The following is a 51,165-nucleotide window of genomic DNA, read 5'->3' on the forward strand; positions in this document are numbered from 1 at the left end:
ATAAAAGCGTCTGCTGAATGACTGTAATGTAATGTAATGTAATCTATGATGAGTTTGTGGACGAGCTTCTTGACCAGGCTGCTCTCAGTTATATTGTGGAAACGCTGTGTTGCACATGGTGGGACATGCAGGTTGCGTTGCTTTCCAACTTGTTTTAAACAATAGCGTAATGTTAAATCGGTTAGCATGTCTGCTTGACGCTGAAACAACTTATCTCCAGCGGCTTGCAGGCGCCATGATGGCTTTTGGTCCGGCGGCGTGCACACACCGTCCTGTGTGAAAGGGGCTTCCTGACTGTCCGTCTTGTTACAAAAAGGTGAATGAAGTCAAACTTGAAAGCAAATTGTTTCAACCTTTATTAAACATAGCTTGCAAGAGATAAATATTACAAAGTTATTTCCTCCAAAATTAGCTTATTTTTTTCAATCAATGCATAATTGTCAACTGGCAGTATTCAAACAGCATTATTTTCTTTTACTTTTTTGAAGACCGTTAAATATCAAGTATGTGCAAAAGGTCAGGATTGATGTAAGCAAAACAAAAAGGACTTCAACTGGTTCCCGGTGGATTTCATCCTCTGTTTCTGCTCTCCCAGATGTTTATTTCAGCATTGTCAACATTATACAAAACGTCAACTGAAAATCGATAAAAACTGATTTGAAATTAAACGTTTCCCTGCATTAGTAAGGGATAAAGTCAAACAGTAGAGGACCATACACGTCGTCTGCTGGTGTCGGCAGGAAAAGTGATCACTGATTCAGGGTCAGCTCTTCTCAGGTCAGCAGCAGCTGTGCCCATTGAACGCTGGTCAGAACAGGTTCCACTGATGTAAGAGCTTGTATCTGATGTCATACTTAGTGCCAAAAGTGTTCCCTCCAAAAAGGGTCCAGGCCTTAGTGGTCTGTTGGGTCCTAACAGATCTGGACCACATCAACATTGTGTGTGTTGAAGCTTAAGACCATTTATCATTGTTCACTTATCAACTCACTGATATTTCATGTATGCATTGATACCCTTTGGACACTGGAAATGAAGAGTTGGTTCATCACAGACATGTTCTCACATAGAGAATGTAGCTTGTCTTGTCTTTGTGCAGGTTCGTTAGATGTGTGCTGCTCACAGCATTGAAAGATGACTGTTAAAACAGATACATAGCTTTCCAGATGTCCTTAGTCACTGAACAGCTGGGAAAAGCCTCTATGAGAAGTGCACACTGGAAACCATGTTGACTTTTAAATGTCATCTTTTAACGCTGACTCAGCATCCACCGTCCAATCCAGCAAACCTCAAGACTCAACGGTTCATAGAAAGGCAACGGCTGCCTGAATATGTGGACACATGTGGACTGTGTGAACATGCAAAAGACACCAGTCTGGTCCTTCAGAGAGAAACCAGAACCAGCAAACTGGTCCATCAGTCTGACCCTGGAGCGAACCACTAGTTCAGTTCTGTCCATGTAATCAACACATACAGTGAAACATTCAAAGTGCTTTTATCCAGAGCAAGCTCACAAAACCCTTCTGTAAGAAACAAAGTTGTTTCAAGTGTCACTGCTCCGAGAGAAAGGAAAGTGAAGCCGACTGTCTGAACCAATGAGCACCTTCCTGCAAACGCTGAACTCCCCAATCAGAGTGAACTCATCCAGGAGACACTTCAAGAAGCAGAGGAAGAAAAGAATCCCAAACATTTTGCACATTGTTACACAATAATACACAGTGATCACAAAACGAAATGACAAGCTTCACAATATTCATGGCTTTTTGTTTGCTTTTCTACACAATATACAACCATTTAATTTCTTTTTTCAGTACAAGGGAGGAGAAAATGCTTATGTACAATAAGTCATTATTACTTCAAACCTAGCAAATATCGTGTCATTTATTTCATAGTCAATACATTTGTTTATTTTTTTAAACTGCAATAGAAAGAAAACAGAAAATGACTTCAAATTTAAATGTTTAGATTTCAAGAAAGAGTCTGCAGTCCAGATACAAAGTGTGTGGATGCATCTGCAAAAGAGCAAGAGACGGGAGCTTCCCTCAAACTGCAGCTCGGCAGCAAAAGGAGATGCATGACAAGAACATTGCTAAAATCATGTTGTGAGTGGCAGTAAAAATTCACCCCAGACATTAAAAACTCATGAAAATATATCTGTACATCCAATTTCAACTGCTCCACCAAAGGGAATATTGATTCATGTTTTTATATAATGAACAGAAATGATGTTTTCCCAAGTGTTTACATCTCTGAATCTAATCCTAGGTAGTTTCATAGTCTTCCATCACTCTATCATTGGATCGTCGGGACGCCTGACGGGCAGCTCTGGATTCCATCAGAACCGGATGAACCAGAACACGAGTCTGACAATCTGGTTGGAAAAAACACTAGCAACCACTGCACTCATATGGACAGTGGAAGTGTAACAATGCAGAGGTTAGTGTAACAGTGACACAGGTTCACATCCAACATGAAAACAACAGAAGTACTGAGGCTGTGCAGTTACACCACAAATCTCTCAACCGTGTGGAAGTCCTCCGAGGACATCCTACGAGGACTGCCTGTGTTATTAAATATAGTCATGTCTACAGAATAAGACACCTAGAAAGTCTATATTCCAGTGGTACTGTCTTGTGTTTGTCCTAAAGTGTTTGAGAAGAAGAGCTCATGAGAGAAGTTCCTCCTCTGCTCCACGATCATTGGCCAGGCAGTGTTCTTCCCATAAAGGATTTCCTCTATTCGTCTCAAACGCTCAAACTAAAAAGAAAAAAACGGAGAACTTCATCACACAACTAAGGATATTTGACCAATTGTAAGTCCCGCCCCCCTTAGTTACTGTTACAGACAAGCTTGACAAAAGGAAAGATGGCGTCGCTGGTTCCGTTGAGCTCATGTATGGATGCATGGTTTAGGTGCCTGCTGACAGCAAGGACTACATTATGCAATGAAAGGATTATTCTTCACGATGATAAACTGAACTCAGGATCTTTTCCTGCTGGGATAGCCATTGTGCATATCAAAATTACATTTTAGAGATCCCAGTTCAGAACTCAAAACGTTCTGACCTACTACTAGATAAAGTATGATGGAACGCCGCTCAAAGTCCTACTTGTAAACTGGAACAAATCCATCTAGCCAGACTTCACATGACAAGCCAGCTTAAAGTATATTTGATAGTACATATGATCACATATTTAACCTGTTCTACATGTAAATCAATGTCAATATGTTACAGATGTTATTAGGTAACTGGTCACGTTAAACAGTCTCTGAAAGTTATTCCGTAAAATCGATGTAGAGGCTGCTTCAATTGTGTGTTCACTTGCCAGAGGAACATCACTTTGTCCTGGTCAGCCATGTTCTGATGATCAACTGCACCTGCAATGCTTGGAGGTCGGATGTTGACAATTTTAACTGGGAAAATTTGGACCTGGAAGTTGTCTGGAACTCAGAGATAGTAAAAGAGGAAAGTTGACTGGGGTTCTGCCAGGTTCCAAGATTGCTCAACTGTTATTGGAGCAGAGTGTAAAGGGGCGGGACTTAGAAGGGACAATTCTTTTGTTAAAATGACAATTTCTTGTTAAAACTTGGAGTGTTTAGATTTGACTAACAATCTGAAGAGCTGATACAAATTGTGATGGACAGAAAACCACAGTATTATGTTATAGCGTTTCAGACTGAATGAAGACAGAAGCCCTCCATGAGAAAGAACACTGAGCAATGACAACAAGCTAGCTTAGCTAACTAGCTGGTGGGCTAATTCAACAGTGCTAGCTTCTACAGTACAGACAGTAGCTTTGTTCTAAATGAAGGCCTTGCCAAGACTGGCCAGTTCAACACACACACACACACACACACACGCACACGCACACGCACACGCACACACATCCATATGAAGTGCTATAGTTTCTTCTCCCATCTCATTTTGAGGGGGGGATGCTAAAACGTATTAGCCATTTAAAAAATTAAAAAAACATTTACTTTTAGAAATAGTTTTTAATTGTTGCATCAGCCATTCAGCAGACAGAGATTTAACAAAGTAAGAGACTTCAGCTGTGTGGCTTAACTTAGCATAGCAGTGCATTGTGCTAAATGCCAATTTCAGGATGCTAACATGCTCACAATGACAATGTTAAAAAGGTAGTTTGCAGGTATAATGTTTATCCTGCGTTTACTATCTGAGTTTAGAATGTTAGCATGCTAACATTTGCTAATTGACACAAAGTAGAGCTGAAGCTGATGACAATGTCACTTGGTTTGCAGGTATTTAGTCATAAACCAAAGTACCTGACACAAGTCTGCATGGCGCTGTACAGAGGATTCAAAGTCCAGAATGAAATCTAACCAAACATATGTTTAGGCATATCATTTAAACACAAAAGTCATTGGTGACTGTTCCATTCACACACACAAACTGCACACAAACAGATAAACAGTTTGTTAGAAACACATCGTCTGTTGCCCAAGAACTGAAGGAATCCAACATGGCTGCCAGAGCATGTATTGGCCACCTGTAACCTACCACAACAGTGTCGCTCTCATGTCAATGATGAACCTGTGCCTTGTTGTTTCAGCACACTACAATCTGGATGTTCAGCACCTGCCTGGAAGATGTTTGACATGGATTGGACCCTAAAATAAGTCACTAGACCAGTCACTGCATGGTATTTCATCAAATCACACACATGACCTCAAAGATGAAGTAGTGAAGACTTAACAGACTTCTTTCTCAGCCTTCCCCCCCTTCACAATGAAATGTGTTGGATGTTCAGTTCTGAACCACCACAGCTACACAGCAATGTGCAGTACTTATACTGCACATTGACTGAACACTGAGTGCTGTTAGTGTAGTGTGTGTGTCTACATATAGTTATTGAAAATGGGTTTGAGGTCTAAACCAGTTTGCTCCTGCATGTGACACATCACATGTATTGGTGGGGAATGTTACTGCCTCTACATGACCGTATTTACAGAACAAATTGAAGAGTTCAATGAATGAAATGTGCTAATGAAAACAAGCCCCAGCACACTGGGCGCTAGCAATTTGGAAACTGACATTTGTGGTCCAACATTAACAGAGATCGACACTGGCAAAGTAACCCGTGGCCATCCTTTAAAATACACCTTGATGCAATCCACAATACTCAGCACAGCTCCTCTGACTCCCTGGTCAGCCATCAGCCAGCATCCAGAGCTTAGCCACTCTCAATTGTAACATTCTTTTCCTCTTTAAAAAAAAAAAAAAAAAATGTTTTCCCAATTGGAAATATGCAAAGTGCTCCTCTGGAGTGAGGCAACTTGTGTGCAGAGCGTGCACACAATGATTGATCCATGTCTCTCCCATGAAAGATATAATCCACATCCCTCTGAAGCTAGGTATCTATACACAATCCATACAGATATTTCAATAGTTCTGTTTTTAGCTATGATGATTATTATCGTCTCTGGGGGCTAAAACCTCTCAGGTATGCCACCATTTCATTAGGAGACGCCGCAAAACAAACATACTAACAAATAAACTACCCATATAAAAAAAAAAGAAAAAAAAAAAAAGAAGGAAAGGTTGGGGGATGGGTCAACAATCTAAAACCCCAAATATAACAAGAAAGGGAACCCAGACTTCTTGGTTTGTAGATACAGCATCTGTGGTTCGGATGCATAAAATGCATTTCTACCTTCAGATTTGAGTTCTTTTCACTTTCTCAAAGAACATGTGATGCCAAGAGGAGCTGCTGGGTAAAAAGGGTTCAGTCTGTGCATACTGGATAACCAAAGGGATTTAGGAGTAGGGGGCAGGTAGTGAGATGGGAGGTAAAAAATTCCGCCTCTCTGGGTGAACACCATCATCCCACCGTGAATACTGGGTGAGTTTGTAGACAACGTCCTTCAGCCTGTTAGCTCCCTCCTTGCAGGAGTTTACATTGACTGTTGGTGTGCTGAAGGTGCAGTCGGGACGTAGCTGTGTCTGTCGGTCCTGATTAGTACAACTACAGTATGTAGTTAAAGTTACATCCAGCTGGTAACTGTTCAAATCTGTAGCAAGAGAGGCTGAGATCTGAAAAGAAGAAGCGATGAGGACCTATTGATGGGGCTGGTGAGAGCCGACTAGCAAAGAAGGTTTTCCAAACTCTGATCACATAGGATTATCTTTTGTACACATCTGCATCTTTTGTCAGTCATTTCCAGTTGGCTCTGAAAGTAGCAGGGTCTCTCCTCAAAATTGGTGATGCTGCCCCGAATTCCAGGCTGCAGGTGTTGGAGCTGAAGCCGTGTATCGGTTTGCAAACAGCTGTTGAAACGGTCCCTTTCCACCAGATGATGCAAGTGTGGGTGCTCTGCTCTCAATTTCATGGCTCCCTTGTGTTGGTTCCGATCAGAATGTTACACATTGTTACTCCAAGTTAGCAAGCTAACACTTTTTACAAAGCTTCAAAGTTGTTAAACTTTATGTTGCATAGCAACCAGAATGCACCCTGTTGATCTTCTGTTACTAGCAATAGTCACATCTAAGCTTTATGATTGAGCAGAGAAAGAAATCCTACATGACCGTGGCCTACAGTGACCCTACGATGATTCAGCGGCACTACCCAAAGTAAAGGAACAACAAAAAGGGACCAAACACTTATAAAAGAATAAAGCATAATGAGTCATCGTAACTGAAGCAAGAATGGTAGTTGCAGGTATAATAATAGTGCTACCAACAGCAATAATAATGGGAATTATAATTGTTAAACAACGTTGACAAAGAAGATTTTTACTATAATAAGAACATTTGAGATGACAGTTTAGTGTCTTTGTCCGACTTGGTGGGTTTGAATGGGTTGGTTTAAGGTAGGCACACGGACAGGCACTGCATGCGATGGGGTTGGTGGGGTGGGGATGTTGGTCGATCTGGGAGTGCTTCAGTATGGGGTAGGAGGGCAGGATGGGGGGGGGGGGGGGGGGGTGGGGCTTCAGTGGGGCAGGTAAGCTGGGCGGGGCTCATTTCTGTCCGGTGATGGACTGCGATATGGATCGAGGAGGGATCATGTCCAACAGGTACTCTCTCTGCCGGTCTGCTAAACTGGAGCTCTTATGGGCTCCAACTGCCGCTGGGTTGAGATAGGCAATATTTAACCCTGTGGGAACAAGACAAACACTTCTATCAACACCTTACTTCATCTTTAGGCTTTGGAGTTCATTTGTTTACCTGCAGAAGTAAAACAGGCTTCTAGCTTCTTGTTTCCAGCAAGTATATTCTTTTCATATTTAGGGTTCAAACCCTGAAGGGGTAGAGCTCCATTGAGTTAGAGCTGATGTAGTATTATTATTATTAGGGTTCAAACCCTGAATGGGCAGTTCCATAACTGGAAATGATGTGCAAATGCTGCACAAGAAATCTGACCCCAATCGGTGCGACGGTGTCGCTATAAATAACAAAAAGAAGGCCGGCCTCCCCACGCCATGAGTCCAAGTGACTTGAAATTTGACACACATATCCAACTCAGCTTGCTCCACAAATAAGCCTCCTGTACCATAAAAGACAGTCATGATAGTTTTTTTGTTAATTTGCATTATCTGGAAAACAGTAATATCTACTTTTCGAATTTTGATTGTATCAAAACCACCTTGTGGAGGCAATGTCCAGCCCTCTGAGGCAAATGTGTGATTTGTGATTTTGGGCAATACAAAATAAATTGAATTAGCGATAAAGTCTGGGGCTCACCATAGTCAGTAGGGTTCGTACTGACTATGCTTTTAGCACAGCTAAAAATGTAGCGAGTCCAGCTTCTGTCTTTTTGACGGCACATGTCTGAAATAGTCCAGTTTGTAAAATTATAGAAAGAATGCAAGGAGTCAATGTACTGTAAAAACCAGTTCATACGTCCTGTAGTGGAAAAGGACTGAAAGGATCTGTATCTGGCTCAATCCGGACATCATCTAACGGATTGGTCCTAAAATAAAGCCGATTAAAATACGATCCCGTCTTTACTGCACCGTCTTCCTTTAGCACAGCATTTCGCTGCATATGCAAGTGAAACTTAGTCTGTGAGTGTGAAAAAGGATTTGGCTGCACTGGTAGGGGCAAAATGCTAAACTTTGACTTTCAAAGAGCAATGTGTAAAACGCTGAGATATCAGCTTCTCATTCATATCAGCTGTCACTAGTTGATGTGAATTCTGTGAGTAACTGGATGAAAGCCGTCTGTTGTCTGGTGAAAGTGCTCTCTGCAGCCTGCTGTCTACTCAGCCAAAGATCATATGTGAGAGCAGAAGCTCTACTCTGGAACACCACTCCTCAGTCAAGGTGGACGAGTGTCTCCGTCTGTTTGAGAACTTGAACAGAGGGAGAAGTCTTCTCTGCAGCTGAATCATTTACATTCATTTCAGGAGTCACATTCTTCCTGTTCAACCTTTATTCATATATCAATAACTTAAGATGATCAACTTTATAGTTTAGAATCAAGTAGGTTTTTGGGTTAGAGTGTCAAATTGAACATGGATTGGTATCAGGAGCCAAGAGCTCTTGATGGGTTCCCATGAGCTGATTCAGGCACACAGAAGACACTGTACAGTAGGTACCTGGGATGTTGTAGATCTGGCGACGGCTGTCATGCTGCATTCTGTTGCTGCTGCTGCCGCCTCCACCGCTGCCACAGTGCTTGGCACTAGTCATTCCCATGAGGCTGCTGGCCACTGACAGCTGGGAGGCCTGGGCGAAGTTGGACAGGACGCCTCGCGCCGAGTTGGACAGACCTCGCTGCATGGAGGCCTGAGGCTGGGGAGCCTGAGGACAGTACAGACATCCCATCAACTTCACCATCACCGCCACGCAGGGCACAAATCCCCCGTGGTGGATAGCAGATGACATGCATTATTGCATTTAGTTATCAAGATCAAATACCAGAGATTTGCTTACGTAATCTTGTGAAAGGCTCATTCCATTGGTGGGATATGGTCTCAAAAACATATAAAATACCTTAAAATACCTTTATTCTACATGCAAAATGTATTTGAATGACCAACGTACTTGACCCTGACGAAGACCTGTGTTGGTCATTTGGTATTTTAATTTAGCAAGAACCCGACAGATTCTTCTTGGAAGGAGACGTACATTTGATACTTTTGTGAGATCCTATTCCACCCTTGCAATGAGCCCTTCACAGTCCAGCTGAAGGATCCAAAGAGCACCTGAATGTGATTACCACAGACCAAGCAGTGCTCCACTCCATTGTCTTCAGCACAGATTTGCTTGTTACAGCTTAAAACATGCTGAGAGTGCAGTTCTCCATTTCATTTCATTATGAATTAGTTTTTTTCCAGCTAGTAATCCTTCTAATAAAACCATACAATTAAATGTTGAGCAGTGAGGTTTAATAAACAACTCAAGAATTGATTGAATGAAATTCACTGATTTGAAGAGAATGGTAGCTCTACTTAATACAGAGCACATGAGACATTCACGTCAGCACCGTTCATCAACTATTCATGAATCATTTCAAAGCTACAGGCAGACAAACGTAGTAATACTATAAAAAGTGAAGTGACGTGGAAGGCGTCGGGCGGCGTGCTGCAGTGTACCTGGCGGAGTGCATGATGTCGGATCATGGTGTCAGTCTTGGAGGCGTTGGGGCCAGTAGGGGCCGAGCTGGGAGAGAGGGCCGCCTGCTGCTGCAGCCTCTGTTCAATCTCCTGACATGGAGACACATTCAGGAATGCACATGGATTAGCACACACACACACACACACACACACACACACACACACACACACACACACACACACACACACACACACACACACACACACACACACACACACACACACACACACACACACACACACACCTACACCTTCTGGCCAACAGTAGTTCTGAAAACCCTGTCAGGTAACCTAGCTACTAGCTGTGTTAAGGAGTGTTTGCAGGATAACAAATAAAACTCAAGTCCTATAAAGGTCAGTGTGCACTAAAAACATGAGGGCATGGAATACAACTGCTCAGAAACCCCCTGATTTACAATATACCTTGAAAGGCCATAGGTCCTCGGAAAGTCTTGGTTCTGTAGTTTTAAAGTTTCACGAGGCTGTGGTTATCCTCGAGGTCATGTAGTAACAATGAAATGGCTCCTATAGGGACGAACATCACCGCACATGAATACAATGAAGCTCATTGTATGTGTGACAGCCTCAGCTTTCCAGTCAAACCAAATGTATGCAATTACTTTTAAGTGGTCTATGAATGAAATAACCTCGAAACTTGAGTCATCTCACTTCCTTCTCATCTCTGTTGAGCTGCACATACACAGTACAGATTAGGCACTCACAAGAAAATGGCGGCAGATAAAGAACGTTTACAAGCTGCGGCCGGTAGCTCCCATGATTTTTGTCTTAATTTGTTGTCTTTTGGTCTTTATTACTGGAGCACGTATGGCATAAGACAGAATACAGTGAAGGAGGAAGTGTGGGGACTGGATAAAGTGCAGTGGACCTTAAGACGATACCTTCCCACGGCCGACCACCCGGCCAGACCGGCCTTCGAAAACGGAGCCGGCTCTTCTCACCGCCCCAGGAGGGGATGGGAGCTAAGCTAACCCAGCTAGGTAAGCTAAGGTTACTCCACTACCCGGCCTGCTCCGGTTGCAGGAACATTTAGGCTAAACCAGCAACGGGAGGTTAGTGACTTTACAGAGACCTGGCTCATCGGGCATCCGGGATCAAGCTGCACCTGACGGCGGACTGCAGGACAGAGCACAGGACTCCGGTGGGACGAGAGGAAGTGGAATTAAAAGTTTACATCAAAGATGTTTGGCGCTCAATCATAGTCAATGTTGATGAAAAATGCTTCCCTTATGTTGGTTTTTTATATTAAGATGCCGGCCATATTCTCTGTGCAGAGAATGGTTTTGTTGCTGTTCTTTACGTTCCTCCTAATGCAAATTCAGAAAATGCACTACAGGAATGCACTACTGCTTTAGTTCTTCTCTTGTGCAGCATCTATGCACTAGGCTACAACGGCATTTCATTGTGCAGCCCTGTGATGCAGAATGACACCGAACGATCTTTCAACCTTCGAAAATAATTTATACCGCAAAATAATGCAAAGATGACATGGGATTAGCATAAAGTGGGCATGCCTGTAAAGGGGAGACTTGTGTGTACCCATAGAATCCATTTCATTCACATATGTTGAGATGAGTAGTGAACCGACCCCTCTGAATAAAGCTATGCCTGTTTTTCTAACTTTGGAGTGTTATTTAGCCTCCCTCTTAGGTCGTCTAGTGTCATATGATGAAACTGAGGCTAACAGCCTCTGAAAGACAGCAATGCTGGCCGAGGACGCCGTAGTCAAAGGGGAGTTCAAGAGGTTAAACTGCTCTCATATTCATTCCTTAAAGGCGCAAATGTGCACAGAACACGGTGAAAGAAACCCTTTGCTACAAAACTAAATGTGTTATTTCACTGGGATGTAGGGCTGGGCGGTAAAGTTAGTATGATATTCAGTTTGCTGTGATAGATCTTTATGTTGATGTGAACACAAGAAACATCTAATTGATGCAGAGGCTCAGTGGTGCTGACCTGCTCCTGCTGCAGGGCCTTCACAAAGGCGTTCTTCAGCCTGTTGGTGTGCTCCGCCTTCAGAGCTTTCTTCTGATTGGAAGTCATGCACTGCTCGCAGAGAATCCGGCCACTCTTCTCTTGCTTCCAGTGGGGGGTGAAGTCAGTTCTGCATTGTGCGCAGAAGAAAGGCTCCATGCGTCCCAGCGTCCCTCTGAGTTTACCTACACAGAGGAATGTTTAGACATCAGTTTGCTCTCACAGGTTTTCAGACTAATCTGAAAAGTGATGCAGATCTTTTTCCCCTCCAAATGTCAGCTGCTTACCCTGACTGTCGAGCACACTCTGCACCACCTCTTCCAGACCCACCATGTAGATGAACTCGCTGTTGGCGGCAGAGGGCAGGAAGTGGAGGAGTGGGGCGGGGGGTTTGGGTGGAGGGATCTCCAGCAGGGTTTTCTCCAGCTGCTTCCTCAGGGCCAGCTTGGCCGCCGCCTGGCTGCTGGCCTGGTCGGCCATGGAGCTCACCCCTCCACCGGCCGAGTTGGACATGGTGGATGGGCTGACGGCGGAAGCTCCGCCCATGCCGCCCACCACCCCGCCGGCTGCTGCCGCCTGCATGTGGGCCAGGTTCATGTACATGGCACTGGAGCCTGAGCGCTGGGAAGCTGCCACCTGCTGGCTGGCCTGCAGGAAGACACACATTCTCTATTGCTTAGAAAAGTAAAGTCACACTGCTGTCACAAGCTGCTACAGAAAAAATCTAATCAAATCTGCCTTACCTTGTTAAATGATGTTGCTACTATTGCCCCCTCAAAAGCCTGAGCTACTATGTGTTAATATCTCTACATGAGTTTTAGATGACTTCATTTTAAGTTCTCCCTGTCCACTCTGGAAGCATGACATTTGATTGGTCTCTGTACAGATGCAGACGTTTAAGGGCACTTTCACAAGCCAACATTTAGTCTGTTTTAATATGCTAAATAAAGTCCACAAAAAAGTTATTCAAGATAAAGTGGATGAGAAAGGATTTGTGTGCACAGTGGATCAAAGTGTAAAGACGTAGCCGTCAGCAAATATACGTTTTTATTTGGTCTGCTCTCATTTGTGCACCGAGATACTGAACCAGACTAAATGGACCAAACGGACTGAGGCTTGTGGCGATGGTTCAGAGGGTTTCACAGGTTCATGGTAACGGAGACCCAGTCTGGGAAGTCGGGCATGGTCCCGCTGTATTGCTGCACATCTGGGATCTGTGCGTCATATATTTAATACCTGGACGTCGTGCTGCTGCCAGTGTTGGTGTTTGCCATCTATTGGTATCTGTTTAAGTTGACTGGCTCTGATTATTCTCAGGTCTATTGGGAAAGTCTGACTGTACCTTTTAGAGGAGGATTATATGACATCAGAAGTTTACACATTCTGTCAAGTCTTTACTGTCTTGAATGTTTCTCATTAGATTGTGCACACCTGAAGAAGCTCTATGGGAAAGCCTTAATGAGGAATGGTGTTTGTTACATGCTGCAAACTCATTTACACATGAAATGAGCAACATTGAGCAAGGTTAGGCTGTTGGAGTGCAATTCTAGAGCTTTAACTTTACAAATGTTAACAGGATATTAAAAGAGGTTTTCTTACCTCTAGCCTGAAGTTCTGGTTGACTTTGTATCACTACAGTGACTTGTTATGGCAGTTCACAGAAAAGCATGAGGTGTGTGAATACTCATCTTAATGCGCTGCTCTCTACCACTCACTCACCGTTACTAACATTACACTAAATCACAATACAAGAAACAATAATCTCTCTGTTGCAGGAATACAGAAACAAAGAAAGAGAAAAGCTCACATGTCTGTCAACACAGTGTACGACATCAGTGAATGCAGTGCAGAGCTGGGAGCAGTTAGCCGGCTGGGGTTACCTGCTGGTAGCTGATGGGGTTGGCCATGCTGCCGGAGCGAGACATCCCAGGCTTGGAGGAGAGCCTCTGGCCCTGCAGCTGGGCAGGGTTCGGGGCTATCACTCGCTGCGACATCAGCATAGGGGGCAGACTGGCATTGGCTGACCTGATGACTGTGTGACCCTGCAGAAAGGAACAGGCTCAGTATACAGGAGACAGTGGTCAACATTCTGCTGTAATGAATACCAAACAGAGCTCCTCGGTCATAATAACAATGAGGCAAGTTACACCTGTAATGTATGTGTTCATGTATCAATTATATGCGCTTATAAATGAACTTAACAGTCAACAGCATGTTTTGAAGCAGTAGCAGCAGTGTTTTGAAAGCTAAACATGAATAGATTGGATGCGGGTGGATTAATAAGCACCTTTGATGAAATGCTACTGAACCCAAACCTTAAGTCACACTTAAGGACAATAAATGAACTACATGTGAGAGGCCACACAAATATGCAGGTGTTTTTTTCTGGAGAATTCAGACATGAAAATGATTGTGCAGTATTTTACAACTAAATCAGCTAATGTTATCGAGCACAATCAGCCGGCAGGATTGCTTTTATTGTGAAAGCCCAGCCGACACTGAATGGATCACCATCCCAGACACTGGCATGGAGCGCAGCCAGGGACAGACCTTCCTTGGAGAAAGCAGCTTAAACAGCAGTACAAATAATGCAGAGGGAGTCGGGTATCAACGGGATCCGACTCGGCGCTAGTTACGGTTAGCGGGTCGGTTCCGGTGCTGAACTTTGCAGGTGCATGTTTGCAAAACTGGACCTGTGATGGACTCTGACCTAAATGCACCCAGTGTCCAGTTTAACACCTAGCTAGAACTAACACAGTATAGTCAAACTGTCTTGCACTCAATACTAACGTTCAACTTTTGCTGATCTCTATTTGCATTAAACTGACATGTGTTCCTAATATTTAGTCTACCATCATTGATATAAATTATATGGATATAATATTAGAAACACCTGTAAGCATGATGATGCAATACCATTTAAAATGAGGTATAATTAACAATATAATAATGTAAATCATTACTGTAGAACCTTCATGAAGGGAGGGTTGACTGCAGGACGGTTAGGTGGCCCTAATACACGGAGTGTGTGTAACACTGTAAATCTCTTTTCTTCTTTCAGACCAGTGGAGAGAAAACAACCAACATACACATGGAGGGGTCTATTGTACTACCGTGTCTATTTGCATCTGTAGATTTCTCCTAAATTCACCAAAGTTAGCATGAGATAATGCCTCATTTGCATATTTGAACATAACATTTCGGAAAACTTGTAATACACAAAGTAATTATCGTATTGTAAGTAATCAACTGGGGAAGTTTCCTGGTGATATATATTAGTTTTGCCATAATCACCTGCTCTCTCCCCTTATTTATGAGGCACTTATGTTGACACATGTTACCACAAACAGTTTTAGTGAGCATCCATATAAGGGGGAGTTCTCCCTTCATGTACACACACCCAGTGTGTCGCGGTTACACAGACGTTATACACAGTATGGGCAGCAGAGGGCAGCAGCTGCTCGGTGAGTAAACTAACATCAAAGAATACCAGCATCCATACAAAACAAGCTGATACAACAATCCAGAACGCGCGCGCGCGCGCACACACACACACACACACACACACACACACACACACACACACACACACACACACACACACACACACACACACACACACACACACACACACACACACACACACACACACACACACACACACAATATTTAATACCATCTCAACATGTAATGGAGGAACGGGGCTACGTCATGCAAGAACAAAGGCTTCCTGCAGGAGGCAGGACCTTCTACCATTCATAGCATTTTCACCCAGTCATTGTCTCGACTAAACCCAGTCCTACTGTCGAGCAACACCAACGTATTAATGTTACTTTAGCCTGAACCTTTACCCTGACCTCACATAGCAGCTTCACCTCCAACTCACCGCCGTTCCGTCCGACTCGAGTTGGTGCAAGGAGGCAGAAACAATGTTGCTTTTGAAGAGAATCCTAGGTCATAGTCTTAACTTCGCTGGACGAACAATAGACTGTCTTGTTTTTTAACCCTAAGGAGAGAACGGATAACTTCTATGCCCCGTTCTCTCCCTGTTAACGTCGACATTTTGCCTGTCGGAAGGACGAGAATTCCCTTAACTTCCGAGGAATCCCCACCCGCCCCAGCTTGAAGCTCTGGATCCAAGTTTAACCAAGAAACTCGAAGAACTACATCGACCGCTACGAAGTCGTCTCAGAGTAAGAGGCTTGTGTCTGGGCAGAGTTAGGTCATAGTGTGTTTATTACCTAGTGTTGTTTTGTTCCAAGTTTACTGTACTGTTATAACGTGTTCTTGTGTATGTTCACAGACCGCCACGTTCCGTTAGTGCTGTGAAGAAACTACTGTTGTGCTCCATGCTGCTGCAATAGTGTTGTAGTCGGGTTTCTGTGTGATAAAGTTAACAGTTTCCGTATTTTACTGCGGCGGTGACGATCTGCCTAGTTTTGAGTGTTCCCTTTTTCCCTCTTCTTTTACTAACCCACACACACACATATAGATTTAGCTAACCATCTCAGTCATTTGGTAGTCTCACGTGGCGCGGTCACGTGTGAGACACACATCCGCCATTGCTTGTGTAGTTTTTCGCTTCACGCACGCAAACACACCACAGATTGTTTGTTGATGTTAGATAGTAGGCTCGTAATTGTATAGTAGTTGTTGTTAGTTTTAGATATCGTTTAACTTGATCATTATTATTGGAATTTAATAAACTCTGTTATACTTTAAAGAGCAGCTGTCTGTGATTACTTTGTGCATGTGTATTGTGATTATAGCTGATATGTGGTCTGTGCTCAAATTCAAACCTTCACCGTTCACTTTGAGTGTGGAATAGTACTTTGACTATTGACATTGTGAGTGAATACTAATTATGAGACTTAATTTATAGTTTGGTTATTGGTCCCTGTTCTCAGGGTGGTGCCCCATTATTGTTAATAATCTTATAATAATTCTATTGATGTCAATAATTTAGTTTTTCATATCTGCTGATAATCAAACACGCTTCTGCCCGATCCCAACAACAGCAAACAACATTTTTCCTGTAGATGACAACTCTGTGTGGAAATGCACTTTCCTAGAGTCAGAGTGGAGGAGACAGACCGACAGACAGCAGAAGTATGGGTGCTGGTGAAATTATTATTCTGACTCCAGGTTGTACGGTGACATGCGCAAGCAGCACAAAGTCACCTCAGTTTCTTTTTTTATTTCTTTGAATTGTGCAATTTGAAGCATTCTGGCCATGATTTGTATAAATATAAAACAAAACACTTTTCCTTCAGAAAGGATATTATTTATCTCCTTAGGGAACAATTTTTATTTTTACTTATTTTAACTTTACAACTATATTTTAGAATAAAAATACATTTATTTTAACTTGAAAAGAGATTGAGAATCTACATCTGTCAGTAACAGAAAAAAAGCGGAAATTCTTAAAATAGAAAATACTAAATAAATACAATAATGCAAAAGCTTGTGCATGGCAGCAGACTGCCTGAATCCTGATGACAGGATGTTACTATACACCCCTTTAACAAGACATGAATATCTCACATTTTGGCTAAACTTTTTAGCAAAGTTTTCTGCAGTTGCTTTACTTCCCGTGGAGTCAGTGAGCTGAAATACGGACACAGTTACTCTGCCACTGTAACCCACAGCCGCCCCACAACAATACCATAACCAATCCCAATCCAACCCCTGCTGACCATGACCAGTAAACTGAACCAGTCAAAGTACAATTGATGGAGTGATCCTTCCAATTTGAGCGAGAGCTTGTTGTTTTCCCCACCCGATTCACTCAGGACAAATACTGTTACCGGGACGCCCCCCCGAAACCCGGTTCTAAAGGAGTAAAAACCCATTAGTATTGATGCGGTCCAGAGTTAGCGGTTCTGCCATCGGTGCTTTCTTAGTTCTGCAGTGAGACGTCCTCGTCTCAAACGTCCTCTCTGTCTCTGTGTCTGTGTCTCCGGCTCAATACAGCGTGAGACTCACATCAGGATCAGAGAGAAGGAAACATTGGAGAACTCTGGTCGTCTCAAACACAATAAAACCCTCACAAGTAAGTTTATCACAACATGTGACCAACGAGCAGAACATCAGTCTGTTTGTGGAGCAGCCGTCAGGTAACGGTAGTGATGTCATACGGAGTCTGATCACAAGAACAGGATCATCAATGAAAGATCATCACTGAGATCATTGTTTAGCTGTCAATGTATTTGAAGGATTTGGAACTTCTTGTATTGCTGCTCAAGAAAGATTATTTGTATGTATACAAGAATAATAAACCAATTTCTATTATTTTCTTAAATAATTGTCTTTTTTTCTCACAAAATAACCGCTAAGAGTATCGATAAGGAACCAAACCAACAAGCAGTGACGATAAGAGTACTACTATCGATAAAATCAACACCCATCCCTAGTGTTACTGAAGTAATACAATCTCAGAAGGTGAAGAGGTGTAATGTAAATGAACACACAAGCAGACACACACAAACCTGTGCATTGCGGAGGTTCTGAGGGTCAGGGTTGTGCAGGCCTGGCCTCACAGGCAGCTTCCCCAGGCCAGGAGAGCTGTGGATGGGAGGAGGCTGCACAGAGGATGCAGCGTTCTGAACCACTGGGACCTGCACGCAGACATCAACACAGCATTAACACGGCTGTAGGATTTCTGGAAATGTGTATTTGTAACCCAGAGGTTTTACTTCAACATGTCCAATCACATTAGAGTACATCTTAACTATAACAGAGCATTTACTTGTTCATCCTATCTGAGCCTCATCACTTGGTCACCATAGTACCAAGCTTACCACAGACCCACCAATCAGAGCGGGCAGTCTTACACCACTTGTGTGATGTGATGTTTGTATTAGTGATGTTTGTATTAGTTTCCAGTTTATAAACAAATGCTGGTCATCTGCACAAAAATCAGCTTTTAAAAAACTAGAGCAGAGGATGCTTTCAAAAATGTATTTTGATATTTTAGTGACATAAATGGAAACTGGAACATGGAATATTCAAAAGCACAAACCACAACACCTCCGAAGGCAATTAGGGTCATATGTAAAAAATGTTTTTAATTCGTAAAGTTAGTTCTGAGAATAAAGTCAGGCTGATGTTTTGGGGAGCTTTAACGTGATCAGCCATTATTTCCTTCATTTCCAAATTGGAATTCTAATTTGTAGAATACATATGATTTCCCACACTGCCATGTAATATCTTGTGAATATCTATGCTCACTACAAACCACAATGCATTGGGAATGGAGCTGCTACTTAGGGAAAACGTGCCTATTGTAAAGCTCATCTCTACCTGTCTGAGTTTGGTATATGGTGTGAGGACTGCCTGCAGTGGTCCTGCTGTTCTGTGTCTCTGGGGCGCAGCTGCAAACACTGTAGTTCTTCCTCATCCCAGTGACGCATTTAAGATGAGGAAGAACTACAGAGTGAAACTCAGCTCTTATAACTGTGGGGCACAACACTGCTCACAAACTTCCGTGGCATAAAATGGCATCTTAAAACGTAAGAACAGAGGAAGGTATTTGTTTACAATAGATTTGACAGTGTTTTGGATGACTCGGATATTCAGAATGAATTCAGACGGTGTACAGTTGTATTTTTGGGTTTAGGTGTACGAGTATTTCTTTCATTGACGTTTTGTGAGTTTACTTTGTTTACTTGTCACCTGATGCATCCTGGTACACGTAGGAACAGCCGGGAGAGGTCAGTCCATACAGCATGCGCTGGGATATGTATTTGATCAGTGGACTACACTTAGCATCAGCACTGAAATCCACATAAGAAGGTGGGGACTTTCCCTTTAGTGCCATCATAGCGGCAGTGGGCTTGAGGATCGTAAACAATGTAGAATAAGAGTAGGACATCACATCATTGCTTTGAGAGGAAGGAACAATTAGGGAAGTCAAATACATTCTCCACATGTGGCCCTAATCCTCTTCCGTACAATACAAGCGTAGCAAAAGTTCATTACAAGTCCTGCATTCAAAGTTTTACTGAAGTAAAGTATTAGCATCAAAATATACTTCAAGTACCAAAAGTAGAAGAGCTTGTTATGCAGAATTGTCTATTTCTGAATAATATTCTTGTATGATTGGATCTAAGTTAAATGATTGATGCATTAATGTGTAAACATCCCGACCATTACAGATAAATCAGTCAGGCCGATATATTCACATATCCATCATATTTTAATTTTATTAATATTAATTAGTTTTAAAATATGCATCGGCCTAATCACACTTTATTAAACTCCCAGAAATCTTTATCAGTATTGGCCTCATAAATCCAGAATGTGTTGGGCTATACTTTCTATACATCATACAATCAACATCATATATTTGTTGATTATATTTGGTAATTAATAATAAAAATATGAAACTGCAAAGTAATCAGTAGCTGCAGCTGTCAAATAAATACAGCGAAGTAAAAAGTAGAGTATTTTCCTCTGAAATGTAGTAGAGTAGAAGGATTAAGTTGCATAACATAGAAATACTCAAGTAACTTCAAAGCACAGTTCCACCACTGACTACTCCAGAAGCAGGCACATGCAACAGAGTGTCCAGCAGCAGCACGGACCTTCTGCACCACGTTCTCCTTCTGCATCTGACTCTGTCGGAGCTTCTTGAGCAGCACCAAGCGAGCCTCCTCCAGACGCAGCTCCTCTCTCAGAGCTTTGATCATCTGCTGCCTCTCTTCTCCTGTCTTCCCCTGGAACACACACACACACACACACACACACACACACACACACACACACACACACACACACACACACACACACACACACACACACACACACACACACACACACACACACACACACGGTAAATGTAAGGCAACACATGACACACCTCTGAACTAAACAGCCTGCCTAAATACACCTTTAAATAAAGCAGTTATAGAAGTTACTTAAAGGATACTAATATTTCATCATTCTAATATTTGAATGATGCATTTCATACATTAATTGTGAGGTGGTGTTCATTTTCATTTCTACTGTATTTTCCAAGTTAGATTTTTCATTCTTTATGATTTCCCATGTGATGTGCCATCAACAGCCCTGTGTAGTGAAGCCCTGTTGTGCAGCTTTAATTTCTCACTAGATAATTCATTATGTTAATGAATCAAGGACTGTACAGAATTGGTTTTGACAGCGATTGACTCTGACACGTTATTGTGGTCTAAACCAGCTGTACACTACATTCAGTGTATTCCCTGAGGTTTCACCTTGAACATGTCCAGGTTGGCCTGGTGCAGCCGCTCCTCAGGGCGAGGTGTTGTTCTGGGGCTGGACGCCTCATTGTCTGACAGGATGATAACGTCTGGAGACGGAGTTCGTCTGTCATGGTCCGCATCACTACGTTGGAAAAACAAGAAGAACAAAACTTTTAGTGGAACCTGAAATGCATTGGCATTATCATAATTGTTTGAATAAAAACTGGATGTGACATGGAGCTCTGAGGCTGACTTGGGAGTCAGTTTGTGAAGCAATACATGAGAGGAGCACCGTAGCCTCTCAGGGCTGCTAGCAGGGCAGTCGCTTTAAATATTTTGAACCTCTCTTTATATTTCACTAGTGACCCCTAAATCCCACTGGTCACTCCAAAGTGATGCTGTGCAAAGGCATCCACCTTCATGCCTTACCACCTGATATCATTTCAGAAAGTGTCCGGTTTGTTGTGCTGACTGCATTAACAACTAGTTCAGCTTTGTTGTTCAAAGCTAAATTTGAGTGCGCACAGTTTTAAAATCTGATTATTTTCTTTCTTTTGTGCTCATGTAAACTCATTTTTAGGAAATGATGCATGATGCACCAGATATCTGGAATATTTCCATCTCATGGAAAAAAGTCTTTCCCTTAGTGGAAACATCATATAGCTTCAAGGAAGAGCTGCGATATTCTTCAAGTCTTACGGTACGTCTCCACAGGCTTTGGGCAGTTTCTCCGGATCGTCCTGGCAGATCCTCTGCGGCTCAGTCAGACTCTTGTGACCGGTACGTTCGTGGTCACCTCCGTGACTGAGGCCTTTCTCGCCAGCTTACAGAGTTTGGGGGTACGTCCAGCTCTAGGTTCCAGACTTCTTCCATTTCATAATGATGAAGCCCGATGTGCTACACATGGTTTTATACCCTCCATGCCTCTATAAAGTCTGTGTGGTTGTGGAGGTCTACAGAATGTTGCTCTGCCTTCGGGGCCCAGCTTTGCTGTGTATTGTGGGACCTTACATACACAGGTGTGAGCCGTTCAATATCACTTCATTTCTATGAGCTGGACTGATATCAAGTTGTAGAGACATCTCAAAGATCCTCAAAGCTATCATCATGCAGCTGAGCTTAACGAGGGGCCAAACCAAAGGTCTGAATGTAGTCAAAGCTTTTTCATCTTTCAGAGCTTTACGTGATTTCATTCAATTTGAAATGAAATCTATCAACACCCATTCCTCTGGAAGAAGTCGGGCTCTACTGGGGCCTTCAAATCCAAATTTAAAAGTCATTTTTTCACCTAAACTTTTGGAAATTGCTTATTTTCTAATAACTTCAGAATAAAAGCAACTAATCGTAATCCTTCTGGCAGGTCAGTCTCAATAAATCTATTACGCCCAGTACTTACATGTTTGTCATACCGGCAGCGATGTCAATTTGCCACAGTTTCAATAAAGGGTTCCAGCATATTCAAGCAGGCAGAGGACCGACTACCTGGATCCTATAGACCCAGAGCAGCGTCTGGCAGTCTGTCTGAGGTAAACTGTTGTAGGGCCTAAGCTACTGTAAGCTCTTTATTGAGTTTCCTTTGAGGAGCAATAAAAGGGAAACTAAAGTTTGCCGTCTTGGTTCAGACTACTGAGCCTGTGTTAGGGTTAGGGGTAACTTCAACAAGGCTTTGAACTTGTCCCTTCTGTACAATGTGGTTAGTTGATGCCTTTATTTGCAGTGCAAAAGCTAAAAAAAAACAACGATTCTAAAAAATATATTGCTGTGTGAATTGCAACTAGAAAGAACGGCCCGTTGTGTAAAGGCCTTAAGGACAGAGGCTGCTGTGTGCTGTACAGATTGTAAAGCCCCATGGGACAACTTGGGCTGCAACCTCCGGGTCTGAAAAGTGAAGTCAATGTAAGTGCATTAAACCAATTAAATTAAATTTATTTTGTATCGCCCAAAATCACAAATTCTCCTCAGAGGGTTTTACAATCTGTACACATACGACACCCTCTGTCCCAGGACCCTCACACCCAGGATCCTCTCTACAGACCAGCAGGGAGCCACTTCCGTGGTTGCAAAAAGAAGTTTGAAATGATGGTCCCATGTAGAGTGAAATACACCTTAAAGCAGGGTATGCTTTAGCTTTATGCTTTGGACACCTTGTGAGTGACGGCTCGCTACCATGGCGTTGTTTTCATCTTCCAACTATAACTCTTTCACCTGTCTTTTCACTTTATGAAAGTTGATTGTGACATTTTGGTTGCCTAGAAATGTCTAATTAAGTGTTCGGTTGCACTTAGCTCCACTCTCTGGTGTCACTTCTGGTTGCAAAAAGGCAAGATGGCGTAACAACAAAGCCGAACTCGTGGGTTCAAAACCGCAGTCCACAAACCAATGGGTGACATCATGGTGACCACGTCCACTTCTTATGCACAGTCTATGATGTGATACTGAGAGAATGATATTACAACAACTTTCAGGGGTTCCTGTCGGCCTCGTTACTCTCCTTAGAGGCTTTCACAGCAAAAATACACATTTTAGATCAGGTTTTCAAAATAACAGTAAATAGGAACAAAATGAGGGAATCAACCATTCATTTTGATTCAAAAAATGAAATCATCAACTAAAGAGCTAATTAAGTGCGTCTCTCTGCATGTCTGTTTCTGTAAGAAGAACCGCTCTGTATCACTATAATATATGATGGAGGAATATATTATATACAGAAAGAGAAACAAAGTGGTGAGTCCGTGTCTTGGTTAAACAATCCCATCATTCTAGACCGGCAGTGAGCAGCTAGCTCGGTAGAACAGCTGGGGTAGTGAACATGATTCAGTGTCACAGAGTCATCAGTCACTTCTTACAGTATGTCACATATATTAGCTGACTTAGCATTTTGTTGTTGTTAATGGTCATTACTTGTTAATGGGTTTGATGCTATGGAAAGCACCCATGCTGGCATGGAGTGATATTCAAAGTATAGTGTAGATATGTTCCCCAAACAACAAGACTGCAGGTCACAGTAACTACTGGTCATTCATCCCGGAGCCTTCACTGATTCCTGCAGGTGAATACTTAGAGGAGGAAATGGTGAACACAGTCTGTGTGATCTGTGTATTAGTGTGTTTGGTTACTTTGTAGCAACATCTGGTTGTGTGAATATGGGATGGGTGTCTAGAACGTCACTCATATCTGACCTAAACAAAAAAACAACGAAAACCCCAGACTGTTAGGTCACTGCTTCGCTGGTCATAGCCACAGAAATAGAGCCCGGTGTGTTGTATGACACCTTATAGCAGGGGTGGCCAACCACGTGCTGCTGACAACAGCAGTCTCCACCCACTGGTATGTCCTTTTCCTCTCACGACACATGTCGCCGTGGGGCAGCAGGGAAAGCACAGGTGGAAACGATCAAATGAATCATGGCTTTGAGGGTCCTGCTGGCTGGTTATTAGTAACATGTACTTTTGCTACTATGTCAAGTAAAAATGTCTGCTTTCCTCTCCGTACAGACCCTGTTTCAGAGGGAAACACTAATTATTGGATTCTCAATGCTTCTTGTGTGTAAATACTTTATTCTCACCATCTTCTCCCAGCGCTCATATCCACAGGCTCATCCAGCATGTTTTCCTTCCCATTCTTACTGGATCCAATATGGCTGCCGTGGCCTCCCAGCCTCAGACTTCCATTCAGTTTCTCCTCATAAGCGGCACCCATTAGGCTCTGGTGGTGGAGGGTGCTGGCTCCGGGCCCCTTTCCGTCTCCCATGGGCCCCGCAACCTCCAGGGCTGCCAGGTCTGCTAGGTCCTTGCGTTTGAGTAGTGCCAGCATCTTGAGGCGCTCCATGGCCTCATGGCCTTCCATTTTGAGGCGCTTGGCCAGCGCTTCCTCTCGCTCGCTGGGCGACTCCAGGCCTCGCTTCAGCAGGTTGAGCCTCAGCGCCTCCTCAGACATCCGCTCCATCCTGGAGGAGACAGGAGGACAGAGGGGTTAGCAGAGCCACATCAAACATGAAAAACCAGGGGTTTAGGTCAAATCACAAATATACTGCTGCTGATATTAGTCTGCGTATGACGCTGATGATGAAAATGTGTCAATGTCAAAGAATGTCCCCATTTTAAGCCGAGACATTAAAACAATTATTTGGTTCTTGTAGCTGCTAAATACATTGAATAAGTGTTTGAAGGAAACATTGCCAATTTTTAACCGGCTCTGCATCACCGCAGCACTGTCGCCATTTGTGTGACTATCTATCAACAATCTGAGATCACATCCACCTCCTATTGTGATTGGTCAGCTGTTCAGAGGGGACAAAGTAGGCGGGGTTTGAGTTAAACAATGTGAGTGTCGTCCAGGAGACGCTGTCAACATCAACATCAAGACTGTTATCATAGCTGTTCACCTGTGATTGATTTATGAATATTCAGATCTGGATGAGCAGAAGCACAAGGGCTGAACGATTCCAAAAATATATAATTGCAATTATTTTGACTATCTATCCATTTCACATGCGAGACTGCACTGACCTCTCCATATTCAAATCACAGATCAAAACCCACCGTTACAGAGCTGCTTTAATGTGTGACCAACGTGTGGTCCATGTTTTTAGTCTTTAGCTTTTTTACGATGTAAAGTGTCTTTGAGAATTTTGTAAAGCGCTATATAAATAAAATGCATTATTATTATTATCATTGCTATATGATTTGCAATATTAGAGGGAATGATTATTTTACATCATTATTCTCATTTTCATTAAAGGGAGATCATGGTGTGATCTTAAGTCTGTAGAATATGATGTACAGGCCATGTCTCTGCAGCATGACAATATTTAATATGAAATGGTATTTTGACATATGTTTCACCTTTAACTAATATAGTGCCTTCTGTGATTTGGAGTAGATGTTGCGATTTGAGAATGTAAATGGTTCAGTCGTGAGTTCACAGCCTGGTGTTAATGACATCGGTACAGTTTGGTGGCATTGTTAAGAAGAACACTACCCTAACAGTTAAACTGTCACCTACAAGCACAGCTATGGTCCGAAGACTCACGCGTAGTATTTTGCACTACTAGTCTGCATAAGTGCAGATGTTCAGCATGGACTCTGGAGGACTTGTCTTTGCTGCTTCATTGTACACAGAGTAACACAGGAGAACAGCATGACGAGCTGACTCCTGTCCACTGCTCCAACGCTCTCAGCTGTGCTGCTGAATGTTACACACCAGCTCATCTCCTCTGCAGCTCAACTGGCCTGTAACTGTGCAGACGAACCAATCATCTTGCTCATGGACGTAGGTGGGATGTATTGAGAGGAGAAAAGCAGTAACAACATTGAACATTTATAGATAAGAAAAGCAGGAAGGAGAGGCACATGACGAATTCAAATATTGAAGTTGACCCCTCCCAGCCTCTGAGTCTCTGAAGAGTCTCCTGGTTTGGGTTCAGTCAGGAACATTGGCACTGGGTCACCTAACTCCTTAAGACCCTCCACACACCATGACATCCATTGTTATTGGAATGTCCTGCTGGATGGACGGACAGACAGACAGACCAACATTGCCAATGTAAAGTCCCTCTGCTAACAGCGTGCATTGAGGCAGAGCAGCTGGTGTTCCATATCAAACAGAACCCGAGTCAAACGAAGGCTTTTCACTAACCAATATAACCCCAGTGACCTGAGGATCGGGGCAGTGAAAGGCCAGGAAGCAACAGGGATTGATACATTAGCAGACAATATGAGCAGCTGATCGTAGGCTCATTCAGGTGGAAGTGGGTTAAACACAGCGGGCTAAGAATAGGTGCTTGATGGTGACAAGTACATCCGTGAAATGTTTGATGCCTTTGTGTCTGTGCAAGTGATTCATAGCAGCGAGGGAGACTTCGGTAAGGACGACAACAAGCCCAGTCATATGAGCGTTAACTTAGTCATGTGACTAGCTTCAGCATGGGGGTTGACAGAGCAGTGAACCAATCAAGATGCTGCAGCAGAGCACAAGCTGGAGGAAATGAGCAAGCAGAAAATCACTGGAGACTCACTTCACTGAAGTTTCAACTCCATGACTGTTTTAAAGTCAGACAGCAGCTGTTGCAGACCACTGCATGAAGCCTACAGTGTATATGGAGTGTCTGGAGCTATGGCCTCCAGTACTCCTGATGGTTGGGTTCTACAGTTATTTTATGGTTATCGTGAGGCTAGCAGCACTGTTTTGAGCAACATTAGATCTCAACGAACAATGCAATTGACGCATCAGGGCCATAATGTTGCCCTGTCACATGACGTGACGCACTGATCATTCCCGTAACACCTATTACTCCATTTCTATTTTAATAGTGACAATTTGACCATTCGGCTAGAGAATCCTCAGATAAACAAACACGGTTTTGATTCATTGAGTCTTTTTTAAGAGCATAACACACCGGCCGTGCACCACTGGTTTGGCATGTTTTGTCCCATTTCCTACAAATCATGAACAGTAAATATGACTATTGTGCAAATAAACATGACACAACTCAAGCAAGTTTCAAGAAAAGAAAGACTAGAAACCATTGGCTGCCTGTAAAGTGTGTATATACTGTATATATGTACGTATAATAGTCAGCAGTATTGAATTCAAACACATTGGTGTGTGCAGGCTTCTCCTCCATTATAACAGACAGTGCATCATCATGTGTGGCCAAACAACATGCAGATGGATGCTTTTCATTTCCAGCACTGCACCAACACCACCTGGACCGCTGCTGAATTTGGCAAAAATGTCATGTATGGCAGGGCGTCGGAGACTGTAATTCAGGCAGAGATTTAATTGGCCCGTTATCACTTAATCAGCTTTCTATTAGCAGATTATTCCAGCTGGTGTGGTTCTATCGGTTCCCCTCATCTATTGTATCACGGTGCTGTGTCTGCCACGGCTCTAATCTGTTCATTCTGTCCTTAACGTCTCTGTTATCCATCACATCTACAGCAGCCTCTTTAACACAGGGAGGAGTCTTCATGATGGCACAGTACAGCCCTCCCCACCACTTCTTCTTCTCTAATTAATTTGTGACGCAGCGGAGGAGCCCAGTCGTCGCCTCCATTTGCTGGGAGAAAAATACGAGCAGCGCCTGCAACCTCTCTGCCAAGCCTCCCCGTTAATGAGGCAGAGAGCACCACTGAGAATGGCGCTGATGAGCCAATCAGGGTAGCCCTTGTGCTGCGCGTCAGTAACTGGCACCTCACCCCCCCCCCCGGTCACTGCCGCTGCCGCCGCCTGCATTTACGTAATATAATGACTGTTTCAGTCAGCTGCTACACAAGCCACACACTCTCTCAAGCCACCCCCCAATCCCTCCCACTACCTCCTTCTCAACCCACCCCCCTAGCTTTGGGCACTCTGCCAGGCCAATGCAATAAAGGAAAAAGAAAAGGAGACGTTGCAGGAGAGGTAGAAAAGAGAAAGGGTGGAGGTTGATAGAGGGCGAATGTAGCGCCACCTGGAGCCATCACACTGTTCATAAAGCCAACACCGAGACATAGTGTGGCAGGTAGACATCATTTATTTTAAATCTGACAGAAGACTCCTCGTGATGGTCACACTGTGTAGAGTACCAAGCAGAGAGGTACCATCGTAAAGCAGCAGATAGAAAGTGTCCAGACAGCCACGTACAGCACAGCATTCCAACAGAAGGCAGGATTTAGTGAACCCCTCTCCTACTCCAGCTGTATAGTACCACAAAGAAACCCCTCCCTACTCATCTACCCTCCCCCAACTCCTCAAACCCTCCGTCTCCCCCTTCTTCCACTGTAAAAATAAACACATGCTTACTTTCAGGGGCCCCTTAAATGTAGCCAGAGCTGAGAGCTTCATTTGTTAATACTACACCAGCCAATCAGGAATGGATATGGAGCCTGTGTAGCATGTGTGCATGGGCGTGTGTGTGTATGTATGGGGGGTAATAAAGGAGTGACACAGCCAAGATACACTGAGAGCGGAGGGATTTTTTTCGTCATCTGAGCTATCCTCACACAAGTCTTTGTGTGTAGGCTGTGTGAGTGAGAGAGAGAGACAGAACAGGGCTAGAAAGGAGGCAGAGATGGCAGCTCTCTCCTGATGTAATGCCAACTCTTAATTCCCTCTTCCCATCCCCCAACACACACACACACACACACACACACACACACACACACACACACACACACACACACACACACACACACACACACACACACACACACACACACACACACACACACACACACACACACACACACACACACACACACACACACACACACACACACACACACAGCTAAAATGTCCTCCTTAGAATTAAACCAGCACCCTTTGTCACGTTGTCTATAGCAGAGAGCATCCTCCTGTCCTGTCCAGGTCTGTCTAGATCTGTCCTGTCCTGTCTAGGTCTACCCTGTCCTGTCTAGGTCTACCCTGTCCTGGTCTACCCTGTCCTGTCCAGGTCTGTCCTGTCCTGTAAAGGTCTGTCCTGTGAAGTCCTGTCCTGGTCTGTCCTGTCCTGTCCAGGTCTGTCCTGTCCTGTCCTGTAAAGGTCTGTCCTGCCCATGTCTGTCCTGTCCTGCGTGGCTCAACACCAGGTTAACAACATGCCCATTGCCAGCTGACTGAGTGTAGTGGTAATATGGCCATTTTCAACTGCACTGTGGGATCTGCTGTTCATTTCACGCACGATCTGCATCACGACAATTAATTTGGCTGATGCAACTCTACTCCATACCAGTCTGCCTTCTGTCTCTCCACTACCTCCACCTTCTCCTCCTCCTGGACTCTATTTACACACGACTGGGGAAGCGTTCCGTTTCATTTTTAAACAGTTTGATTCATCGGTGGATGTCAGGCTTATCGCTGAGGTGCAGGAGCCAGATGTGTCAGCCCTGACTTCACATCTCTACCCAAAGACAAAAAAAGGAGAAAAAAAAGTGCAATTACTGATCCGGTGCTGCGAACCACCCACCGCCTCCATTTGTGCCATTAATCCTACCGTCAAAATGGTGGTTATGGGTGCAAAATGGCTGCCATGGCACAAAACTGGCAGGACCCCGAACCCTAATCAATATCATGTAAAGCTACACAAGCCACTTATTCTCTGATCAGACAGTTTGGTATATCAATCATAATTTTTTTCCAGTTCCACACTATTTGTTTTGTTTTCCTTGGGAAGCACAACGTGATGTATTTTAAAAACAGGCACAGGTCGTATTGCTAAAATCCAGATTTTAGGTCTCAGAGTTTGATTACTAGCTACGAAGCCCTGCGTTCATACATCAGGGGCTATGTTTAAGGAACTTCTGAGATAATCAAATACCATTCAGGAGGTCCAGCTGGAATAACACATTCATGCATTTAAAAGGCTTAACCGGCACCAAAGCACTGCAGGGTTAATACTCTGGATAGTTGGCACAGGAACAACTACTTCATATTCGGCAGGGCTGCAGAATGTGACCCAAATGTCTGATATACAACTTTTTCTTTCAAAATTTTGCATTTGGCTCATTCGTGGGAGTGCATGATGATCATTATCATTGGAGCGGAGACATCAGCCACCGTCTATTCCCTCCCTGCCTCCAAATTCTCAAAAGTCAATTTGATGAAGGAATGTTGAGCGTTTGCGAGCGCGTAGGGAGAGTCGAGCGCACGCTCATCACAGCCCCTTTGCTCGGGACCGCATTTGTGCACGAAGAGCAAAAATGTCTCCTTGTGAGGACACTGTGCACTGGTAAGTGCATGCGCTTGGTTTTAATGTGCCTGAGTTGAGACTAATAAACACCATGTGTGTGTTGTTCATTCTGTACACATGACATCCATCACACTTCTGTCCATCCTGATAGAGTAGGGGTGCAACGGATCACAAACCTCACGGTTCGGATCACGGTTCTTGAGTCACGGTTCAGATAATTTTTCGGATCAGCAAAGAAAAGGGGAGGAGTCAAATATAACTTTGCTTTCCATTTATTAATTAAAGAAGTTCAAGAACACTGAAAGCAGAAAACTTTGGGCTATAGTCTTACATAAAAACTAAAATATTTTAGATGTCCAATTTGAAACCAAAGGAAATAAATAACAAATAAGATTAAAACATTCAAGAATACTCAATTCTGTTAAGTTGAAGTGCAACATGAGGTATGCCGATACCCTCGTCCTTTATATAATAATATTGAAAGAAAAACAGCCAGTGAGCTAGCTTACACTGTTTCAACTGAACTGAACTGCTCGGCAACAAGTTGGGTCTATGTTTACTTCCTGTCAGGTTACGTCATTCAAATACACTGCAATCTCCCAGAGGGGGCGTGTCCACAGCACCTCTGTGTGACTCTCCCAAAGGGGGCGTGTCTGCAGCACCGGACTATGAATCTCCACTCCGCCATGATTAAGTGAGCGGTCAGTCTTTTCCTCTTCATAGAGGAACGATCTTCATACTGAAGTGGTGCGTGAGGGGATTGCGTAGCGTGGCTCAAGCACTTTAACCAGATTTTGAAATCCTTTGTTTTCCACACCGGAGTGTCCCCGTCGCTGACAGACGGGATGGTGGCGCTTCATATGTGTGGACATGTGCGATGTATTGCCGTTGTCGTGTGTCTTTCTCTTTAAACAACGCCTACATACCGTAACGCTTTTGTACACCACCCTCATCCCGTCATTATAATCATTACACCGGTGGCTTCTGAACTTCCTCCGCTCGCCATGACTTTCACCGTTAAATGCTTTAACCTGCTCCGTTCACGTGAACACACTACTGATTTATATCTGTTCACTGACACTCTGCATTGATATTCGGGGACTTGTTACTTGAAAAGGAACAGCAGCAGTATAACTTTATTACACACTGTGATGATTAAACTGTAAAAAAAAGTGACACAAGTGATCCGAACCGATCACGGATCGATCTGTGATCTGTTACACCACTATGATAGAGGATCCTCCTCTGTTGCTCTCCCTGAGGTCTCTTCCTCTTTTCTCCTGTTAAAGGGTTTTTTGGGGAGTTCTTCCTGTTCTGATGCGAGGGTCCCGGGACAGAGGATGTCGTATGTGTACATACTGTAAAGCCCTCTGAGGAGAATTTGTGATTTTGGGCTACACAAGATAAACTGAATTGAATTGAATAAAGTACAAGACGGTAGAGTAATCATTGTGACTTCAACCCATTGGTTTTTGGACATTTTGAGGCCTTGTATTCTGGCCGTAGCCATCTTGTTTTTTTGCAACAGGTGAACATAAGTGACCTTATTTGAACTGTGGGGAAGTGACTTAGAGATGCGGTATATGGCTCTAGTTGAGGAAGTGACCTGTCAATCAGCATGTAGCCCCGCCCTAAAGCATACTCTGCTTTATGGTCTGTTTGACTCTAAATGGACCATCATTTACTAAATGAACATCATGCTGTATTGAAGAAGACTTGAAACTAGAGATTGAGACCATAAACTCATGTTTACAATGTTTACTGAGGTAATAAATCAAGAGAGAAGTAGAGTCATTTTCTCATAGACTTCTATACAACCAGAGGAGTCGCCCCCTGGTGGACACTAGAGAGAATGCGGGTTTTTAGACTCTTCCACATTGGCTTCAATATTCAGAACCGGAGGCTGTGCCTGATACATAGCGGTGCAAAGAGCGTGATACATGTATGTAGCAGCAAAACACCGAATGAAACGATCCATTTAGCTGTTGTTCCAAAAAGGAAGCGGTCTATAGCTGGTGAATATTAAAAAGACAAATGAGGAGAGAGAGGAGGAGGCTGGGGGGTGGAGAGACAACGAGAGCTTCTGACTCAGATGCCACTGATGATGTCAGTGCAGGCAGAAGCAGTGTCATTATGATTAACACAAGTACTAAGATCATTTTCTGAAGTACTAATAACACTCTCTTACAAGTAAAAGTCTTGCATTTAAAATCTTACTCAAGAAAAGTATGTAGTTATATCATTAAGAAAATGTACTTTAAGTATAAAAGTAAAATACTCACTATGCAGCCAAATGGGTTCTTTAGTGGTAACATGATATTACTATTATAACATTAGAGTATTATTATTGATGCAATAACATGTTGTAGCTGGCTGCAGTAGAGCTAATTCTATTCACATTTATACTTTTAGGTGGTTCCATTTTATGTATAATAATGCATTGTATTAATATACTCATGAATACATTTAGTTCAGTAAAAAGTACAATATTTCCCCTTGAAATGCAGTGGAGTAGAAAGTAGCATTACAATTGTGCTTAAGCATATTACTTGAGTAAATGTACTTAGTTACGTTGCATCGCTGATTAACGCCATGCTGTGAGAGTAAAAAGACCAACGCTACCAGTGGAAGAGGTAGAGTAGAAATACTCATTACAATACTACACATTACAAAGTCATCCAGCAGGAATGTGCTCGTGCGTGTGTGCAGGTGACGTGGTGTCATCCTGAAAGACGCTGCTTTGCCCGGAGGACGGTGTTCAGACTTGTTCAACTCTTATGCCTTTTTTGCGCCATAACCTCCAGCATTGCCCTGCCCCCGGCTGGTATATTTAAAGTTATTGTTTAAGCTAAATGTTGTGTTCAGACAACATATAAATTGGAATTCCGGTGATTTAGTTTTGCGAGTGGACTTTCAGACGTTGAAATAGCTTGACTTTTAGTCCCTAACATAGGTCAAGCTCCAAAAGCAATGGATCCTACATTTCCCACAATGCAACCAGTAGCATCTGTGTCCGGTAAACTCTGCCTCTATATGGAGCATGGTTAACAAAGCTCCTCCAGAGGCGCTGTAATCATACGAGAACACATCAGCACTGTAAACCAGGCAGTAGTATTAGATTGTATTAATTATCAGTTAGGAATCTGCCTAGCAGTAATATATAATAAAATACCTATTTTTTTGTTCAAACAACAAAGGTTGTTCCAGCATGTTCAGACTACAGAAATGACAAAACAAAGTACCGTACATTTAAAATGCCAGCATCAAACTTAAGAGTGAGGTGTTGATGGTCACCATTATTCCAAAATACAACTACGACAGAAAGGATAAAAACACACACGCCTCACGGACAGTTTCTTCCCTTCTGCAGTTCGGGACCCCCACTGACTCTGACTCTGACACCCCCAGGACAAATTCCTACCGTTACACTCCCTTTCTATCTTTAAATACAATTGCCACTTTTACAATATACTTGTTTTAAAGTACTGCTATCTGTTTGTTTGTTTACCATATCTTATTGTAAAGTTTAATGTTTCTATTTTTAGATTATGTCCTGATTATTGCACTGTGTTCATCGTTTATTGTTATGCACCATGTTATGCACCAGTCAAATTCCTTGTATGTGTAACGTACTTGGCAATAAACGGTTCAGATTCTGATTACACTTGCTCCTCAGAATAGTGGAGGTTGGTTCATGGCTTTCTGCCAGTTACACTCATAGTCTTTTTGGTTCTTCACAGTTCATTTTGTTCATACGCCCTCTGGTGTTTCGGAGAATAATGTAATAAACAGTGCATTGAGCTCTATATATAGATATAGATATATATCTATATCTATATATATCTATATATAGATATATAGATATAGATATATATCTATATCTATATATATAGCCCATACTTTTTTCTTTTACTTTAATAGCTACAAAGGCAATCTGTCTATGCTGGTGTTGATTGGCGCCATCCAACGCCAATCAACACGAGCCATTTTATGCATGCTATGCTACAGCATCACACTACTACAACAGCCAACAGGAATACCAATGACAATAAATAACTTTATCTACCACGACACAAAGACCTGAACTCAAAACAATATTGCAGAGCACCAGAGCTAATACTAGCTGCATATTCCAAGCAACCAACACGAGTATGTTCAGTTTAAGCTTGGAAGGGAACTACAAGACTGACTTTTAGCTACAGCGAGGTAGACAGCTTAACCTGGGCAGACCATGGATGTGTTAAGAAGAATACATCGCGGTGGTTTCCAGTTTTAGGTAGCACTAGAAAGCTATTGGCTGGCTCTCTGTGGGTTGTTTTCAACCAGCGAGTTGACGTGGTGGATTCACAGCATCCTTGTCAGCGTACAGCAATATTACAAACTGGGTCTAGAAATAGTAGCATGTAGTTATGCTAGTATACCTTGGAGGGCCAAGGTATACTAGCATTGCAGGTATAACTTTAATACCTTGGAGGGCCAAGGTATACTAGTCCCTCCAGGATGCTTCAAAAAGTAAAGCGAACACACCCACAACAAGGCAGGGGTCCTTCCATTCAACACTACAACTGGCAGTCTATTGGTTGGATAATTTGACAGCCAAGAAAAGATGTTTCATGAGCACACAGAAGCAGCCCAACTGGAGAATGGCTGACGATGGAATATAAGCAATATTATATCTGCAAGCATACAGTTAAAGCAGAAATCCAAGCGCATCAGGGGCTGTTTGAGTGTTAGGACAGGGTTTTGAGGGAGAGCATCACGAAATCTGAAGTGAAATCAATAAGTCAAGTAATTAAATGTAAAGAACATGCTCTTGAATGAAGAGAGGACAAAAGCTCCATAGCGTGTGTGGTGGAACTCCTTGTTGCTAATCATCAACAGTCCTTCAGGAAAGCAGCAGCTACCATCTGGCTTCTTCAGCCAGTGCTAAAAAAGATGGAGAGATGTCCTGGAACCACAAACCCCTCTCTGTGCCAACAGGAGGCAGTGGCTCAGCTCGCTGGACCAGCTGACACACTGGAACAGCATCTCACACACACACACTCACAGTGTCTGCCTGGCTGTAAAGGATGTTGATGACAGGGCTGCTGGGAATATGACCAAAATTTGCATACGGACAGTTTTTGACACTAATGAGGCCAATCAGAATGGAGCTCATAGCAACAGACTTGTAATTGGTTGAGTGGAGCTCAGGAGTTGATGCAGACGGTGGTGTTGTGTTGACTCCGTACAGAAGTCCCATCCAGCAGGACCACAGTGTGATCATTACACAGACCTCACCTCACCACAGCACGTAAGGCATCACACACACACCTTCCACCTTGTTCTCAGACACAACGCTGCTCTTTATTAAACTAGACAACAGCTCATTGTGGGCGTTGCTATGACAACCGGTCGTCTATTTTTAAGCCGTGTCACTAATCAATTCCTGTTCTGCTGTCGCCTGAGGGGTGGGGGTGTGCATGTGAGGGTACTGATGTGTGTGTGTGTGGGGGATAGGGGGCAAAGGGGAGGAGGAGGGGTGAGTACAGTTGGAGACAAAGAGCACGGCAACAGAAGTGAGAAAAGAAACAGCATTGAGGATTCATCTCATACCAACACACTCCTCCACATCACCGTCTGGATGTTTGCACGCTAACTGAACTACTTGTGAAAGCTGTCTGTTCATCACTGAGGGTCCGCCCGCTTCATCCCAGCATCTCATTGAAAGGCGTTGATAGAAACATTTTTTTAAATGCGCTATGACAAGATATCACCACTCTAACCAGCGCTGTGTGATGGACTAACATCGCCCCTTTGCGTTTGAGGATCTTTTTGGGTACTATTTGCTTGTGGATATGTTTTTCTCCCCATGAGCACCAACCGGAGGAGGCTTGTCCTCATACTTTATATGGATGAACTTGTCACCGCTCAAGCTGACAGCTGTAACTCAAGGAGGACGATCAGTCGGAGACAACGTGTGTGTGGCGATCAAACACACAACACTCACCAGCTACAATCTGTGTCGACCCGCTCTGTCTGACACAGAAAGCTTAGGATAGACAAACATGGACAAAACAAGCTTCTCCTTCATTTACGACAAATGTCAGCGCTTTTCAGAAAAGTTCAGGGATTTTAAACTTGAAGCGCTCGGAGCGGTCGAGCACATGCTCCCTCCTCAATTGAAAACAGATGGTGGCGCTCAGAAGAAGACACTATGTGTCTCTGAGAACGTCCCATTTGTCAACATTTATGATATTTTATAGACAAAAATGATGTCCTGAGCCAATCCTGCAGTCCTACAGTGCTAACCACTCAAACGCATAATAAACAGCCGAACATACGCCTCAAAATAGATATTTTTTAGAGATACCAGACGCGTTTCAGCTGATCAGCTATGACCAGTGACTGGCGTATCAGTTTTACAGCTACACAGGCGTGATGCTGCGTGGTGGTTTTATGTTGCACACAGCGGAACAAACATTAACCTCACCCCACACACTAAACATTAGATACATTTGAAACAACAGACAACAATCAGACAGTTAATAAATTATAATTCCATCCCATCATGCTGACAGCACGGAGCTAAACGGCTAACGTTAATGGAGGTTGCAATGACTTGCATGGTGCATTCAAGCTCTACTCAGTAAAAATGAGTATTGGGCGAAGGTAAATTATAACACTATCACGATGCGTATCGTGGAGTGACTGTGGCTCAGTGGTAGAGCAGGGTCGTCCTTCAATCAGAGGATCGGCAGTTCGATCCCCGGCTCCACTAGTCCATGTGTCAACCTTAACCCCAAATTTGAGGCTCCTACGGTGTGTGAATGTTAGTCAGTCCTGATGAGCAGGTGGCTCCTTGCATGGTCCCCTGGCATCAGTGTGTGAATGATGACATGTAGAGTTAAAGCTTTGAGTGCTCGGAAGACTAGAAAAGAACTATAAAGTACATCCGTTACCATGTAATCTTGTAAAATGGAGTTTTTGGCGAGAAACTTACAATAAATACAGTTTGAGGGAGATGTTTTGACAGCAATATAAAATAGATATTAGAAAGTAAATGATGGGCTGTTTAACTTCCTAACACTCTAAGCAGGGTATAATGTATCAAAACTACTAACGCCAATCAGAACAAGTATTTAAATACAAATAAAAGCCCCACTACAGTCCAGCTGCCCATCTACTGTATAACAGTGAGGGAATCTACATATACTGTTGGCGTGGTTGGTAGGTTTGGGTTTAGCACGACTTCTGTGAGTTGACTGGTCAATATGTTCTTTCATTCAGACACAAAGAAACATCATGATGTTTGAAATAATCATAAATGGGCGCTGTCTATAACCTCTTCAAAAATGATGCATTTCACTTTAAATGTACACATTGTCTTTCGGGGTATGCCCCCGGACCCCCCTAGAGGGTTTGTGGTCCACCCACCACAGAAACACACAATCCTGTGGGGAACACGGATTCCTTATTGTCAGACAACAGACGCGTTTCTTGTTGTTGCAGTGATACCCCTGCTGAAAATTAAAAAGTCTGTGCCTTTTAAAGGAACAGACGTAATATTCTCTGTTTTTATATATTTATTTATTTTTGCCCAGGGAACAGAGCGCAGTGAAAACGCATTCAGCCAGTGTGAGCCGGTTTGTAACCTCAGGGTATGGAATTATCTCTTAATACGTAGCCGTTAGTGGTCAAGCCGTCACACAGTAAGACAGTCAGAGAGAGAGAGAGCCAGGGTGGGAGGAGAGGAGGAGGAGGAGCAGCCCTGGTGTTTTCAGAGCAGAATGACGAAAACCTCTTCCTTTAAGGGCTGGCACTTTGACAAGAAATGGCTGAGTGCAGAACTTCAGACCACAGGGTGGGGCAGACGCTGTTTCAGCAGCCAAACGAGGGGAAAGAAGAAAGAAAAAAGCAGCGGGAACATGAGACGGTCAGAGCGAGGCACACCGAGGTAGCACAGACATCTTAAAATGGGGCTGGATGTGGCAGCCAGGAGGAGTGTCAATACACAGCATCGACACTCCTCAGCAGAGGGACATTAGCTGCACTAATCCCCGACAGTCACATCACACTGCATTCTGGGTACTTCAGGGCCTAATGCTTTTTTTGTTGGATGCTGGTATTTGTTTACATATGGAGCAGATGTTACAGATGCTACTTTTGTGACAGAAAAAATAACTTCAACAATGGAATGGATGGTGGGTAGTACAAACTTGATTTACTCTGTTACGTGTAGGAATTGTTTTAATGAAGATAACTTTACTCATTACATTTGGATACATTAACTGCGCTACTTTACTTTATTTATGAGTTCATGCATTCATGGCCATTCTGTTAAGAGCATGCGGCAACCTCCAACCAATGCTGAAATGCCTTAAAACCTGCATTCCCTCTACTGACCAGCAGGGGGCGACTCCTCTGGTTGCAAGAAGTCTATGAGAAGATGACTCTACTTCTCATGTGATTCATTAGCTCAGTAAACACACGGTGTTGTCTGGTCTGAGCTTTGTCTGCGTTTTCGTCTTAGAACTTAAACATTTTCAGTGTGTTGTAACATTTTAGACTGAAAATGTCTTAACCTGACTCCACCCACTAGTGTCACTTCTGGTTTCAAAATATCCAAGATGGCATTTGGCCAAACACCAAGATGGCAACGGCCAAAATGCAGAACTCAAGGCTTCAAAACCATTGTCTACAAACCAATCGGGGATGTCGCGGTGACTACATCCACATCTTATATACATGGTTAAGAGGCCGACGAACTACTGATCTCAGGTCTGCTGGGTCACTGTTACTGTTGATAAATGCATGGGTGGTAGAGCGGGTCGTCCTCTAAACTGAAGATCGGCAGTTCTATCTCCGGCTTCTCCAGTCCACATGGCAGTGCCCTTGGGCAAGATACAGGCCCAGTCCCAGTGTCCCCCCTGAACCCTCAAGGACTTGCTGACTTCACCTGGTAAGTGGTTGAGTGTGAAAGACTGTGAGGGCTTGAAATGGTGTAAATATGAACAGGACAGCACTTTGCTGCAACATATCACGTTACCATGAAAACAACAAAAAATATGATGTATAATTGTGTGTATATATTTTATACGTTGTACTCCCTGGTTTGAATGTCTTCAGGCTCTTTCCTCACAAGATGAGGTCATTCATATAATATATTTACTCGTTTTTGTCAAAACAGCTTCAATGACAAAATCAAATGTTTGATGAATAAATTAATAAATATTCTCTGATTTGTTTCTATCTTCCATCTTTAACCCTTAATGTTTCTGAGTACATTTAATATTCCAGCCGTCCTCTTTGTTTACCTTCTTTTTTTTTACGTCTCCATGCGTCCACTGGTTATCCCGTGATTAACGTCACGTTGCAATGATTTGTGGGTAATTCCCTTTGGCTAAATTAGCATCCTATGCTGACTTATGGAAAGGGTTCATAAAGGGCTCAAAATGTCTGCCAGAGACTCAAACACTCGATGATTTGACAGTGGGACAGAACTCACGGACTTCGCGGGAGACATTTGGATTGGGCCACAGAACCCTAAATTGAGTGTGTGAATGTGCATTAGTTTAGATCCTGGTAGGCGGCACCTTGCATCACATACTACTTTCAGTGTGTGAAAGGTTGAATGTTGACATGTACATGACTAGAAATCTGCTTTATAAATGCAAGCCCATTTAATTCAATTCAGTTTATCTTGTGTAGCCCAAAATCACAAATTCTCCTCAGAGGGCTTTACAGTATGTACACATACGACATCCTCTGTCCCGGGACCCTCGCATCAGAACAGGAAGAACTCCCCAAAAAACCCTTTAACAGGAGAAAAGAGGAAGAGACCTCAGGGAGAGCAACAGAGGAGGATCCTCTATCAGGGTGGACAGAAGTGTGATAGATGTCATGTGTACAGAATGAACATCATAACAGAGTTACAACACATTCTATGCATATGACAGAAATGATTCATGATTTGGAGGAGACTGTGGCTTAGTGGTAGAGCAGGGTCGTACTTCAATCAGTGGTGTGTGAATGTAGTATGAATGTTAGTTAGTCCTGATGGGCAGGTGGCACCTTACATGGTCCCCTGTCATCAGTGTATGAATGGGTGAATTATGACATGTAGTGTTAAAGAGCTTTGAGTGGTCAGAAGACTAGAAAAGAGATATACAAGTACAGTCCATTATAAACAGAATAATGATGGGTTACAACTACTAATAACATAGAATAATAAATAAAAAGCAGTAACAGTATCAGTAATAATAATGTGACTGATAATACGATTCCAGTTGTAGATCAATCTGGTGAGAGCTAAATTAAGAGGCTAGATCTATGAAGAACTTTGCTCTTGTTCAAGCAGGGTACTCAAGCAATGTACAGGTACAAATATGAGGTACTTATAACTTACTTTGGATTTCCATTTTATGTCATTTTTATACTTCTAGACCACTTCATCTCAGAGGGAAAGATTGTACTTTTAACTTTACTACATTTGTTGTATAGTAACTAATAACTAGTTAGGCTACTTTACAGATTCTTAATACAAAATATATATCAACTCATGATTTATGTTGTATTAAGTAGTACATAGTCTAATTATTAAGTACATAAAGTAGTTCAAATTAGCTCCTCCTTTACCGGCTGCAACAGTAAAGTGATAGACACATTAATGCATCGCTAATTCTAATCCAATTATATAGGCCGACCATGAATATATTATTTTACAAAAACGTGAGCCGGACTCTGCGCACTGCACCGCTGCGCACCAGGAGAGGGCCAGACGGCCCACCCGTTGAAAGGGTTAACATGTTCTGAAACAGTGGCCGTCAGCCTAGGTAGGTCCTTACCAGGAAACAGTGTGCAGATTACAAGAACATCCATTGCACAGTGTGTGTATACCAACAGGTGTTTCTTCAGCTTCTCATCTTAGTATTGTAGTGTTGTCCACCTTTCATACGGATCATTTGTCGTCTTTTCATCAGACACCGCTGCAGAGAGGCCCTGATGCTGGCTGTGTACAGTGTCATTTGGACGATTGCATTCAGACTAGTTGACTAGGTGACCTTGTGCAGCACCTGACTAAATGCAGCACAGCAATGATGTGCACACTGCTTATTCACCAGCTGTTAGTCACAGCTGCACTGTCACTGACTGCTGGGCCATTTCTACAACTGACTGACAATAATGAAACATTGCACACTCCCCTCTCATCGTACTACAGTAACACACCACTCCTTCCTTTATGCATTCATTGAACATCATTACAGGCATTACCCACACCCACTCCAAAATGGGCTTTCTAATTAAGAGTCGATTATGCAGATTTCTCTCTAACATGACAAGTGATGCATACAGACTCCAAGGTCTTCAGATTGGTTACACATCAAAACATGAGTATTATAAAACATGATTATACAATTCCATACATTCCCACATACTCTCATAATAATCATGTGCATAAGGATAAAAAGTCAGAACGTAAGACTCAAAAAGACAACTATTACCTATTAGTTAGTGGGCTTTCTATCCATCATTTAACGATTGGGAGTCAATTAATTTCCTCCAAAAACATCAAATTGAACACTTCATTTAAGTTCACTTTGTTCTGTACAGTTTGATTTGCAGGCCATGTCATCGTATAATGCAGCAAAAAAACTCAACAAAATACGCTACCCCAGAACTCAAGAAAGATGTTGAAATAGAGCAGGGGTCCCTAAAGGCGGACCGCGGTCCGGATCCGGACCCAGGACCTAAAACCGATAGATAATTGATAATTATAAAATTTTGACGGAGCGCTTCTATTTTAACCGCCGCAGCTTTTTCAGCATTTACGGCACTTGTTCAGCGGTGCAGGAAACACGCCGGCCAATGCGGTGCAAATCACATCACGTGATGCAGCTCAGCCAATCAAATATGAGTATTCTGACAAGTTTCCTGACTTGAGTGAGATGTACACATACGGGGGGAGACGAGGAAACAACGATGAGCAGGAGAATAATTAAGTCAGAGAAGTTATTTCACATGACGTTCTCCAAAGAGAGAAAAGTGGTCAGAGAGACCAGAGTCTTTAACCATTAATGGACAGACTCCTGTAAGTGACTTCTTCCCACGGACAGTTTGAAACCAGTGTGTCTCACATGTTCAGAGACCGTGACGTTTAATAAAAGCAGTAATGTGAAGCGCCACTACGAGACAAAGCACAACTCTTTTGAGCAAACGTACCCACTCACATCTGAAATGAAGACACAGAAAATAAACCTAAGAGCCCAATATGATCAGAATCCTAACACATGAATTCACTTCACAACAATGATGTTACCAGAGAGAATAGAGCTGAAACAAGTAGTTTAATAACCACAGAAAAAGTCCATGCTCACTGATTTATCTTATTACAAGATGAGAAAAATATAATATTGTGGCTTTTTTGATTGACATCACTTCACACCTGAATGAACTGAGTTTAAAGCTGCAGGACAATTCAGTGAAATTCATTTTTCTAAAATGAATTACTTTATTTTAAGATGCACATTTTTCAAAAGCTTTCTGTCATGCCAGTTATTCTTTAATTCAGATATTATTTTACTTGAAACGAGAAGAACATTTATTTCTATATTATTTATAATCCATCCAGTTAAATTTGAAAACTGAGAATAATAGTTGTTAAAATATAATTGATGTGTACTTTCTTTATTTGATTTGACAGTTGTTGACTACATAGAGACATTGCTACTAATAGGCTTCTTGGAAAAAAATAAAAATAATAATTATATATATATCACTAAATAGTGCCATATATATATTGGAACTTATTGGAACTTTAATTGAATACCCCTGTAATAGAGTATGGAAATATGCCCCCCACATGGCCCTTTGGTTATTTTACATATCTTCCACAGTTGCTTCAGTGATTTATCATTACTCAGCAGCAATCCAGCATTTGTCATCTTTCTTCTTTGAGTGATCTCTAACTTTTCAACTGCAATATCCAAGCTACAGCTTTTTTCAGGCTGCTCCAGTCTGAGCAGTACTCAATCAGCTCACTGCTGGGACTTTCCCCTCAATACTCGTGTTCACAATCACATCGAGATCATCTGAAGATAACTTTGTGACATTTTGTCTGGGTTCTGAGGCCACTGAGATTCCACCTTTAGCAGAACATCTGGTCTTTGTAGCCATCTTTCACACTTCAATGTTCAATCCCAGTAAAGCATCATCTGCAGGGTTGCTTCCACTGAGTCTCTCTTGACAAGTCATGAATAGCAGCAATCCTATTGGCCACAAAGGTGTGGAATCTCTTGGTCTTATTGCAGATGTATTTAAGTTTACTGGCTGTTCAGCTGTAACTCGGAGCGTAACATCTGATCAACTGGTACAGCTAAAGTGGCTGCTGTAAGCTCGAGTCTGGGGATGGTTACTCTGGACTTTCCCATCACTAAAGCAATATGAACTCAAACCGGAGATAACTGGCAGTGCCATAATCTTGCTCACCGGCATCATTGAGGTGGTGCAACTGTATTGTTTCCACCTGGCCAAAACGTTCATGTTTCAAACATCTTCTGACGTGAAATGTTTGAGTTGATCTAGCCCAGTCAACCATTTTCCAGATTGTTATATCCCATCCGCACTTGGAGAAATTGTTTCGCTTTAAGGACGAAAGGTGCAGCATAACTATGGGGAGCACTTACCCCTGTTTGGAAACTAAATTGATAGACTTTCTTCGGTTTTCGGACAAGGCAGGATAAATTGGCATAAATCGTCATAACACACCGGATCTGTGTCACTGCAGCGTGGGCATGAAGATGAACGTCATGCGGTCTCCCACTCAGAACACAGCATAGAAGCAGAAGATATGCAACATTGATTAATTATGACCATTACAATAATTATGACATCATGTAGCCGACTGACTTTAGCACGTCTTGTTTTTTCACGACATGCCCAAATACTGAGGGTTCTGATTCGCCCTATTAGGTTTGTCAATGTAAATGATAATATTGGCTTTGATATGAATGAAAGGTTGGAAGGGTTCGACCCCTGACTCTGACGGGATATGAACTAGGGTTGGGTGATATTTCCTGCATCTCTCCAGTAATCTGGGGTTAAGATGTGCCCAAGAATACATGGACATGGACTAGCAGAGCAGAGATCGAAGCACCGGTCCTCTGCACGCACACTGGCTTAACTCTCCGTCTGCCATCATCAGTGGTGTCTGAGTTAGGACCTCTCGTTGTCTCGCCCTCCTCTCTCCTCATTTTGCAGTTATATACAAAAATATACTATTGATAATTACTATTATTATGGTAGCTTCTGATAAATACAAAAACATTTGAATATGTAAAATAATAATACATATTATTACTATTATTATTATTGAAACTGTGTCGGAACCTGAACTAGTCTAAAATAAAGCCTGACTGGCCCACTAACCTACTGACTCCAGCAGGCACTAGCTCCATGTTACACCAGTTGAGCTTCTCAACTCCAAAAATGTGCGGGCAAATTTTTGATTCGCCATAAATTTGCATAAAACTGCCAATGTTCAAAATATACACAGTTGATTTGTTGCCTCAAAAATGATGCAGGTGAATTATGCAAAAACTGTAAAAAATGTAAAAATTCAGAATGGGTATCCTCTCTTCAAACTAAAATGTGAGCTGCTGTGGCTGAGTCGCCGTACTAGTTTGAAGCACCGGTTAGCATCATAGCTAGACTAAGGTTAGCGTTTAGCAGCCAGTAGTCAATCAAAGGTAAAGTAGGGGCGTGTCTTTACGCAAGGCATACTGGGTCGCCAGCATGGGGCTGTGAAGAGCACAAGCTCCACCCTCCCAATATGCTAGCAACTGCTCAACATTCACTCATCAAGTTGACTTTTGACATTGTGGAGGCAGAGATGGAGCAGACGCGATAGAGCAGAACGTAGTAATGATCACGTTTGGGACCAAATGGCAGTCTGGAGCCCTGCTTATAATACATAATGGTAACAATTGATGGCAAGAAGTTCTTTTTATTACAGGTAAGTAATTAATTTCCTTATCATTTGAATTGTGTATTTTTATGCAAATAATTTGTAAAGACGACAATAACAAAGGAAACTCTTTTGAACTTTTGAGAGTTTACACACTGGCTTCGGGGTTGGTTGAAATTGCTTTTCGGGAAAATCCATTTCAGTGGTAAAATTATTTTTAAAAAGTTAGTCTGGAGCCTTCCAGTTCTTAGAAGGAAGCAGCATTGACAGAAATCTGAATGGGCAGGTCACACTTTTAAAGAGTGGGAATTGGCAAAGAAGCCAGTGGTGGCAGCTTTTTCTGTCTTTGGAGCGAGCATTGAGCGGTACTGCGTGGAGCAGCTTTGGGCAGGGGGACTTCTTCACTCACTGCCCTGTGGCAGCTAGCTTCAGAGACCACGGTGAAGACATCATTCAGGTTGTTCTGCTGCAATCCAGTGTCTCCAGTTTTAACTGAAGGAGCCACTAGCCTGTCGTGTTGAAAGGCTATCACTTGTTGTGTGTAACCAATCAGATAGTGCTGTGGGCGGGGCATTGAGCAAAGCTACAGAGAGCGAGATTAAACTAATTAATTTGATCTGCGATTGGATAATAAAATAATCGAAGAGAAAGTTCCCCACCCCAAACTACATGACCTGATGTTTAATAGTACCTGTCCTGGCATTAAAGATCAATTTATCCAAAGATTATTATTATATTGATTATTGAAATGATATGCAACTATGTGTGGTCGAGTCAAAGGCCACACAAGGCCACCACCTGCATTTGGCCGATGGCGGGTGCTATCTTGTGTCTTCACACTTCTGTAACTGTACTCAACACCATTACCATGGCCTCCTCGGTGAGGAAGAACTTATAAAGATACAGCGTCTCAGAATGTCAATGTCTAGTGTTAAGACTATGGATGATTGAAGACAGTTGAACAGTATACACGGTTTTGAAAAAGGATAAGATGAGGAGTTGATAAGAGATACAGGTTCTGTCTTTATATCCAGACACAGTACCCACTCAACATGTACGAGTAGGGAAGTTTTCCCTTGTTCTTACTGTCCCAGACACTACCAGGCAACGATGGAATAGTCCCCAGTGATTATCGTTGAGTAGAACGCCCATCCCTACTCCACACCACTGACTTTAAAATGGTATTTTCTCTTTTCGTATGCTATATCATTGAGAGTACTGATGGTATTTTTCTATTTAAATGAATTTGATATTCATGCACATTTCAAATTGTACAGGCCTCTTTCACTCAGGGCTTTGCAATTTGATTTGCCACCATTCACTTTAAAATAAAACAAATCAACAAAAATCATACACCAAACCAGCCGGTGAGATCTTGGATTTTTCAGCTTGGCAAGATTTAGGTTCTGCTATTGGAACACTTAACTCTTCTTCTTTTGGGCCGTAGCCATCTCAACATGTAATTCAATGGTCCACATTGGAGAAATGCAAGAGTTTCAAATGCTCGACACAAACTAGGTCGCACAACATGTCATGTGACCTTGATTGTGTAAAAGGTTTTCTGAATGGCTACCGTCATGGCCTCCACCTGGCTGCCTCCCACTGCCGACCCGATCTCTCCAACTGCCTTTTGAGTATCGTAGTGTCAACACACCTTCCAGACAGCCATCGTGTTGCGCTGGGTTGTTCACATGTGTAAAGAATATAAAAAAGAGAGCTTGAGAGAAGACTTTAGACTTTGGCTACCTTCACATGTCCACGCAGCCGAGCGATCACTGCATGCAGTGCGCAGGATTTTTGGATTGTCAGAATCTGACCCTGGACAGGAGGTTCCAGGTGCTGTTGGATGATCTGACAAAGCTTGGTTATAAGCATACAGAGGCCTTAACTTGATGCCCACTGTGACCGTTTTGTAATACACAGAAACATAGAATCAGTAAAAATAAAAAAAATAAAACAGAGTTTCGCTGTGCCTTGTTTACATAGCCAGACCGGCCACGTGTGCCTTTTAGTGCATGAAAGCGTGCCCCGCTCACAGCGGCTACAGATGACATCGTCGCAGAAGCGTAGCGCCCACCCTCCCAGGTAAACACTGTAAGCTCTGTCAGCACTGTTGACATTGTTTGCACAATTAGTGCTTTCAGCACTATTAGCTGCTAGCCACCAATTCAGCCGTCACCATATCGAGGGCTGTGAATAGATGCTCTGAAATTTGAACACAGCACATTTAAAGTCTTGATGAGACGAGGACGCGTCTCATCTGTTTTCCTGTGGTACGGTGAGCACTCTTGCACCGCGTTTGTCTAGCGATGATTTTCAACCACTGTGCTGAGAGATCGTCAGGTGTGCCGTGGGGAGATGTCCAATTTCACTTAAATATTATTTAGTTGCTGCTAGTAATTTGCCATTGTTGAGCGTCTGAGCCTGCCATAAAGTGGCTGGCTAAGTAATAAATTCTCTTCCATGCCAGTGGGTGGCAGTAGGTAGCACAATAATTAGCTCGTTAATTTAAAACAGTAGAATTAAATGATGCGCGGGAGAGGTTGAGGTGACAAGATGAACAGCGATGGAGAAATATTTGAAAAGGAAGAATGCAGACTGAACTGGTCCCTGGACAACATTCTGACCCAGATGAAGAGCCTCGTATGAGTGGTGGTCAAAATTAAGAACAAACAGTGAGCTCGAGGAAATACAGCGAAAGTTATCCTTCATTTGGATTTACGTTCACCGGGGATCTGCACCGACTCCGTTATGCTTGGTGTGTGTGAAAGCTCTCCAACAGCGCCATGGTCCCGAGCAAGCTCAACGTCCTCTCCACACCAAACACCCGTCACTTCACAACAAGGACACGGACTATTTTGTTTGCCTGCGTACACAAACTGAGAAACTGGTAACTTTAATTTTGCAACTTTTTTGGTTGTTGGTGTGACACGGGATCTCTTTAATGTAAAATATGTACCGCGGCTCAGAAAAGGTTGAAAAACCCTGATCTGGCATATAAGTTGAAGTATAGTAATAATGTCCCGTCTGATAAGGATGTTTTTTAAATGTAACTGCCATTGTTGTTTGTATAGTCATTATATATGAAGATCAGCTACTTTAAGTCCAATAGGAAAAATTACATCAGCTGATTCCAGTGAAAACATTTTTTAAGTATAGACTACAATATTTCTGACATTTAGAAACAGTGTCTCAAGTGCCTATTGTGTCCACCACGAACACGTTTATATTTCAACGGCCAATGTCCCCTTGAGCACACATCTGTGAGCAGTATTCTTCAATAAAAAGACTACAGGATTCCTTATTAAAGTATCTCTTAATGTTGTACGTGTTTATTTCTTAAAATGAATATCAGCTTATTTATCATTATCCCAATTATCAATATGTGGGATGTGGTAGCTCTACAACACAGAAATCAAAAAGGAGCACAGCCAGCTTAAAATAGCTTCACAAGCTATTCCGGTGTCCTGGTACATAGGTTATGAACTAAATCAATCATAATCGCCATTGTTTCAAAATGGACCAGTTAAATTATGATTAAAAACATCAAACCCTAATTGCACTGCATATTCATAAACAGTTACAGCACAATACTCTTGAGGTGATAACAGTATGGCAGCTTTCATCTGTATGCTACCGGGGCTGCCATGGGACTGAGCTGGGAATAGGAAGGGGAAGGACTCCATCATTGAGAATACTACAGTTCATTCACACTCTTCAACAGCAGGGACCTTTCATTCATACACATCCACTTCCACAATGTGAGTGGAGGGCTGAGTGTATCAAGGTCTGCCAACTTTCACACAGAACCAAAGGCTGTGGGGCTACTTTACTTGCACACTCAGATGAAGATGTGTGAAGTGAGCACAATGCCCTAATTCAAAGTCTCTGATGTAAAGCACTTGTAGTTGCCTTGTTGTGGAAAGATACAAATAATGCTCACCTACAGAGGAGACAGGACCAGCAGCAAGCAGCTGGTAGAAAGTGATCTACTGCTGAGGACAGTGAAGGGGTGCAGGTTTCCTGTTAAAGCAACGACAGCCACGTTCCTGCTGTCTCTCAACTTCTCATTTCAGCACACAGCCTTCCTGGGACTCTGGGCTTTCATTATCTACAGCTGGTGTACATGACATAACTACACTACATCTTATCTGGGACTTTAAATGAGCCATATGTTGCACATTTCTTGTAACATTTTGTAGTGGAGGAACACCTCTCTTTACCTCATGTAACCACTGTCAATGGTCAGAGACAGCCCATCACAAAGACTACACATAGCAGTCATAAGTGCCTCCATCTGCATGTGACTCATGTAAATCACAAGGAGCAGTGTAGCAACAGAGGAGAGACCCGTTCTGGCAAACAGACCCGAGAGATCCTGTATACTGCAGAATAATAGGCAGCACACATTAAATATTGATTCCCGTTTGGTCTCTAACGTCATGTAGACATCTACCTCCGTTAATCCGCCGCTCAGCACACAGCCAGCCGCTCGGCCTCAGTACAGCCTTGCCCTTACAGTAAAATGTTGTTCTGCTGTCAGGCGCCAGGCAGCCATTTAGGTGCATATGGAGCCAGTTGAGTAAATGGCTGATGCATTTCGGATTTTTCTACCTAATTGCTGAGAGCCATCAGCGACCCCGGCCTCCTCCTCGCGCGTTTTAATCCGCCACTTCCGACTGTTTTGCTTCAATAAAACCGTTCTAAGGTCTCGTCTGATCCCGGTGCTCTTTAAAAAGAGCGTTAACAAGTATGTGGAGGACCCTGGCTCTTTCTCCAGTCTCAGTTAACCCCTAGAGACTCTGGATCAAACAATGAAACGGATTGGAGGCATTCCGCACAACGTTTCCATCACAATGCAATCACAATATCTCCGTTAACAGTTCGGTTATCACCAACAAACAAACAGTCGGGTAGGATTTAGATATGCAACGATGTTTCTGCTGCGACTCCAGACATTTAAATGGATATGAACAGTTCGAGGCGACGGCTACTGGTCGCCAACATGTCAGCCCGCATCAATAAATAGCAAAGCAAAGCCGCTCTATTGTCTATCGGCATATCCTCCGGCAGGAAACCGACACAACAACTAGCCGTCCTACCGCGACATGAATCCCGCCGCTGCCATTTCAAAACATCTCCCGCCGGAGCCGGGCCTCGCACACATCCTCGGACTCACCTGTGTCTCCTTTTCGCCTCAATGTGTACCGTCTCCGGGTTCACGGTCCGGTCCTGACGCGCTGCAGCGGCTCCTCACCACCAGTCCCCGGCACCGGTAGGCAGCACTGAGCTGCTGATTGGGCCTCGGCAGACGCTCACCCCCTCGCTGCAGCCAGACGGACTGCTCATTGGTCAGGCAGACACTCCGTGACGGCTAGACAGACAGCTCAATGGCTGCTCGTTTCTCCAGCAGATCCAGACAGACAGCTGATTGGTCCTCTGGCACTTTCCGCTGAAGCACTGAGACAGCGGATTGGTCACTTATTTCCGCGGTGAAGTCAGAGAGAGATCTGATTGGTTCGTAGTAGTGTTGTTGTCTGGGTCTGGATGGAAAGCCATGTTATCTGAAATGGGGCTAAAGAAACAATGTGTTCGTTTACATTCACTAACGTAACCAGGTTTTCATAAGCGTTCAACATGAATACGTGGACGTAGGTTAACACCCGGTGTCCTTGACTGGAGTCAACGATCAAGAGAAAGCTGCTTGCTACATTTTAAAACCTACCGGGGTCATATGCACGCGTACACGTGCATAAC

At 43.0% G+C, this 51,165-nt stretch overlaps 1 protein-coding gene across 2 annotated transcripts; it reads right to left on the reverse strand.

The window, feature by feature from the left end:
• Positions 1 to 332: 332 nt before the first annotated feature.
• gatad2b (GATA zinc finger domain containing 2B) lies at positions 333 to 50,684 on the reverse strand. 2 transcript variants are annotated; one of them, XM_076106063.1, is made up of 11 exons: positions 50,588 to 50,684; positions 24,360 to 24,740; positions 20,807 to 20,936; positions 20,156 to 20,287; positions 18,059 to 18,187; positions 13,451 to 13,612; positions 11,858 to 12,218; positions 11,553 to 11,755; positions 9,558 to 9,656; positions 8,559 to 8,763; positions 333 to 7,115 (listed from the first exon to the last, which is right to left on the reverse strand). In XM_076106063.1, exons 2-11 carry the CDS (start codon positions 24,737 to 24,739, stop codon positions 6,979 to 6,981), a joined length of 1,938 nt encoding a protein of 645 aa, XP_075962178.1. In that variant the 5' UTR covers position 24,740; positions 50,588 to 50,684; the 3' UTR covers positions 333 to 6,978. The 2 variants fall into 2 exon arrangements, with proteins under 2 accessions (XP_075962178.1, XP_075962177.1); XM_076106062.1 differs by having other exon boundaries at positions 9,558 to 9,668.
• Positions 50,685 to 51,165: the final 481 nt, after the last annotated feature.

Source organism: Anarhichas minor, unplaced genomic scaffold (assembly GCF_050575085.1).
Source record: "Anarhichas minor isolate MPS153535 unplaced genomic scaffold, ASM5057508v1 ptg000033l, whole genome shotgun sequence".
Taxonomy (NCBI): Eukaryota; Metazoa; Chordata; class Actinopteri; order Perciformes; family Anarhichadidae; genus Anarhichas; species Anarhichas minor.

Coding starts and splice junctions, on each gene's coding strand:
- gatad2b (XM_076106062.1), bottom strand. CDS start 24,739: ATGGAGCGGATGTCTGAGGAGGCGCTGAGGCTCAACCTGCTGAAGCGA. Junction 20,937..24,359: donor ATGAGCGCTGGGAGAAGATG/GTGAGAATAAAG, acceptor TTTCCAACGTAG/TGATGCGGACCATGACAGAC. Junction 13,613..18,058: donor AGAACCTCCGCAATGCACAG/GTTTGTGTGTGT, acceptor TCCTTTCTGCAG/GGTCACACAGTCATCAGGTC.